At 28.2% G+C, this 72089-nt stretch overlaps 2 protein-coding genes, 2 long non-coding RNA genes and 1 pseudogene across 4 annotated transcripts; 3 read left to right on the plus strand and 2 right to left on the minus strand.

The window, feature by feature from the left end:
- Positions 1–26191: 26191 nt before the first annotated feature.
- Positions 26192–32520, minus strand: LOC132934837 (uncharacterized). Its single transcript, XM_061001221.1, has 9 exons — positions 32349–32520; positions 32074–32128; positions 31825–32017; positions 31424–31759; positions 31257–31354; positions 31087–31169; positions 30704–30782; positions 26597–26777; positions 26192–26468 (listed from the first exon to the last, which is right to left on the minus strand). Exons 1-3 carry the CDS (start codon positions 32518–32520, stop codon positions 31831–31833), a joined length of 414 nt encoding a protein of 137 aa, XP_060857204.1. The 3' UTR covers positions 26192–26468; positions 26597–26777; positions 30704–30782; positions 31087–31169; positions 31257–31354; positions 31424–31759; positions 31825–31830.
- Positions 32521–32847: 327 nt separating this feature from the next.
- On the plus strand, positions 32848–36361 carry LOC132936723 (uncharacterized). Its single transcript, XR_009663527.1, has 4 exons — positions 32848–33140; positions 33931–34103; positions 34171–34309; positions 35502–36361. It is a non-coding gene; the product is annotated as an uncharacterized LOC132936723 (long non-coding RNA).
- A 1853-nt stretch (positions 36362–38214) lies between these two features.
- LOC132936361 (uncharacterized) lies at positions 38215–40767 on the plus strand. The gene is made up of 4 exons (XR_009663445.1): positions 38215–38388; positions 39030–39550; positions 39637–39827; positions 39905–40767. It is a non-coding gene; the product is annotated as an uncharacterized LOC132936361 (long non-coding RNA).
- A 245-nt stretch (positions 40768–41012) lies between these two features.
- Positions 41013–44441, minus strand: LOC132933563 (endoplasmic reticulum chaperone BiP-like). Its single transcript, XM_060999832.1, has 5 exons — positions 44373–44441; positions 44096–44248; positions 43039–43270; positions 41575–42975; positions 41013–41512 (listed from the first exon to the last, which is right to left on the minus strand). The coding sequence occupies exons 2-5, from the start codon at positions 44230–44232 to the stop codon at positions 41303–41305; spliced, it is 1980 nt and encodes a 659-aa protein (XP_060855815.1). The 5' UTR covers positions 44233–44248; positions 44373–44441; the 3' UTR covers positions 41013–41302.
- Positions 44442–46678: 2237 nt separating this feature from the next.
- On the plus strand, positions 46679–48703 carry LOC132937517 (dnaJ homolog subfamily C member 17-like; annotated as a pseudogene).
- Positions 48704–72089: the final 23386 nt, after the last annotated feature.

The raw sequence follows: 72089 nt of genomic DNA on the forward strand, positions 1-72089 counted from the left end.
TTTCGTGTACTAAGGAAACCTATAGAGTTGAATCCAGAAAAAAACCACAAAGATTGTGCTTGCCACTTGTTGTTTACACAATTATTTACTATCTCGGAAAGCCTATAGTTACGCACCCCCCGGAACATTTGATAGAGAAGAGCAAAGTGGTTTGATTCCTGGTAGTTGGAGAGAAGAAGGAAAACCACAAAACTCATTACACTCAATGCAAAAAATTAATGTACAAAGAAATGCAAGTTCTACTGCTAAGGAAGTACGTGAAAAGTTCAAAACTTACTTTATGTCCACAGAAGGAGAACTGACATGGCAATATCAATATATTTAAGTAGTATTTAAATAATTTTTTAATAAAAAGTTTTCAATTTTTTAAAGTTTAGATTTTTAAGTCTTTTTTTTGAAATAGTTCTAAGTTTAATATTTGATTAACATGAATCTGGCAGTGAAGAACAGAACTTATTGTATAATATAGACAATGAGGTATTCAAAAAATTGAATAGTACCTATTTATTATTTTAATTTTAAGTATTATAAAATGCTAAATAAAAATACTAAATTGTATATATGTAACATCGTATATTGTAATTGTATATATACAATCTATTAAAAGTGTTGACTTCAACAAGTTATCATTTATGTACTTATATATAAATTTAAACATAAATATTGATATCGCGGCCAATTACCGGCCGATAATATTATAATAATATTATATACAAATCTTTTATTAGTTTTTCCATTATTTGTTTTTAATTTTAAAATAATTATGATAGCGATTCAGTACATTACTAAGTTATAAACCTATTTTAATAATAAAATAAGTAACTTACCAATGCATTTGGTACTGTGCCGACAGTCTTCACACATTCAGAAATGCCAGTCATGAATTTCAGTGAATCGAAAAACTCCCAAGAACTTTTCACGGTCTCATCTGCACCTGCTCCACTCTTCTTATTTATTATCTTTCGTAGTTCACCATTCATTTGGCACCGAAGATTATGTAATCTTCTACCAACTTCCACAGAACTCATTTCCAATTTTTGAGCAATTGTTTCCATGCATTTTGCCTTTAGCTGCCTGTCTCTGTATTCCTTCACTGTACAATTCCACAGTTCAGGAGACGATTCAAGAAGCTCAATTAGCTTATAGGTTTTTTGCTTGTTCCACACAACATCGGCCATTGTACAAATAAATTCAAAAGAAAATGTATAAAAATGTATAATTATCGAAAAAACTGTTCAAATATTTCCACGTGCTCTATTTAATCTATTCAACTGAACAAATAGACCTAGACTGATCTAGCTATAGTGTCTATCTCCGTGTACATTGTAGATTTTCGTCTACTCTAGTTAGTCTACCTAGATCCTAGAGAGGCAACCGCTAGAGCGCTCTATATAATGTGTACACTTCTAGATTAAATCTAGAGAGCTCTAGCTAGAGTAACTCTACGAGAAAAAATCTACAGTGTACAGGTTCCTTACGAATAACGCTCGAAATACTATCTGTGTGAGCAGCGCGCTCACATGTGTACCAACGACGGGTTAAATATATTAGCATGAATGTTTTGTAATTTGGATTCAAGTTTAGATATTTATAATTATTTTGTTGTTGCAGCATACTATATACTATGTTTTGTTTCCAACCTTCTAAATGAATGCATTTACTACTGATATTATACTTCGACAGTGCCCCTAATTATTTAACCCATCATTATACAATTATACATTCAAATAAATGTAAACGAATAACCGTGTGATTAATATCAATAAAAATAAAATAAATTATAATAAATAATAACGATAATGCCTTAAAATATTTTGCGGCATAGTGCACAATAAAATTCAATATATTACTTAACATACGAAACACTATATAATAAACAGTTAACATAGGTATCGATTAGATTATTTAGGGGGCAGTTCACGGTCATTATTTTAAAGTGACTTGTTAAAAAGTATGAATTTTCCGTGGAGCTGTCGCTGTGCTTTCATGAGCTGTACGGGTCCGCTCACCTTAATATTAAATAAATAAAACATGTTGTGTTATAGATGTATTAACTTTTGAAAGTTTATAGTCTATACCAGCGGTCACAAACACGCGGCCCGCGGGCCACAGGCGGCCGCGAACCTTTTCGATGTGGCGCACAATAGTTCAACAAATTTGTAATAATATATCTTATTATTTACCAGTACAAATTTTAGTTCTTATTTATACATCAATAATGATTAATATTATATTATTTGACATTCTTTATGTTTTATTTGTTGTAGCTAACCTAACCGTAACCAGCTCGTTAGCAACAGTATCACGTTTAGTACCTCTTAGTGGTCTTTTACTAAAATGTATAGATTCCATTCCCATTGTGTCATTGGTACATATTTTTAACTCCAGCGGTTGTCCTCTAGTAGGTTTTTCATTACTCCATCCCTTTAAACTATTATTGCAATTTTTACACGCAGCTACAAAATATAAAAAATATTGACTATTTGACATATGACTTCTGACTTTACATCGCTTGTACAAATAGTTACATGGTAGTTTAAGTTCTTGGATAATACAATGATTTATTATGTCTGACCATGTATTGGGCTTAAGAATTTCATACGTTCTAACACTCGTGCCATCTTTATACAAAACTATTTCTGGTTCCATTTCCACATATTTTAAATAAGGAATATTTAATTCAAATGTTTTTTCATTCTTTTCGCGGATTTCTTCATCATCATTTGAAGAAGTTTCAGAGCTAACGCTTTTAGTATAAGCACGATCTTTGTCTATATAACCCAAATTTTGTCTAAGTTTGGATTGGTATTGATGTCGATTTTGCAATACCCAATATAACGTTTTTTTGGATATTTTATAATCTAGTTCCAAGTATAAAGTGTCCCATACTCCATGAGAAAGTCCTGGAAGTAACCCATCATCAAACATTTGTTGTTAAAACTTTTCAAGGACATTGTATACATAATCTGGTTCAACTAAAGCTTTTCGACCTCTCGTTGCCTATAGTGATAACAAAGTAAATAACGTAATAGTTATTAACAATTTATCATAAAAAAAAACAGATTGATTTCTTCTAAATTTGTTATTACGTTTTTTCTGTTATTAACGTTCATCATTAATTTACACAGTTTAAATTTGTTTTCGGTTTTTCCATTTTTTGGTTGCTATGGTTGTTAACATATTTTATTTACGTAATTACGGTTATCAAATTATTTTTACGTTTTTCTGAGCTCATTTATTTTTACATTTATGATTCTTTATGTTTTTCAGCAGTGTTATAGATGTATGTAAAGTTGGGCTCCCGACTAAGTTAGATATATTCGAAAAATATGTCAATATGTTGCTTATTAATTTCAAATAATTGCAAATTGATATTCAGAATTTGCAAATAAGTGATTAAATTATTATAAACTAAAAACCATTACAGATGATAGTGAAATTAGCCCCATCAACTAGTCCAATCGACTACAAGAAAGTCAAATTAAATTTTTATGAGCGTTTGAAATTCACATTTTTACATGGATATTCACTCGATTTCCCATGTAACGATTTTCTTATTTTGTTGTTATTACAAAATGTATGATTGTAGATACTTGAAAATTTCACTGAATGTTTATATTAGCATTTTCTATACACGATAAAATTTTGAAAATAATTTGACTCTTTTTGAGCTGTTTACGGACATTGTCAGTTTTAAATTTTTTTAGTTTTTTTTCTATGATATGAATAAGAAAAATTATATTATCAGTTCCGGTTGGATGGGCTGTGCAACTCGCGGGGACGTGGGTAGTCCGTGTCGTGCGGGTCGTTAAAAACTGGCTTGTTCGAGCCGGTTCGCCGCACGGCCGGCCGACGGTTCCAGGCGCGGGTGTCGCGCGCCGGCGTCGTCCGTCGTTAGTTGGCGGTTTGTTTGAGAAGCCATAGGGCGGCTTCCGCGTAAAGGCTGTATGAATCCAAACTGCTATTACGCGGGACCACGTCAACTTTACGTTTAAGCTTGAATTCAGCGGACGTGTGGTGTCTAGTCCTGTTGGGGCGACGTGGGGGGACTGAAGTAGGCGAGACTAACCTCCTTGTCCCCGTCGTCAGCCCTGTCTGCGTCCGTATTCCTTAACAGGTTAGGTCAGTTTTAAATTTTTTTATTTTTTTTTTCTATGAATATTAATAAAATTTTATTTGTTGGGTAGAAAAGCGTGAAAATTTAATGCAAGGCTCCTGATATATCGTTCTAATAGCAGTTGAAAAATATTAAAAATACATATGCATAATTTTTTTTTTTAAGCATTTAAATTTCAAATTTTGATAACATTTATAAAAGGTTCAACTTTTATAGCTAAGGATTGAAAATTTAAAACAAGGCTCCACGTAAATAGGTTATATATAAATTGCTTTATTCACAATAATATCATCAAATATACTAGGTAATATCATAGGCTGACTGACCGTTTAAGCTCAGAATCGTTTTTCTTATACAATGATATACATAATGTTAAAATGTTATGTATCTACGGTCAAACTGTGTAGCTACCCAATGCACCAACAATATTCACTTTCCCATCGAACAAGATACTGAAGTTGAAAATCGAAGAATTATTTGCACTACTTATCGTGTACACAGATTCAAAAATTAAAAAATTAAAAAAAAACACACATTTTTGTAAAATCAATACATTCATCGTTCCACCCAGATTCTAAAAAAATGTAAATTTTGGGTGGCTGAGGAAAAATACCTGTTTTTTAGTGTCTAACGTTTATAAACAATAATTACGATATTTTAAGATTTTCTATTTTAATTTTTTCGTTATTTTGAGTTTAAAAATATTTAAAAACGATTTTTCAAATTGTATTTTACAATTTTAAACATTTTTTTTTACGTTAATTACTGTTATTGTGTATTTTAAGCTTTTCTGAATTTTTTGGTTTTTACTTTTCAAATTATGTTGTTCATTCAGTTGATTCAATATTATTTTACGTTAATTGACGATTTATGATTTCATATATTTTACGGTGTTACTTATTTACATTTCACTATTTTTACGTTAATTTCTACGGTGGTTAGGTTAATGTTTTCGAAGTGATTTAAAGTTTTTTTTATAGTTTTTGTCTAATGTGAAATAAATAAATAGGGAGGCTTCAAAAAATGTCAACATATTTCTTACATGGATAACAAGGCTATTTATAAAACCATATGAAACTGTAAAAAATGTAAAATTCTTAAGAAACTGTTGAAAAAATATAAACAATTTTAAACACAATTAAAACGTATGAAGACCATTCAATATACTAATGAATATCATGTTGGTAGTATGTAATGGTGAAATATATCTTTCCTTTTATATTCGATAAAATAGTGTGGCACAGTTATAAAATTTTAAAATATACAGCTCTAAACGACAAATTATTTAAATGACATACATAAAAAGTAGTATTGAAATAAAAACAAATTCAAAAATAACCAACATGTAGCCAACCGGATAGTTGGCCTTATGTTTTATTTCACCGTGAATTTGGCCCCTAATTTTGGTTTTCTTATTTCTACGTTTTCTGCTGATTTACAAATTGTTAAGCTACATCAATAATAACTTAAATAAATAATCATAAAAGTAGTGAAAAACCGATCATTGTATTTGTTAATCTTAAAGAAACAGTATTTCATATTGTCTGGATTTACAAATTCGGGGATTGTATTTACAATTTAATATTTATTACGCTCTGTTGTAAAGCGAAACAAGAACATAAAGACCAACTATTAGGAATCACTGTAAAATGTCCGGTTTTATCATTAGTAGAACTAAAACATTCTCAGTTTTAAATACATTCTATTGGAATTGATCCAATACTTGTTCACTACTGGAGTAATCATCAAACTACTATATTTAAAGATATGTTAAAAAAATACTTTAGAGTTTCTATCAATGCAACAAGTGGTCTTGTCAAAAAAACAAAACGAACATCGTTCGATTTATTGCTCATATTTTTCTGTATGAAAAAAGTCATAAATGCTTCATATAGCCAAATACCTGTATGTCAAATGATCTCCGAGAAACAAGATACTCTAACAATTTGTAACTGGCTTACGCGGTGGTTGAATTCAGGGGATGGCGTACCACATGAAGTAGTTTGTGATTACTCAGCTGCCTTACTGGGTGCCATAACCTGGGCTTTTTGTAATTTAAGTTTGCAGTGCTACGTAGAAAAATGTTTCACTTCATTAATTGAGCCTGAAAAAGAACAAAGTTTACCGAAGTGTTATGTACGTATTGACGTGACCCATATGATCAAAATATTTCGAAGTCAAATTTTGAATCGGTCAAACTTGAACACCTTGCTTATCAATGGAAATATTGCAACAACATTGCACGTAGCCAAACAAAGATATATTGTTATGAACACGTGCCTGTTTGATGTATTAGCAGTAATAATAACTATGGCATATACAGACTTTAAGACCTATACGGTTTTGTAGACTCTAGTGAAAACAACATGTTGAGGTTTTATAAAAGTGCATTATATGCATTATATGGACCAACAAAAAAAACATACACAGATCGACTTGAATTATTAAAGCCAATTTTTAAGAGCTCTGATGATATTTCTCGTATCAGAGTGATTGGTGCTCGGTGTAATGTATCGTTCGTTGCAACGAAATTATTTGTAAACGCTCCATCCGCGATCGAAAAAATACGGTGCACAACAGATGGTTGTAATAATAATAACAAAGATATTGAAAGCGCAATGTTAATTTTAAGATTTAAAGACTTTCAGAATCTTCAGAAATCATTGGATGATTACACAAAATAACAGGTTTATGAATGCTGTTATTGTTATAAGTCATTATCTTCAAGAAGAACTGTAAAGAACCACCTTTTGATTGAGACGGATACTTTGCCTGAAAATCAAAATATTCCACTTTTGATGTTTCCAACTCAATTATAAGCCAATAATGTCAAGTAAGTATACAATTTTAATTTTATTTATACATGATAATATCTTGATATTTATTATTATTCTTATTAATGATCACAATAATATTATATTCGTTCTTCTCAATAATTATACAATTTACTAATGATCTCTATTTGCTTCAAATTTATATTTAAAAATATATAATATACCAATATTAACGGTTGAAAATTAAAATCAAATAAATATGAAATTTTTGTCATATTTTTAAATATTATAAAATAATTCAAAAACTATTAATTTTTTAAACTTAAATACGTAATATATAACGACTTTAATGTATCATTATAGTATAGGAACAAATTAAATTTTTCAGATATGCATTGTAAGGTGTGATTGAGTATCATTCGGAACACTACATATCACATATACGGAGATCAGGTGACCACTGGGAAACGCATAATGATCTGCAAAAGAAAATTAAAATATCTACATCAGAATTCTTAAACGCAATTCCACATTTGGCCGTGTACATACAAATTTAATTTAATGAGCATTTTTATTTGAATATAAATCTAAGGTTTGATTTTTTTCACTATGCATTAAATTTAATTAAATATTTTAAATTTGTATTATGCAATAATTTATTTTAGTTTTACAAAATTATTTAAATAAACTACTATCAGTCAAAAAGTACAAAATTACAAAATTGTTGACCAGTTTTTTTTTATATAACCTTGTATAATTAAAAACATTTAATTATTAATCAAATATCTAAATATGAAGTTTTGCAATAAAATGTTTGATTTTTGTTTCTAAAGATATAATTTCACATTTACAATCTGTAGATAGATACATAGTCAAATGTCTACTAACTATAATAAGAAAATTCTCTGAAAATTTGCAGAGTGATACATCACTCATTTATTCAAATTCTTGTTTTTGAATTTTTTAGTATGCTTAAAACTTTATTATTATAAGCTACTTATATTTTTATTTCATTTAAAAAGTGTTCTGTGTTTAAATCTTTTTTTTCAAATGAAAACCCCCCTGTATTCGATAAATTCTTTAATGGTCAAATTTGTTAAAATATTTGGACATATAAACATAAATACTATCAATTTGTTTCTAAGATATTAAACGGTATACAGTATCATGTATAATAAAATTGTTAATAATGGTTCGGCATCAAATACAGATACACCAATCATATAATATTGAGTCTAATACTCATTACACTAAGACGACTTGTATTATAATTATGAAAAATTACTTCCTACCTACTTAATATAGTAGTTTTATCAGGGCTTGAAACCGGAAAAAAATGTTTTCCTATTTCGGTTTTGACTATTGGTATTGATTTTTTTCAATTTTGTTTTCAGTTTCGGTACCGATTTCGGTTTTTAACGGTTTTAACCGGTATTTAAAATTGATATCCAATACCAACATACTATGTTACACTTATTAATATGCCGCGTGATCGTGTAATGCGGAACACGTTGCCTACACTCAAAACTGACAATAACCCTTTATATATTAAAAACATTTTTAATGGTATATAGTTAATATTTATTCTATCTTTCCAACTCAGTTGAGTTAAAAATCTTATGAAAACTTAAAATTAACTTTTAATCATTAAATAGGTTATTATTATTATTATTATTTTGTATAGTACCTAGGAATATGGTCAAGAACAAAAAAATATATATTTTCTGCAATATGCACCATCAATAATATTAATTGTATTATAACATTTATTATAAATTCATTTTTAAATTAATTTAACTTGGGTTTGATTAAAAGTTACATGTCCATTTTATATCCATACAATCAGTTAAGTTGATAATTAACTACAAGAAAATTAAACCTGAATCCAAATAACAAAACATAAACTTGATAGGTAATTCATACGAATATATTTCCAAAGTGGTAGGTTATATGCAGAGGGACGACACCCAAAATTTTTTCCAGATAAAGTTGGTAAAAAAAGAGGTTGCACATTTTTTCAAGTAGATTGCTAAAAGTTGCTAAAAGGTTGCTTAATATTGGCATAAGTCCGAAGTCAATAGGACAATGTAGGGGGTCTGCCCCCCCGAACTTTTTTCCTGATAAAGTAAATAAAAAAAGAGGTTGCAAATTTTTTCAAGTTGGTTGCTTAAAGTTGCTAAAAGGTTGCTAAATATTGGCACAAATCCGAAGTCGGTAGGACAAAGTCGGGGGGCTGCGTGAAGTTGGCCCTCCAGTTTGACTATGCTAATTTTGCTCACGAAGTAATAGGTTGCAAATATTTTAACGTTGGTTGCTAAAAGTTGCTAAAAGGTTGCTAAATATTGGCACTAGTTTGGAGTCTCTATGTGAAAGTCAGGGGGCTAACTTCACGGACGTAATGTACACTGTTAAAATGGCAACTCAAAAGTGCTGACTTAAGGTTTATGTAAATACTAAAATGAGGCAAATGCCTCAGTTGCCCCCCCCCCCCCTTAATGATGCCACTCGGATATTATTTGTAAAACAATTATCTAGCTGAGAAAAATTAATAACACTACAAATACTGATCGTTAGTGTGTGCGAGTATGTGTAAATAAAAAAGCAGAATTGTTCTGCACGCGTAAGTACAAATGACCATTTCGGTATTGTTCACGTGAATGATAAACAATTTAAGTTTATTTGTATGTACATATTGTCAATCCTACCAATGAACCTGATAACGCAATAAGAGATCTGTAAACAAATTTGAAATTATTTGTATTATATAAATCATAATTCAATGCAGTGCCAGTTCCAGTCAAAATAATACTCCTATTAGTCCCATTGAAACTGAACTAGAAGGTATACATTATTTTTACTTTTTTAAATTGTAATATGTTTTAAAAAATGACTCTTATAGTCGTATTACAAAGCTCGTCATTAACGAGTTAAAAATTAAAATTATGTTAAAACGTTAAGTTAAGTAACTCGCTGATTTCTTCATATTCTAGTATTTATTGTTAGAAATTTAGGTAGTGGCTACCTAATGAGCGAGACGACCGATTATTATAGTCAATAATTATTGTAAAGAAGTTAACACCTGGCACTTTTTCGAAATTCCATGATCTAATAGTATGGAGGCAGGGAACGACAGAAGTGCTCATATTATTAAGTGTCCATATTATCAATTGTTAATATTAATAAACAATAAAAAGTTTGATTTGTATAGCCATATAAGCAGGGGCGGATCTTGGTTATTTTGATAGGGGGCACATATAAATTGTATAATGAATCTTCAACCATAATTAATAATACATACCCTTATTTTTAAACAAAATTGGTAATATATTTAATATAGGTAATTTTGATTACATAATATCACACACCAAAATGTTTTCTTATTGTAGTTAACACATTTTTAACATTGTTGATCATTTCTATGGATTGTGTATATTAATACTCTGTAACTGAATTGAAAGTGGAAGTGTTATGGCTAAAAATTTCGTAATATTTTTAAGGAAATAAAAAATTCAAATTTACAAATAGTTGCAGATAGATATTGTGCATTGCTTCCTGTATGGTTGCTAAGGCTTGATTCGTCTAATGTAACTATTATAGCTGGTAATATTTCCAAAAAATGTAAAATTCCATCATGTATTTCGACCCAACGAGTTTCACACAGCGTTTTAGCTTTTACTGCTTTTTAGAGTGAAAAAAGTTCTGTAATTTGTTCACTCAAAAGTTGAGTTCTTAAAGTAGATTCCCTTAAGAAGTTATAAATATTTGTTATTATTCCGACGGTTTTGCGAATTGAAGGTACCGCGTGCTTGCTTTACTGAGCACTAAATTTAATCTGTGGTTGGCACAGTGAGTATAAAATGCAAGATGCTGTCAACTTTCAATTCGAGATTGTATTCCTTTATCGCATCACTCGTATTCACGGCACCTCGAAGCAGAGCAAGATCTAAATTTTTTTCTTTTAATATTTGTATAATGGTGTCAGCTAAATATTCACCAGTTACATGTTCAACCTTTGTGAATCCAAGAAGATGATTCTGTACTGAGCATGAGTTCGAATCAAAATACCGAACACAAAATTAAAATTGTTCAGAAATACTTATGTCAGTCGTCTCATTAGCTAAAATACTATAAAACTTTTAAATATGAACTTTTTTGAATTATTTTATCACTTATAACATTTCCACAGCAATTTATTAAATCATGTTGTGTCGTCTTACTAATATAGGTAGTATTTTTTGGTGCAGATTTGAAATGCTCTTTTAGAATTTGATCTCCAGCGTTAATACAAAATTCTAATATAAAGCCTTGAAATTGCCTTTTTGATTTTTAATATCGTCATCAACAGAATATATAGAACAATCATCTCTATGCTCACGTAAGGATATATTTTGTAGGCCACAAAATAGTATGGTTTCAATAATAGGGATTAATTCTATTTTGTTCAACTTTACGTGTCATAGCAGTGTCTAATGTTGTTTCTATATTTTGTATTTTTCCATTCATAACACTTATAAAATTATCAGATTAAAAAAAAACAAATCTTATGGTAGTCAATGTTTAGATGGCATTAAAATTTTCTTTTGCTTTTTTGTAGATAACCAGGGATACTCATTTATCCAGTGAAGTTTAAAGGAACGATATTTATCTCCTTGAGATATTAGAGGAAAAATACAATTTTAAAGTAAAACCCACGGATCACGTAGAATATCATAGTAACATACTCGTAGTAACATATAAAACATGTTTAATAAAAATTTTACAGGGGGGGCCGTGCCCCTGTTCCCCTCCCCTGAATCCACCACTGCATATAAGTATTATTGCCCGATTTTATATGACATTGAATTAAATGAACTGAAATTTAAAAATGTACAAATTTAAATATATTAAATAGAAATTCATGCATAGATAATAAATAATAATATTTTTATTAATATTATATTTTAGGTTATAAATTCAACTGTAAGTACACCTACAATTTCACGGGAAAATCATCGTCAATACACATCGAGTTCAGTACAGTCTAAGTAGGTAGATATTTAAGATGGTGACTCTACATAACAATTAAATATAAATTAATATACTTAAATACAACATTATATTAGTATATGGACATACAGTTCAATGTACAAGACTTGTATAGCGCCATAACATATTATTCTTATCTAATACCGTGTGCTGGTGTTACGGCGGCTTATCACCACTTTGCTCGCGGCAACACGAAATATATTTAAGAGTTTTGTGAGTTTTGTATTGGTAGTTACTGTGTAACGACTTCTGTGACAATTAAATTATATCTCGGATCCCCTCTCATGACGCCTAAGCCTTATGACTCGTACCGCGACGGGAAAGATGCCTCCGACCATCGTTATTCGCATGATAAAGTAGCAACTGATTTTGGTCTAGTTTAGACCTTCTGACGCAAGATCTCAAACGAATGTATATTCGTGTGGATGTTGACATTCGCCTCGCTCGCTGGAGTCCCTGCACGTTGCACGTCAACACCTATGACTCGTATATTCACTTATGAATTTTCAATGTGTAATATTTAATAATAATACAATTTTCTTTATCGTTGATAGGTACTTCACTTCACTGGAATCAAATAGGTACATTACTGCGAACTGGAGTACTGGAATCTGGAACCATAGTCCGTTCCATGTGTCTGCAACTACAACTGAAATACCATTAAGACACTCTGTGTGGATTTCTTTGAGTCATAACGCTATCTGTGGATCATCATCACCCCGTTTTTGTCGTATGCTGAGTAACAAAAGGTATGTAAATACTAGATAACAGGGCTAAATACACTGGTATAATCTCAACTTGCAAATAATATTGTACAGTCGGTGCAGGCATGATTTTATTATTAGTTATTAGTTATTATCATGTTTATGTCTAATTAAGACGGAAGCCTGTCTGTGTTTTGTGGGGGACAATGGCAATAGGGCAGACGCCAGACAGTGTGAGATAGCACAAGTTTGTGAACATAGGTACCAGTGTGTCTAGCAGTGACAGAGAATCTTATAACAAATAGGCTCTCTAGTGTGTAGCGTGTGGGGTTGTACTTTCTATTATTGTGTTTTTCCTTGGATAGAGAAAACTATTACCATAACTCTAAATATATTTATTAAATATATCTTATTTATATATTTATATATTTCATTTAAACATATTTTAACAAGCATAAACATCTCTAAGCTACTATCATAAGTTGTATTATTTTATTTAATTCCTGTTTAGAAACGAACAACCAAACTTTAGCCAATGATGTTCTCATTGCACTATTCACTGTTTGATATACTAGTGTTCAACACCATAATATTATTTTTTGTTTCTTTTTTATACACTCCCCCCAGGACCAAAAACTGAAATATTAAAAACACAATAATATAATGCACAAATTCACTATTCAACCAGGTATGTAAATATATTTTTATTTTATTTAAGTTAACGTAGTACCCCACATGTGTTGTTTCTGTCTTACACACATACGACATACCTACCACATTTCTGTTTGCCAAATAGTGTGTTGTCAGTTTTGATATTAGAGTGAATTGACCTATTATCAATCTTTTAAGTAAAAACATTATCCATGTTCTCTCTTTGGTTTTTCACGGTATTTTAATATTTTAAAATGCTCATAATTCACTTAAAAGTTAAAATATCGTAAAAAACCCGATGAGAGTACATGGATAATGTTCATACCTAGAAGTTTTATAATAGCTCAATTCACTCTAATATCAAAACTGACAGCAAACTATTATTGAAACTGGAAAATGAAAATTTGGTATGTTAATTTGTAAGATGGAGACAACACATGCGGGTACCACATCCTCCAAATGTTATGTACTTATTAAAATATATATTTTGTTTTTGCAGTTGATTGTCAACAGTCTGGACGTAAGTGTATGTGGATCATTATATGTTGTCTTTATTCATAGTTTAAAATATTATTCACTTGTTATTTTTCAATTAAAAACATGACAGTGTATATTATTTTAAATTAATATAAATTCATTACATTCATATGTTCAGACAGTGAAGCACCAATATCAGTTATTACAGAGTTCTTACAGGAAAATTACCATTTAAAGTTAACAATTTACAGTTATTAATATTATTGTGGTGTATAAGGATCTAGGTTTCTTTTTTAAAATCTAAATATCTCTATAAATGAAAAGTTTAATGCATAAATCTTATTTATTTAAGTTGTGTACGAAATATAAATATTCTTGATGTATGTTTATTTGATGTGGGTCAACTATTAAAGATACTATAAAATTTAACTGCTTACCGCATTTTGGTTTTTGAACAATGTAAAGTAAAGATTCAAGATGTATTATATTAGTTTAATTATGATGTTTAAATGTTTAAATTTTATATTACTCAGTGGCCAGTAGAAACGAGGTTATAACCTCTACATAGTCGTTTTTTTATCAGTCGTATTTATTATTAGATCTGTTATAAGTTTAAAATTTATAAATTTTACCTTATACTTGCCTGATATGTTCTATGCTATATACTATATACATTATTTTTTTAAAATACATTGAGTATTAATTATACAGAAAATAAACATGTTTTTCAATAATATAAAATGTTGCTTCATAGTAACTACTTGTTGTAGTTGGTATATTAAGTTATTTTATCTCTTCTATATTTTGCACATTTAACCCTTTTTCATGTTGGTGCATATTCTATCACATATGCATTGAACTGGTAAAAAAAAAAATTATAATTTATAATTTGATTTTTATACCTAGATATATTAATATTTTTCTCATTATCAAGTATTTATAATTATGATTTGTAATAAGTACATGTTTCTGTTGATTAATTCAAATTTTTTGAAGCATATTAAGTTATAATGCAAGTTAGAATTCTTAACACATGAAGATTTTAGCATACGTAATTTAGTTATAATCTACTTCAAACAGTGTAACAAAATTTAACTCCTAAAGCTCTACTACCTGTCTCTGTGATTTGATTCCCTTCAATTCCCTTGTTTGTGTACACTACATTCTTCTTCGCTCGCAGAAACTACTCCCGAATCCCTTAGCAAAATGCCTTGCTGTCCGCAAAATAAAACACTTTTCATAGTTGAAAAAAGGCGAGCTTTATTGTCTTCAATTTCTTTTTTTAATGCTTCATTTATTTGTGTACAGACTGAATCTATTTTTTTTATTCTAAACTGCATAAAAGGTAACATATTTTAACTGACTAAGTTTTAAGGTATTTGGGATTTTTTATTTATTTTATAATAATCGTTCAAATAGTGAGTACTGAGTAGTGACTACTTAAGTCACAATAACAAGATAATATTAAACACATTGATCGTTGTAAAGATAATATATGCTCGTCAAAAAAACAAAAAAGGAAAACAATTTTGTCAATTAAGTGTCTACAAAAAATAAAAAATATAAAGATGGTTGTAATAATAATTTGAAAAACCTCGGAAATTAATTTACAAGTATTAGAAGTGACCACTGATAATTAATTAAATTGTCAAAAAAACAAAATTTCTAAAATTTCTATGTATGATTATAATGAAATATGACAATATTTGATTTTTAACGCTTATCAAAAAAAAAATGTACGTGTGGGTATTTGATATTTTAAAATCTAGTTGTAATCGTTTATTACATATTGATGGTTTTATGATAGAGCCAAATATTTTTTATTAATGTTTAAGAAAATCAATTTTAAAAATTTCAAACGCCTGTGAATAACATTGTATTCAAAAAGTTCTTGTAAGATTGATGATTTACTTTTTAAAAACTTATTATGCCAGAAATATTATTTATTAATAAAAACGATAAATATTTTGAAATATCCATGGCCGTATTGCATTAATAATTTAATTATCTACGTAACTATTTATATTAACATACTTTTCTAATAATATATAATTACTTATCACAATAATATTATTAGAATCTCAGCGGAGCGATGAAGACAATGACTGCAATAATTTATGATGATTTTTTTTTATGTGTCTTAATACATGATAAAAAGTTGAAATAATGCTTTGATTTTCAACTTCAGTATCTTTTCTAGTGGGGAATTGAATCTAAATGGTAACATGAAGAGTATCTCAGTAGTTTTTATAAGTGACGAGGAAATAAAAAAAAAATTAAATATAATATTTTGGTGTCAGAGTAATTGAAAATATGAATTGTAAAATGAATCAACAATAGTAAATATTACAATTGTAAAGTTAATTTAAAGCAAAAAAATTATTATGCAATTAGGAATATTATTTCATTGTACTATTATTGTAAAAATATTAGACTTTTTACTCCTATTACAAGTATATTATAATAATTTTTTGTATGTTGGTTATATGTTTTGATGTTAAGTACTTAAATTATAAATAAAAATATTACTAAGTAACAGGAAACTTACTTTCCACACAAATATCTTTGAATTTCATCTACCAAAACTAATATTATTATCATTAAAGTGTAGATAGGTAGCCATAAAGTGTTAATATATGGTTTGCTAATTTATACTTACGACTACTGTAAATTTTTCTCTAGTAAATTTTCGATTTATATTAGTTTTGCTCTATAAATGTTGTCAATAAAATGTTTGGTGAGTCAAAAAGATTGAAAATCTAAGATATGGTTTCTAAATTTTCAGTCATGCGTTATTCCTACGGTGGAATCCAAGAAAACTGTGGTGGTTGTCCTCCAACAATTTTTGCTGTCAGTTAGGTATACCTAATGTTTTGACAAAATTAAAGGCTGTTTACTGTGATTAATTTGAATTCTAGAGAAAAATGTCTACAAATCGTATGGAACACTTTGAATACATATTTTATCTAATTTAATTTTAAACTGTAATAATTGAAAACTTGAAAATGTGGTTTCTATCAAATCATAATCGTAATTAAAACAAAAAATTCAAAATATTAAGTATTTCGTACAATTAATAGTTTTCTTACTGCTAATTTTAAATCTTTTTTTAAAAAATAAAATCAGAAATAACAATAATTTTGTCAAAACAATAAGAGAGTTCCCGTAAAATTCGTGTGTTGAATTTTATAAGGTTATCGCATTATTGACGTGAGTACGAGAGTGCCATTCTCACATTAAAAATTATAAAAATAGTATAATACGGATTATGTAATAATTATTTACAACTTAAAACTAACATAGATTCCAGGCGGCGATGACGAGATTAGAAATTGTCTAATTGTGGTCCCTTAAATAAAAGCCACAGCGAGGCCGTTTTAATTAAAATTGCCACTACCACAACTATGTACATTTAAAAATTTAATTTAAAAATAATATATTTAGCCATAGGTAAGTCCCTCATATTTTTTTATATTATATTATTATTTATAAACTGGTAACAATTTAAATGCTACAGATTTGTCGTTTTAGTGCACTCAAAACGTGTTATTTTTATTATTCATATATTTGATCAATCGTTTTCTTAAAAATTATTTTTTCACATAGTTTACGTTTATTCTTTATTTGACTATTTACTATCAAGCTCATCAGACATTGTTACAATATCAATTTAAAAATATTAAAAATAAATATACGTAAGATTTTATTTTATAAGCATATAAAGTTCAAATTTATCATATTGAAAATATACAAATTATTTTTCAATTCAAAATTTATAAAATGTACAATTTTTGTAGTTAAGGATAAGAAAAATTATTTATAGTTATTTGATTTCAAGTTTAGACGAAATTAGATATTTAAACGAAGTAGATTTTAATTTTGTAATATAAATTAAAAATATCAGTCGTGGGTGCTTGAAACATATAAAATAATATTGATTCAAAATGCCGACTACCGTATTAATGATAATAAATTATCAGCAGCTCGTTTTTGTTAGGTTTTTTTTTGACAAATTAATTAGACTGCATTTTATAGACAAAGATTTGTTTGTTTGTAACGAATAAACTAAAAAACTATTTCAAAAACCGATTTCAAAAATTATTTTACCAATATGTCGTTCCAATACTTCTCCGCATGCACGAGAACAAAATAATCAGGTTATGTTCATATAGTACAATAATTTATCGTATCGTAATATAGTATGTATCATAGACATTAATATGCTATGTATTATATTTCTAGTTGTCTACCTAACTTTTTTAACAATTTAACTGTGTTCATATTTTGATAACTTGTGAAATATTACTGCATTATACCTATAGTATAACTGATAGAGTTGCATAATATTATATGGTGAGTGTTAAAAACATATGTTTTTGTCACAAGGAATGGCATCACTGCTGGAACGTCACCAACGTTTACGATCGTCGAGCAACAACTGGAATCTTCTTTCATTCGATTTGTGTATTTTCAAGTGCATTTTGGTATTACTTTGTGTAACCTACAACTCCTACTACACCCACAGACAACTGCAAATCAGGTAAGGCATTTAATATAACATTTTATATTGATCGCGGATATTAAATCATATGTGCATTTTGCATACAATTATACTGTACGGTGTGTTTGATCAAATTCTCGAATATACGATCTCGAGAACCCTCCGAACACCTGCACCCAATAGCGTAATTTTATTATTTTAACATCTGATTTTAATATAACTACAAATATAACGACAGGAGTCATTTTTGTATTTTTCGTATTTTTCGTATCTTTTTACGTCATTACAGTATCCTTTTCGTTTCACGTCTTTGTTATGTGGGACATACTATATAGAATGGCGAACAAACTGTTGAAGCCGTTAATAAAACGATGCAAGATTTTGGAGCCAATCGAAGGATATTTCTTTATAGCCGGTTATATTCTTTAGATTGGATGTAATTTCATAACAGTTTCTTCATTTTTCTAATTTTCATTACAGACTCGATTTATATGAGGTTTTTCGTAAATTGTAGACAATTTTCAAATTAGAACACGGGTTACATAGTTACATACAACTTACTCTTCTGTCGATCCCAGAAAACTTGACTGTAAAAAAGAAATGCCACTGAATTCTATACATGGAAGGATTGTATATAATTCATGACGTGTTGAAAAGTGTCCCTTTATCGAGGGCAGCCATTTTTATTCCGTGAGCGTCCTAATCGATGATTTGTCATGGAAAGAATTATTTTATTAGCTCATCTTCTACCGAATATCAGTGATATACCGGTGGTATCCACGGTTAAAATCTTTTAACCGAGGGTGGTATCTTTACTTTTTATTTATTATCCCAGATAATTTTATTTTTTATTCCACGAGATGAATCAATATGGCAGTCTGATTTTCCCAATGCACGTTCCATAGTATACAGTTCAGTGAGAATTACACCCGTTGGCCGTGGCGCCGTCCGTTGAACTTTATCGAAGTAATAAAACTTTTCTTTTTTAGGAAGTAATACAATTTATCTTTTCTATGGAACTCACGATGATTTCTGAGGATAAGAAATCAGTTGATTTTTAGTAACGACTATCATCAATAAATATGTTGAAAAAATCAATCATAGAACGGCGAGAAAGAAAGAAAGAAAAAAATATGGTTCTTCCATTTCAATCATTCTTGGATCAGAAAAGGGTAACTATAATTTACAACAAAACAATCATCGAATAACGTTCCGGCGATATTAGCCGTCGTTATTGTTATTATTACTTTTGATCAGTGGCGGTTATAAGGGGGGGGGGGGCACGAAAGGTGGACTGCCCCCCTTGGGATTTGGTTTTATTTATATATAAAATATATATAAATTGCTATGGGTTGAGGGAGGGTAATTTTTATTTTCGCCCCCCACTTGAACAGCATGCATAACCACCACTGCTTTTGATTCTAACCTAACCATATGTAAGTTGTCAACACTTGTCTTTTTTTGTTGCTAGTGTACACTGGTCTTATGTAATATGTGTCCAGTACTCCTTGATTGCCAGATGATAATCAAACATTTACAAGTTCAATTCTACAACATCCAACTAAATGTAATATTTAACTCTCAATTGCTATTAAAAATAAAACTGTTTGTAATAACTAATAAGTAATGTTTTGTTTTCCTCAATAGGTAAACTAAAGAAGTTAAGTTTTATCATCACCAATATGTAAAGTAAAGTGCATCAACTGCAGTGAAACCTATCGACTAAGAAAACAAAACTTCGAGTTCTCTTATGACCTAACCTCATTGGTCATTCTATAAAAAATGTAGTTATGAAAATGTTTAGTATATACAAGGTGCTTCTAATATCATTGAACACTCATTTTTTCAAAAATAATAAATGTTTAAAAAAAAAATTGAATAATAAATTGCAAATGTTATTGTAAAACTTTCTATTGGATAACAATTATTTTTTTTGTATTTAATTGCTTACTGATTCTACATACTTTTAAAATTATTAAAAAAATACATTATCAAAAAAAAAATGTACGTTTGGGTATTTGATATTTTAAAATCTTATTTTGATCGTTTATTACATATTGATGGTTTTATGATAGAGCCAAATATTTTTTATAAATAATTAAGAAAATCAATTTTTAAAATTTCAAATGCCTATAAATAACATTGTATTCAAAAAGTTCTTGTAAGATTGATGATGTACTTTTTAAAAACTTATTATTCCAGAAATATTATTTATTAATAAAAACGATAAATATTTTGAGATATCCATGGCCTTATTGCATTAATAATTTAATTATCTACGTAACTATTTATATTAACATTTTTTTCCAATAATATATAATTACTGATCACAATAATATTATTAGATTCTAAGCTGAGCGATGAAGACAATGACTTTGCAATAATTTATGATGATTTTTTTCTATGTGTATTAATACATGATAAAAAGTTGAAATAATGCTTTGATCTTTTCTAGTGGGGAATTAAATGTAAATGGTAATATAAAGAGTATCTCAGTAGTTTTTAAAAGCGATGAGAAAATAAAAAAAAATTATTATAATATTTATTTCTTCTAAAATTAAAAAAATTAAATATTCTTTGTTATACCTAGTATTATATACAGTTAGAGTCAGATAATATTATTATGATATAACTGTATATAATACTAGGTATTACAAATCACATATATATTTTTATTTAAAAAAAAAAAATTTTATTTTTGAAGAAATGAATGTTTATTGTGTTCCATATTTTTGAGACCACTGACCTAGGTAATGTTTGGCCATGCAGGATATAATATATTCTATCTCAAGATAGAATACTCCAAACAGCAACGTGTTCCCATCCGGCAGTGTAACATCTTCCTCATAATTGCATAATAAATGTGACCTGTGGAATTTGAAAAAAATTACAGAACCCATAGTAATTTACTAAAATGAACAAATATTTTTTCACCTAAAATTCTTTATTTTTTTTGTACTTTACCTAATCTTAAAGATATTATAAACATGAGACAACTAATAATAGGCGGTAGGCAGTGAAATAGTTTGACAGGTAGAATAATAAGTGTTTTTTTTTGATCAAATTTCATATTATTCCTCGACATTTAAGTTCTATATTCTTACCATCACACATTAATATATTATGGGTGACAATTGACCTTGATTTCTTACTAAAACTCATAATTTATTTCCTTGATATATTTTCATTTATATGGTGGTTTTAATGACTTATTTTGTAGCATATATGACCTATGCATACTTTATGTTTGATACTGGTTTCTCAGTATATAGTAGTCATTGAATATTGATTTATTGTCCACTCAATGATTAATCAGTATGTTTATGTAGTAGATACCGATTTACCTTCCGTAGGAAAACAGTGAAAAATGTTATTGTATAAATGTGGATACTGGCTAGACAAACTGTAGAATAATTGTATGACATTTTAATTTAGTTTAATCAATATTTTTTTATTTTATTAATTCAAATAATATTTGCAGTCTGTTAGTAGTTAAATCTTAAATGAAGAAACAATAATAAGAAAAATTGTTATAATTACAGTAAAAGTGATGTAAACAGCATGTCAATAGATGGCCCACTCATTAACGGTAGATACCTCAAAAAGTTTTTGTTATGTATAAGAACGGTTTAGGGTTGAGTTTAGAGAAACTTTGCTTTGGCTCCAAAATGTTGTACTCAACTGTATGTTATACGTGTAGAAATAAATGGAAGTTTTACAATAGCAGTATATATTCTCTTACAGAATCTATTTTATCATCGTAGCTGTTCCACTTAAGGAAGTATACTACCGTATTATTTTGTATACGTTTATCTAAAACTATTTCCACAGAATCTCTTCTTGATCCTCTTCTGCAGCAGTACCACTAGGTTCTATGTTTGCAACGCCTTTTCTCTTTCTGGAACAAAAATACATTAATATGTTAATAATAATATATCAAAATAGACATATCATTTATTTTAAATGGCTTGGCTGCAGATGACACCAAAAAATAGGTGCATTTCCTTGGCACCCCCACCTCGGAATTTTGGAATAAAACCAAGACCTTCTTGGCTTCTTTGTGCTACGTTTGTGATGGGTACATGAAAATTCTCAAGTATATTCTTATTCCAACAAAAACACCGTCGTAAACAAATCGCTAAGTATAAAAAAACAGCACTCTTAAAGTTGTGATTTAGTTTTATAGGTATGTCTTTAAACTATAGATATAATGTATATAAAAATAGTCTGCTAAATAATTTAACTTAGCTTTGCGACTTTCAAACACTTGATTAGTAATACACTTGTACACTATATATTTCAATAATAGTAGACTACCTATATTATTATGTTCTCATTGTACTATAGTATTTTTAAATGTTTAACTTAATCTGCCAAGCTATGTTCAATTATTTAGCAGACTAGTTCAATATATAAATGATATCTATAGAGTATAGTTAAAGCAAAGTTTCTTAGCTACAAAATTATATCACAATTTTTAGAATCATTTTTTTTTATACTTGGCCTTTTTTTTACACATAGTGTTTTTGTTAGAATTAAAAGAATTCCTGGGAATTAGATAAGACACCTGCTAAATGATCGAGCCGTCTATGCCAAAGGAGCCGACATCGTATATATGAGATTCAGGAACACGGCATATTATTCAAATGTTTAATTTAATAATTGTTTTGTAGTTAAACATTTATAAAATGTTCAACTTTTATAGCTAAGGATTGAAAATTGAAAACAAGGCTCCAGGTAAATAGGTTATTTATAAATTACTTTATTCAAAATAATATCATCAAATATACTTGGTAATATCATAGGCTGACTGACCGTTTTCGCTCAGAATAGTTTTTCTTATACAATGATATTATATCATTGAATTCAAATTTAACACTATCAATTACAGTGACCCACTTGTAACCTACTGTAGGTACAGCAAAGCGACATCCACTTACCCACCTTTTTTAAAGTTAAAAGACATCTTTGACATTTGGTAAATCTGGTTGATTTTCAAGCAATGTATCCAACTAAGCAAGACAAAACTAAACTTGATGTATCAGGCAAACTATAATCATGAACATGAATATATGAATTTCTTAATACCAGTATTGCTAAGTTGAAACCGAAATCGTAAAAATTCAAAACCGGTATACAAAATTGAAACCAAAACCGAAATTTCCTAATACCGGTATTGAAAAATTGAAACCGAAACCGAAATTATTTCAATTGGTTACAAGCCCTGATATACTCTTTGGGCTTGTTCATTAGTGTTGATTATGTCTTTAATATTCAAAAGTGTATCTACCATATCTCCACCGTAAACATTGGAACCCTTGGGAGGTTTTACAAGTGAATATGTGCTTAGTAACCTAAACATTTGAATAAAAAGAATAGCATCCGTATGATCATTAGAACCACAAACATTGAATGCATTGTGAATGCATCATTTCAGAAAATCTCTAAAAATAATGTGACCAATTGTGACATAGATTTAGTATATTTGATTAAAAATAAAATATTATATTTATTTTCATATATAGACTGATTAAAATTAAATTTTACCAACTAATATGAATCATTAAAATCAAATATATAATTATTTAATTATATAGTAATGCACTTAATGTTGTATGGTGAAAGTAATTTTGATAATAACCGAAGAGTTCACAATTACAAATACTGTACATCACATTATGTGTATAGTGTATTAGTAATTTATTCATTGTGGAAACATAAATATAGGTATGAAACGTTATTTAATAACTCAACTAATACCTATTACTATTTATTTTTATATAAAATATATTATATTAGATAAATTATAAAAATGATAATTACATATCACACTTTTTACCTGGTAATGTTATTTGCTGATGTCATAATCCCTTTGCATGCTATTAAATAATGTATATATTTCAATTACTCATTTGTATCATTTTATACTCAATAAAATTTTATTAATAATGTTGCACTCAAATAAAATTTCAATATCATTCAAAAAAATTTGGTTTAAATCTCTTTTTATCAATATTTATAAACCTTTCAAGAGGAGGTTTTATCTTAATTGTATGCTCTGTTAAATAAAATGGAAACTTTGGATACATAGACAGACCTGCCCCTGCTTTTGATATGGGTCTAATTCTTTTAATTGTATTAACTGTTCCAACATTTAAGATAATCTCGCCTAAAGGTAGAATATCATTCTCTCCGCAATGCAATTCACACACAACCCCTTTCTGTGAGCATTTTATCTTTAGGTATAGCTCTATGCTATCTTGCTAAAAGCTCTGAATTCTAAATAACATATGTAACAAATAATTAAATAGAAAAATGATTATTCATAAATAAGGTTAGGATATTTTGTTTTTTACTTTGTGTGCTTTAAATAAACTTTTATTTTTTAATCCAATTATTTTTTGATGTTTGACATCTAGAGCATTAACAGTATTACACCTTGGTACAAAACAACACTTAACCATTTTTAAGTGTAGGTGCAAAAATACAAAATACAAATTACTGTCAATATGTTTCATAGCTAATTATCATAATATATATTTTGTTTTTATTATTGAAACCAATTTTAACTGAGATCCCCCTACTCCTGTACATATTTTTTGGATCTGATCCATATCATAAAGTTGTTTTGAGGAATAATAAATCAAGTTTAATTCGAAAAACGTAGACCCTATTATACATATTATAACAACATGGTATAATCGTAACTTTTTGACGGTCAGATACCAAGGACTTTATAAATACTTTCGGTAAGCACATGACGTCATAAATCCGTGAAATTTAAATTTGTTCTAAGCAATAAAGACAGAAAGGGATTCCTTTACTATATACTTTTACTTTGTATTTCATATTGATATTATACTCAATGTGGGTTACCCTAAAGGCAGTGGAAACATGAGTGATGGTAGATTAAGGAAAAGCCGTATTGTATTCAATTTAAAATAATAAAGATTAAAGAATAATTGAATTAACTATATATTTCTGTTAGTAGGTATTTACTTTTTTTTTAAATAAATGTTTTGAAAATTAAATGGCTGCAAATTGCTTGATTTCACTGATTAATGATAATACATTTATACTAGTATTTATTCTGTGATATGACTCAATGTCATAGTTCATACTCCATAGTCCATAGACCCGTTGTGGCATCGGTGAATTGCTTTGTCTTATGCCTCGTTTCATAATAATATGATCAACACAAAAATTTGATGAATGGAAATAAATAATTTTTGACAAATGACGGAAAATTAGTGAAGTCAATAACTCAATTTTGATAATGATGATGAAACTTAGGTAAAATATACAACTTTAATTCATATCACAATTAATAATATTATAATAAATAACAACAAATCTTATTATATATATTTACATGTGGATATACCTAATTAAATTTTATTATTTATTTTTTAAATTTATTAAGTTTACTTTTTTTTTTATCTTTTATTGATTATTTTTCTTGAATCATTTTGTTTTAATGATTCAATCGAATAAATATCCTTATGCGTACAGTGTACTACAGTACTACAGTACTACAATGTACAGTGTACTTGTCATTTGGAATATTATAGCGATTTTTTAATAATGCTATAACTTATTCTGTCACTTTATCCATTATACCAGGTCCTTTGTGAATAGATCTATGGTATTCTCTAAATACCATTTCAATAAACATGGCACATTGAATCATGTCCATCGATGCCTCAAGTAAATTCCCTTCTGAGACATATTCAGTCCAATTACAGATTAATCCATCTTTGGAAGTTTTTGATATTTTTGCCAATTCCACATATTTTCTAATACATTATCTGGCAACATCACCTGCAAATACTGTAGACAGTCTACCTCAATCATATTTAGATTTAAGGCATCCAAATTAGTCTAAAGTAAAAAATATTCATGGAAAATGTAAATAATGCGATATATGTGAGTATAAATGTATAATTAATGGAATACATTATTATATTAATTGAAATATTACAATTGTATTAATATGCAGGTATAAATATACAAAATGTTCAAACAGTTCAATACAATCAGATGGAATTTTTAAATCTTCAAAACCATCGCCTTCCTGAAACACTTCAATATTTAAATCCGCTTCTTTAAATATCTCATTTGTTAAACAGTCTACTAAACATTCTTCGGATGAGTCTTGTGTATTTCAATTCTCAGTGAATACAACATTGGTATTTTTTCCAAGCAAATACCAACAGAGGCTGAAACAATGTTAATGTAAATATAAAAATAATTATTAATTACTATTACAATTTTAAAACGTACAAATTTAACAATTATAAATATATAGGTACACAAACAGAAATATCAGCTAAAAGTTCCAACATACTTATATTTGAATTCAAGAAGAGTTAAATGATAATTTCCTCTTGGCATTCCTTTCACAAAACTGAAAAAGTTTTCCAGAACATCTTGATTGAGTCTACGAGTTATAATGTACTGTATGTCCTTATAATTTGATTTTAAATCATTCAAAAGATTTTTGAGGGATTGATTTGTACGGAGTATACCTGCAATACAATTTAATAAGTAGGTATTTCATAAGTATTTGTATAATTTTCATTTATAATATAAAATATATTATATTTAAAGAGGTAAAAGAAAAAATATATTTTTTTTGTCAACCTTTTTGGAATGGTAATAATGTTCTATGTTTATGAACACGCATTTTTGAAATGAATTCATCCATATTATCTATTATTTTATTTTGAACATCAAGGTGTTTGCTATAGCCTTTCGCGTGTTTGTCTACTGGGACTTGTTTGTTTAAAAGATCAAACCAGGTGTTTATAAGTTTAAAACATGTACTTGTCTATTAAAATTAAAATTATTTTTTATTTTATATTAATTTAATGAAATATTCAACACACTCAACATACCATATCCCAATGGCTTTTTTGCAATACATTTTTTTCTACAGTAAGAAATAGCATTAGCAATAAAACTGTTATTCAAAAAAAAACTGAGGTGCTAATTTTGTTGCATTGGACCAGAGACATTTATGTGTTTTTCGGATACCTTAAATGTATATTGGAAATCTGATTTTGATTGTAATTTAATTAATTCTTCAACAATGTATCTTCCAATATAGATACCACTGGAAAGAACAAATCTCCGATCAAAATAGTGATTTCTTGGCAGTTTCAATAAATGGGGTGGGTCAATAAATACATGTATGGACGATTTTTGTTATCGGGTGTTCAAAACTAGTGATATCTGAAGTAATGCCTAGGCTAGACCACAGCCCTTCATTGCATGTAGCCATATCACTCACTATAGCTTTTACTTCAAATCTAGCATCATGTAATGAAGTTATGATTTCAATTAACAATGTTTTTGTCATCCTTTAATCGAAATCATAATATATTGGCTGTTTCCAATTAGAAATTAGACCTAAACGATACAAATTGTAATTCCCAACTTAACAAAGTAATATATATAAAAACGTATATTTAAAATTACGTTCATTAATAATCTAAAATATTAAACCTCGAGCCATTACGGTTTGAGCGCATTTGTGAGGTACTAAGACTTGTTGGTTACTTATATGATAACACAACTTAAAGGTTACATAAGTTTCGTCAAACTAAATTATGGCTAATTTTTCATTTTGATTTAAGGCACTTGCTTCATTAAAGAGACAAAATTATTAATTTATTAGTTCATTTGAATAAAAATAATAATAAAAGTGTAAACATAAAGTTTCAATGTTCCCTTTGACCATAATAAATTCATAACATCAACTAAAATTCCCTTTTCTACACTAAACATACTAGCCCAATGTCTCAAAGTAGAAAGTCCTTTAATAGGTATAGGAAAAATGAATGTTTATTTTTTAATTAATTAGTTAATATTTTAATTATGTTTTAAGTATTTTTTTTTGTTCTAAATCCTGGTAATGGGAATTCTTTTTTATCTCTCAAATAAATATATGCCTTTTTTGAAAGACTTCACAATGTTATAGGTTTTTGTTTTTTATGTAACAATAATTGAATTTGAGTTGGGATAGATAAACCATTTTAAATGTTATTGAATTTTTGATTAAATTGCAATTCATTAGTTGTTTTCATTAATTCAATGCACTGCTTTTGTTTTATAATTACATTTCTCAACTTTAACTGCACACCCAAAAGTGTTGAATACTTTTGATACATATCAGACAGACTTACAACAATTAGGTAATGACCTAATTGTTTAAGTCTGTTAAAAATCAAAATACAAAATGACAATTGTTAGTCTGAAATCCAAATAAATTTTTTGGTAAAATGATCTTAATAAACGATGCTGGGCATAAATGAGTTAAAAAGTTTATTTTATTTTAACTTTTTAACTTAACTAGTTACTTTTGGATTTTCATTAACTTAACTATTAACTTATTAAATTTCTTTTTCAATTAACGTTAACTTAACTAAATAATTTATCATTTTAAGAAGTAAGTTAAGTTAATTTATTTGGTTTTTAATTTTATTACATTTCACTATTTCAGTCTATTTTGTTTCATATCAAAAAATATCTACCTTGTACAATTGTTTAAAGTTAACAATCTTATATTTTTCCTATCTAACTTATATGGAAAGTCTAAAATCTGTTTTAAATTCTAAGTTTGGTTCCTTTAAAACAAAAACTATATTGTACAAAGTAATGATACGCCCAATTGTCCTATACACGAGTGAAACATAAAAGTGGACCACTATAAAAACCGATAAGCAAAAAGTAGCTATTTTTGAGAAAAAGGTGCTAAGAAAAATATTTGTCCAAAAAAAAAAAAAAGATCGCTCAAACGGCCTGCGGGAACGACGGACCAAGCTTAGGGAATTGCTCAGAGGCAGACATAGTAGCAACGCTGAAAAGCAAGCGTATTAGCTAGGCAGGACACATATGGAGAGCACAAGACCAGTTAACTCGAAAGGTAACAAAATGGATCCCCAATGAAAAGAGGCCATTAGGAAGGCCAAAACGTAGATGGATAGACAGAGTTAAAAGTAACCTACAAATTCTAAGAGTAATAAACGGCGAAGAGCTAGCTAATGATAGAGAAGCATGGAGAGATGTGGTGGTTGCGGCGAAGGGCCTAAATGGCCTAAACTAAGACAAAAAAAAAAAACTTATATGGAAATACTGTATAAAGTATAAACATTAGTCTATAATTTAGTTTTGGATTGGAAAAAATTAAGTACGCTAGCATTGTATAAAAAAATTACCTTTTTTTAATTTAATAAAAAATTATCAAAAAGTGTGTATTAACTTATAACTTTTTGTTATTGGTGCATATTAACTTAACCTAACTGAGTTAAAGAAAAATAATTTTTTGCCCAGCTTTACTAATAAATCTGAAGTCAGAACATTAAGAAATATTATTTATATATTTTGTGACAAGTATTTCAAATACTACTTAATTAATTTAAGTTTTGTGAATATTATTATACCTATTTATTATGTATTAATTATATGCTAGAAATAAAAATTATATTCAGGATTTAATTTAGATATTTTGTAATAAATAACAAAGCATTGACATTAAATTGTTTTTTTCATATATTTATGAAATATAATATCTATGATAAGTGTTTGTAATAACAAATAGATACAAGTATAAAACTGTATAGTCTCTTGAACAATTTTATTTAATACTCTAATGCTGGGTAGCATTAAAAATGTATTAATTTAGTCATTTGGTCAATAATGGACAACTAAATGTTTAAGGGACCATTAGCTCACTATTGATTTGTTAAATGTTTAGTGATTGTTTATGCAACCCAGCATAAAAGTATTTAAAATTAAATTGGTACAGATAAGTATAATTAATTTAAATGATAATACTTAGTTAGGACTAGAGCTCTCAAATTTGTTCGTGAATTATTCACGTTATCACTTGCCTTTGGTTCAAGGTTATTTAATTTTAGAAATCCAAGGATTTAATTTGCGTAATTAATTAGTAAAACACAGATATTTATTTCATGTGTATTTAAAACACAATATTTACTACACATATTAAATTCAAATAAAATATTAAAGAAAGATTAAAATTTTTTAATAATTTCCGTAAAATACTAAAAACTAAAAATATCTGTATGTTTTTAATTTTATGCTAATACAACATTTTTGAAGCAAAATGTATGAAATTGAGTTAAATTGCACGTGTATCCATGAATTTACCTACACGTGAAATAGAGACCTCTAGTTAGGACCAGTGCTCCACTTGGAAAAATTAAATTAGAGGGACTCTGTAAAATATAAAAAGAGTCCCCATCACTTTTTAAATGTTATTGAACACACATCCCCAAATACCTCTCATTAAATCATATAAAAAATATTTATAAATAATCAATTTCAAAAGTTAAAAAATACAAGTTAATATATTACACAAGTATTATAATTTACCTATTTAATTCTAAGTTAACCAGTAGCTATAGATTATTATAATTAAAAATCATACCTAGGATTTCAAATACTCAATATTGATTGATAGAGCTATCCGGTAGTCACATATCAATCCTCGATTTTGGCTGTTTAACCTGAAACAAAAAAATCTTTGTCAAAGTATCCAATCCACAAATAAAGTTGTTAGTAAAAAATATTATGTAATAATATTATATAATAGGTATTCATAGCTTAGAATATTTATCTTTGTAAAAAAAAGACATTTTTATGCACATCATACTTCCAGTTATAAACATAAAAATAATATTGACATTTATATAAATTTAAACTATGAATACCATTCATAAGGAAGCAACACTAAAATTTAAAACAAATATTTTAAATGTTAACTCAAAGATGTAAGTGATAAATATGTAATGTACTAATGTATAGTATAACCTGATATTTTCTGTTTAACTCTTTTCCAGGAATTTTTTTACTTCATCTAATTCATTAGTATTTTTTACACAGAGTTGGCTTTTCTATACAGACAAATATAATATTGAAAAATTTAAGAACATTCAAAATATTATATAAGTACAATAAATTATATACATATTATATCTTACTATTTCATCACTGTTATCAACATAAGGCATAGCAATGTCATCTGCAGATGCCGGCAAGAAACTTGACTGTGAGTCATATTCTCTGATTTAAGAAAAGTCTGTAAAAATGTTAGATTAATAACAAAATATTTGAATACAATCTTTATAACTAATAATTTTTAGTTAACCGTAGAATCATTATTAGTTAGCATTATATAATCTGACACAGTAAATTTTGGTGATCTTTGCCTCAAAGAATGGTCAGATCTTTTACTAAATACTGAAGTCAAGGAACCAGAACTGAGACATGTACCACTTTTCTCAGCTGAACTAATACACTGTAATAAAAAATAATAAATATTAATGCCAATTTTAATATTAATAAATTATAAGTGTAATTTAATAATTATATAAAAAACCGAATAGTCTTGAGATTTGGATTCTTCACGCTCTATGACAGTAAATATACTATTTCTAGGACTTCTAGTTCTGGACACCCAGCTTTTTGCCATAACTTGATTAGACTTAAAACAAAAATATAAATTAATAGATAATACAAATTTAATTCCAATTAAATATGTGTATTTACTGGAATTTATTCACCGGGCAAGTTTAATGTAGGAATAGCATCAGCTTTTAACTTTCTACAATTTTGTGGGGAATAGTTCAGCATCTTCTGAATCAGCGGTTGAAAATAATCCTCATAGGAAAAATGTAATGAACATACGTAAAAAAAATTTATAAAAATATAACATATTATGTAAAAAAAACAGTAGTAGTATCTTTTGTCACAAAATTTTTTTTATTATTTTTATAAATTAAATATGTTTTTACGAACGTTTTAATGTAAGTATGTAATTTAATCACAAAAAAATTGAGATAAGAGATATTGCCTTAAGGGTAGCACAGATTTCTATATAATACTCTATAGAAGTCTGTGGAGGGTAGCGACATGTATATTATACAAATTTTTATATAATTTATTAATTATCTATGTTTCTTATCTGTAAAGGCTGAATAGGTATATACTATTATTTAACTATCGTATTATAATATATTATATTATGTTGAATAAAATCATAAATAATCTTTAATTAATAATCTAGTTCTTACCATATGAAATATTTATTGGTCTATTTTTTCTACAAGCCGATACCCACAACTTCTGGATGATAGGATCCTTCGGAAACCTATGAATCCTGGGTATTTCTTTCTCACTGCTAATTAATTTATTTCTAGATTTACTCCCTGTAGTGCATCCAGAAACAGAACATACAGAAGCCATTCAGGTAAATTAAACTGTTTCAAGTGAAAGTGTGCAAGAACAAAATACAAATTCGCATAATTCGATGAACTAATAATATTGCTATAAATTGATTAAATGAAAACCAAATTGATAACAAGTCAAATAATGTTACTGATAATCACGGATAATATGGGTAAGCAAGTGACGTATTGTGCAGACCAGAACCAAAAATGTTTTTTTGCGATCATACCGTGTTGTTATATCATGGTCGTCACTACTAATAATTATTATTGTCCACATCAGCAGTGTACAACAATATCACAGAATATAACAATATTATGTTGTCTGTGGCTTATCTGTGGTCGTCACCAACTCGGTTCTATCCGCAACGACCGTGTCGTCGCCTAGCGTATCAATGATACGGTATCATTGTGTATTTGTGTGAGTGTTTGTCGAATGTCGATCCTTTTGCGTTACCGTACCCGACTGCGAGTGTTAGTGTGCGCGCGCCCTATATCTTTACAACGCACCGTCTGCCCTGTTACGCTTCTGTTGCTATAGACGCCGGTTACTTATTACTCATTACGTCCGCAAGCGAGGTTATGACGCTGCCGGTCCAATACGCCAGTCGCCGAGTTCCGATACCACTCACGTACATGGTAATAGTTTTACCGAGTAGATTAATTACATTCACATCCGCATATTAGCATTCTGGGGTCTGTCTCTATTATTTCCGCGCTCTGATCGGCCACTTTACATCGCTGACCTAACTTTACATGTTTTTTAATGCCAAGACAGACCCTAGAATCATAGGCGTAAATAGTGTTTGAAATTTGGGGGAGTGGGCTGTAACTCAGGTCTATACTCGATACTCTTATCATGCATTTAAATTATAGTAACGAAATGATTAGTTTTTGTGGGAGGCTAAGACCCTCTGCATTGCGCCTATTTATGCCTAGAATACTAATATGGTCGAAAAATTAAAAACCAATATTGAGTTATACTTAAGAGTTCTCATTAATTTATGGTAAACGTCAATGTGTAAAAAGGAACAAAATGTGATATCAAATTTTTTATTTATCAATTCGTGTCTAAAGATCGAATCGTTGTATACGACCTACCTACCTAATGTATTTGGTTAGGATACCTAGTCGATATTATACAATATGTATACCAATAATCGCTCATTATAGAGATATTTGTTTTTAATTTTTTAGCACATAAAAGTTTAACACTGTTTAAGTCATTAGAAATTAGACAATACCTATGATACATTATGTTGCACAAATGAAAAATTAAAACAATTTTAACATCAAACTGATTTACTATTTTGCATTTTAACGAACATTTTCACATTTCAATATTTGAATACTTCAATTATTATTATAGGTTTATTATTTATGAAGGATTAGTGTTCGGGTTTTAATTTATGATAACTTTTTTCAACAGGTTCTCATAAGTTGCTAGAAATACTATTGCGGTCACCAAAATATGCTGGATATGTGGGTGGACCCACATGCAGTGTAATAGCAATGCAATGTCCGCACATAAAAGTCATGGTTGTAGACATATGTGCTCATTGTATTTTACAGTGGAACTCTGAAAAATTGCCCATCTACAAAGTGATTTAAAATATTAAATTGTATGTTAAATTTTTCATATTTATACTCAACATAATTTAATTTTTAGCCCAGACTCGATGACATTGTAAAAAAACGGAGAAATTTAAATTTGTTTTTTTCTACAAACGTTAAAGAAGCTATCCAAGAAGCAGATTTAATTTTAATTTCTGTTAATACCCCTACAAAAGACATTTAGAGTAAGCAAAGTAAGTATAATGTACATTTACTGATTAAAAAAAATACAATTAGATGTTTACTTTGCTGTATATTGTATATTAATTATACCAGTATGTGCCTAGTCATTGAGTAGGTCACTGCAATGGGTGTGTATAAATTTAAGTTCAATGATTTGTAAACGATTCTTCACAGGGACGATATGTAAAGATTTAAGGATATTTTATAGTCTATATTAATATTACTATTAGTAATTGATTTTGTTTTAGTGATTAGAGTACAGTGTATGTTGAATTAATAATTACATTACATTGTATATTAATAGGTATATAAGTCAGTTCCTCGACCTTAGAATGCTATGAAAAACTTTGTAAAAATATAGCTGGAAATTAATAAAAACATTTTTAAAATGTAATTGTAAACAGAAAATAATAATGTACGTAATTATAATTCGAGCGAATTATGTCATTGTAATTATATATTATCGTCTTTATGAAAACAAAAAAAAGCAAGAACATTTGTACCTAGATAACTGTTAAGGATGCACAACAAGCATTCAATGAACCTTTCTTCGTTGGATCGTTTTTCAATAAAATATAATGGTATTAATGGTAGGTATTAAATCTATTCATAAAATTTAAATTCACATATTAGGTAGGAATATTAAATTTACAACAGGCAGTTTTTTGCCAATAGAATAAAGAATTATAAACTTTGATGGTATATTCATTAAAATTGAGACTTTAATAGGTACCTATGTTATGTGTACTTTATACTTTATATAGTAAAAAAAAAATGATAAATAATCCCAACTTAAGTTTGACTTGAATCTCGAGTGTGCTAATAGTATTGATTATAATAATTTAAATATGTAATAAGACTAAATAGGTTATAAGTACCGATTGTATTAAATATGAATATTCTGTTTTAAATTTAAAATGTAGTTTAAACACTTTAAACATATCTCATGCTTTTTTACATACAATAAAGTAAATGAGTGACACACAGTAGATGACGCAGCCATTGTAAATTCTTTTCAAAATATAATTTGTTGTGCTTATAAAATTACTTAGATTGTACCTATGTTACTATGTGCATTATTTAAATATATTAAGTCAAAGTATTCATTTTGTCTTAGTCATAAAAGCGAACATAGGTACTATTATATTTACAAAACACCGAACATAATTTGATATTAATTTGTTTTGTCATATTTTATTATAGGGACATGCCGCCGACCTAACATACGTTGAAAACTGCGCTAAGATTATTGACCAAGTTTCAATAAGTGATGAAATTGTAGTGGAAAAGAGTACAGTACCAGTACGTGCAGCAGAGAGCATATATTATACATTTTTAATTGTTCATATACCTGGATGATTCAAAAGGCATATTGTATCATACATTCATAATTTATACCATTTTACTAGCTGTTATATTGACCTTTATGCTTACAAGGCTGAAATTTGAATATAACACCAAGTTGTAATCGTGATAAACCCTGTGCCTTTTTTGAAGGCAAATTCAAAAAGAAAAATAACAATGATTTGCATTCAAAAAAGGCAAAGGTGATACTCGTGAATCACCTGTAATACACGTTGCTAAGACATTACTTGATGAAGAAACAAAACTTATTATTTATGACCCTAAGGTGTGTCGAAGGAACAATAGTAGGATAGTGGAAGAGGTATCAAATGTGAAATTATATAAAAGGAAAAAACAACATTTCAACGAGGATGCTGTTTTTTTCCTAATGATCAATGTAAAATACAGATATCTTATTCTTATTCATAACTAAAATAGATCTTATTCCTAAAAACCCAAAATTCACAAATACTTTGATGTAATTAAATTATTTATATAAATTATGAGTTATATCTCATTTATTTCAATTTATGTTTAATACTTATATTATTATACATTCGTTTGTGTAATTGTATCTTCTATTTCTATACACAAATTACATCTATGGTGTAATTGAAGTTGTTTTATAATGTAAGTTTATTTTTAAATGATTGACAATTTAAATTACCTATTACATGAATTAAATGGTATAAATCATGTTCAAACTGTAAACATTTATAGTTTAGAAAATACGTATTTCCATGTAAATAGTCTTTCCATTTTTTGTATGAATATTTATGCTGTGATATCCAAGAATAAAAATATCGAAAAAATATGATATTTTTGTATATATTTTATTTATTATGACACTAACAATAATTGGAATATTCAAAATCGCCTCGATCATTCCCTAGTAAACTTATTGATCAATCATAATTCGTTTTCAAAATTAAAATCTGTCAAACCAAATTCTTCCAGTTTTGTCTAGCTTATTGGTCTAAAAGATAACAAACAAAATTAATGTTTAGATTGGTCAAATCTATATTAGTTTTGACTTTTGACAAAACCGGCTGCAGCCCCCTTAACGGTTATGAAGCTATACATTCTCTCTGCAAGTTAAATAAATCGGATGGTTTTTCAATATTTGTAAATAGCATATTATGTATAATTAAGACCTTCTGAAAACAAATTATATCTAATTGTAATTCTATTAAAATAGCTATTGATAAAGGTAATTCACTATTTTATCTGACTGGTTTATATAGATCACCTATAGTTATATTTTGGAAGATTTCTTGTTTCTATGAATGATTATTTATCACAATATAAGCATAATTATAATCAAATCTTGTGTGGTGATATTAATATTGATATTTTATCAAATAATCTTGAAACAGTTGAATATTTGAATATCTTATACAGCAATAACTTTTACACTGCTTATAATAATCCACCAGAATTAGTAGTCATTCTAATACATGTATTGATTACTTATTTGTAAAAAAAGTTAACATTAATGTACTATCATTATATTATGTGTTACGTAGTAGCATTACTGATCATTTTAGTTTAATCATAAATATTAATATTGATGATTTAAATATTGAATTTAAAACAATTGATTTTGAACATCTAATTATCTTAATTAGAATTGAAGATTGGAATACCCTACCAGATAATAAAAATGTTGATAGCTCAACAGTTAGGTTAGGTTAGCTAACGGTCTATTATTGTTCGTTCCCAGCTCCAACATCGGATATTCTCCCGGTTTCTCATATAGCAACTTTCTTATTTTGATGTAATTGAAAACTAATAACTGTAAATACTAATAAGTTTACACCATATATTTATTTTTTTAATTCCCATACTCGATAAAATTTTAAAAATATTGACTCGTTTTGCACTATTTACGGACATTTTAAATTTTCTTTAGTTTTTTTCTGTAATTGTTAATCAAATTTTATTTGATGGGTCAAAAATTGTGAAAATGTAATACAAGGCTCCTAATTCATGATTACTACCTATAGCAATTGAAAAATATTAAAAATACATAGACACAATTTTTAAGCATTTCTTAAGCATTTAAATATCGAATTTTGACAAAATTAAAAAATTATTTTGTAGTTAAAAACTTATAAAATGTTCAATTTTTAAAGTTAAGAATTTAAAATTTAAAACAAGGTTCTAATCAATGACATGTATGGTTTTTATTCGTTATAGTTGTCATAGGCGGAACTAGATCTTTTTATTAGATTGGGCTTTTAAACTAATAAACTGTTTTATCATGTATGTCTATCATATTTTATTATTATCTTGCCTACATTAAATGCGTCCATCAATTTTCTCCTAGCATTCATCATTTGATGACGCTTCATTTAATGAATAATATATTCAGTGGCCTTCCAATAGTGTGGCGGTGCTGTCAGCTGGAGGTAGGTAGGTATATATGTTTACTAAATTGTACCACTTTTTTCACGAACTGTTATCACTTATCACCTAACACCTTATCATCTCTACGTCCGACGTCGTGTAGTGTAGATTTGTAGATGCATAACAGACAATAGTACAGTACTTTTAAACTGTTTAATCTGTCTATTATTTATTATTGTCTTGCCTACGTTAAATTCGTCCGTTGGTTTTCTCCGTAGCCTTCATCATGTGACGACTCTGAAATATATCAATACGAATAAATAATAAAAACAACAACAACAGCTATAATAGTTATGCTATAACAACACCGTCGTACAGACTCGCCATGACGGTATAAGTAAGTACAAACGGTAGTATTACTCACTAGGTACCTTTTAAAATATATTATATTGTGATTACTATTTACTAATCACTGATTAGTGGTAAATAGTTAACAAGGAAATAATATTACTTCGTTTTTCACTGATAATGGTAAATAGTTAACAAGGAAATAATATTACTTCGTTTTGTCCCGGAATTTATTTTTATGTTTTTGTGTTGTTGCGTAATTTTTATGATTTCGTTTACGCGTCTTGTGTGATTTCAAGACTTCGCCGATTATTGGAACACGAGCGATAGAGGACGTACCTACTTAGGGTATTGTAAAAATATGTAGGTTGGTATCAAATCTTTATTTAAAATGGTCTACCTATGCGGAGGTCTGATCCAGTGTTCGGAACGTTCACTAAAAAATTGAATTCGTTCACGTTCGCGTTCATATTTTTTTCTAATGAACACGCTTACGTTTTTAGAAAATTTGAATGCGTTCATTTAATTTTTTAACTTAATTTATACCTATGTATTGTTTAAATACTTACCTACTAATACAAAGTCATGGAAATCATAATGACTATTACTGTTGTTTTATGTCCAGCCGTGCCCACTGGAATTTCATATATTATATTTTTATAACTCGTATTTTATTTTATGTTATAATAGTAATCTGATGTACTATCAACCAATTCTTCAAGGTGTAATACAACGTCATAACACGGCTCCTAAAGCAGCATCTCCACAAAATTATCCTCCAGGACATGAAGTACTAGGATCTTTGGTTTATGTTGCAATAAGACAGCCCAACTTACCTGTGCCTTTAAATCATTCTGAAGATAGACACAGAGAACAACATCGTTATGTAAGAGGTTCTCCAGTACCAAATCACATATGTACAGAGAACAACAAAGACACGAGCATAGGCAAAGGGAACGTGAAATAGCTGTGCAAAGAGCACAAAGCAGTTGCACAAATTAGAGAACAGCAGCAAAGAGATCAGTATATTAGAGATAAGCAAATCATTGGCTTACTCCTGAACAACATTCAAGAATGGTCACTGCTTTGTTTCAGCACTAGCAAGAACAACCAAGAGTAATGCAAATACCTTCTACTGTCTCTTCATTTCAACAATCAAGATCAAATACTCCAGAATCTAGGCATCAAGAATCATCATCCAATATACAAAAGTATAACTAATTTCTGGTTGTATGGGAACTGATTTGATGCAATGGTATATATTATTTGAATGTCTAACAATTACATATTTTTTTAGTATAGATAATACTGGTAGTGGTAGAGTTTCAAGACAAGGAATATAACCTAACTGCAGCTAATTTAACTGATGCCATTATCACACATAAAATAAATAAGAGTAATTATGGAACTGGACATCCTCCTAATGCTGTTCCAGTCACCAATCAGGCACATGTTCAACAGCAACGAGCTGGTGATAAGTTATTTCAAGTAAGTTTTAAAATAAATGTATTTACTATTTTAATATCTTAAACTTAAATAATTTATTAACATTTTATATTCTATAGGCATTCCCAGAAGCAAATGAAAAACAAAATTTTAAACCACGAGCCACTCCTGAAATGAGTTGTCCAGGAGAACCATATTCAACAGAACATCCTTTTAAATAATATCCCTTCAATAATATGTTAGCTGCAGGTTTTAAGCCTCATTCTTGAAGCTTCGCCGTGCTTTACAACAGAAAGAATTTGAACAACAAATAAAAGATGACAACAGTTGAGTTCGCTTTTATCCAACTTCAGACGATGACAACAAAAATGAACAGTTTACACTCATCCATTTTCAGCTGCAATCAATAAGTCCACATCGGCTCAGAGCCGGCGCTAGGGGAGGACAAATGGGACATATGTCCAGGGCCCCGCAATTTTTAATTATCATCTTAATACCGTGAAACACATTGACAAATTATAAATCTATAAATTTATTATTATATTCTACACATGTATAATATTCATATTATTCCTATCATCAGTTGTTTGGAAAACGATAGCTAAATTTAGCCATAGTACAAAGTAAATCGTTATCGATACGACGAAGGAATAATATTTGAACGATACTCGCCGAGTAGGATTGTAGGTATAGGTAATACTATAATTAATAATATAAATATTTATTATCTCTATAGTTATTGTTTTCTCTGTTCTTTATTTGGAAAGGCTTAACGCGCATTGCCGTATGCCCGTATTATAGAAGGGGCAAGAGCTATATTCTTAAAATATTTATTTGATTATCTAGTATTATATTTTTGACATTTGAGTATTTGACTGCAATCTGCTTTGCACCTTGCAGTATTTTTTCAACAATTTCTGCGTAGTATCATTAAAGTAAGTTTTCATTTTATGAAATTATTATTACAATTTAGTTTATAGTATAGCCGTATTAAATAATATGTAGGTACCTACTGCGTGCATATCTAGTGTATCAGGTTTTAATGTATTTTATCGTCTACCGCCGCCGCGTATTTAGATATTAAACAATTTATTATTTCATTCACACATTTTGATGAATTTATTTATTTTTATTGACGGTGTTGTAGGTTGTAATTATTAAAATAAATATAAATTAATAAAATAATAATACCCCATGAATTTATTAACTTATAATTTTCAACACATACGTATTATTTTATTATTTGTAAATAATGTTGTTATAACATTATAACATTAAAATAAAAAAAAAGAGTAAGAATAACCTAATATTATTATTTTCAATGTTTAAAGTTCAAATAAAAACATCATTTTTAAAAAAAAAATCATAATTTAAATGAAAAGCTAGAATTTTGCTCTCCTCTGGGTATCTAATACCTATGTCCAGAGCCCTGCAATACCTAGCGCCGGCACTGATCGGCTACACAAAAAAATGATGAGTCTTATATACAATAAAAAAATTTATAAATTATTCTATTTTTAAAGTTCATCCTTTTCAGCATCTCCAGCAGGTGCAGGAGGAACACCACCAGTACTAGCATATAATTTTGATATGATTGGGTTAACAACACTCTCCAATTCGCTTTTTTGTGTTTTGTATTGTTCAGGGTCAGCATCTTGATTTTCATCCAACCATTTCATCTTAGCATCAATAATTTCTTCCATTTTCGTTTTTTCAGAATCTGACAACTAAACACAGAACAAATTATACATGAGAAAAATTTAAAAAATGAAAAAAAAATGATGCTTACCTTGCCACCCAATTTTTTTTTATCACTAATTTGATACTTTAACGAGTATGCATAAGATTCTAAATCATTTCTAGATTCTACACGTTCTTTCAATTTCTTGTCATCATCAGCAAACTTCTCAGCTTCCTTGATCATACGTTCTATGTCATCTGGAGTTAACCTGTTTTGTCCATTGGTAATGACAATCTTTTCTCGGTTACCAGTTCCTTTGTCTTCCGCACTAACTTTCAGAATACCATTAGCATCGATTTCAAATGTAACTTCAATTTGTGGAACTCCTCTGGGTGCTGGTGGTATTCCAGTAAGATCAAATTTTCCAAGAAGATGATTATCCTTGGTCATTGGTCGTTCACCTTCAAATACTTGAATAGTTACAGTGTTTTGATTGTCAGCAGCAGTAGAGAAAATTTGACTTTTCTTCGTCGGTATAACTGTGTTACGTGAAATCAATTTAGTCATAACTCCGCCAACTGTTTCAATACCCATAGTTAAAGGATTTACATCCAAAAGAATGATTGCATCTGTATCTTGTTCACCCGACAAAACACCAGCTTGAACAGCAGCACCGTAAGCTACAGCTTCATCTGGATTAATACCACGTGATGGTTCCTTTCCATTGAAATATTCTTTAACCAGCTGTTGTACTTTAGGGATTCTAGTACTACCACCCACCAACACAATCTCATCAATATCTTTTTTATTCATGTCAGCATCCTCCATGACTTTTTGAACAGGTTTAATGGTAGATCTAAACAAATCAATGTTAAGTTCTTCAAATTTGGCACGAGTAAGAGTCTCAGAGAAATCATCTCCTTCAAAGAAACTTTCAATTTCAATGCGCACTTGATGACTGGCAGAAAGACCACGCTTGGCCTTTTCGACTTCACGTCTCAACTTTTGAACAGCTCGGTTATCTTTTATAATATCCTTACCCTTCTTCTTCTTATACAACTTAATGAAATGATCCATTACTCTTTGATCAAAATCTTCTCCACCCAAATGAGTATCTCCATTTGTAGACACTACTTCAAAGACACCATTATCAATTGTCAACAATGATACATCAAAGGTACCACCGCCCAAATCGAATACAAGAACATTTTTTTCTCCTTCCCTTTTATCTAAACCGTATGCTATAGCTGCCGCTGTTGGCTCATTTATAATTCTCATGACTGTAAGACCAGCAATAGCTCCTGCATCTTTTGTAGCTTGACGTTGACCATCATTGAAATAAGCAGGTACAGTGACGACTGCATGTGTTACCGTTTTTCCCAAGTAGGCTTCGGCAGTTTCTTTCATCTTTGATAATACCATAGCAGAAATTTCTTCAGGTGCAAACACTTTAGATGTACCTTCAATAGTTTCAACTTCAATGTTAGGCTTAGTATTTCTTTCAACCACCTAAAAAACAACACAAAATATGAATACAAGTTATAGTGAATGAATAAAAATGTAAACAATTACCTTGAATGGAAAGAATTTAACGTCATGTTGGACATTGACGTCAGACCAATCACGACCAATTAATCGCTTAGCATCAAATACTGTATTTTCAGGATTTGTAGTAAGCTGATTTTTAGCTGCGTCACCAATAAGACGTTCTCCTTCTTTGGTGAATGCAACATATGATGGAGTAATTCTGTTACCTTGGTCATTAGCTATGATTTCTACTCGCCCATTTTTATACACTCCAACACTAAAAATTAATTAATTAACACATTAGCACTAGGTATTCAAATTGTGAAAAATGATTTAATTATTTATTTAAAGAATATCAGTATTATAAATAAAAATGAATGCCAGAGTTTAAAGAGAGTTCAATATTCCAAATTTTAAGGACAAAAATATAGTTATAAATAAATATATAACAATATATAAGTACTAACAAGAAGTACCTACCTACATTTAAGAATTCAACAATACTTGTACTATTTAAATAACACAAAGAATAAATAAAATATTTACTAGAAAGGCACAACATATTAATATTCAATTGTAAAAAATACCTTACTATAAGTAATTATTAGGTTAATTGAGAAAAATATTTTATTCTAAATGTAAATCATTACTATATACCTAGCCAATATATATTAAATGAAAATTTAAAATTGAGAACATAAAAATCTTGAAAAGGCAAAATAGTCCAATTCAATGTTTTCCTAATGCCCTAACGCTATCTGTACAATATTTTGGATGTCACATATTTATTTCAGGTAAGTGTTCAAAATGAAGTTTAAATAAAAGTTAGACACACACTCAAAAATAGAATTAATTTATTATAGATGGCATAAAACGAATAATTACTAGTAATAACTAAATAATAATCCCTATTAATTAAATATTTATTTATTTATTAATCTAGCATATGGTTTGATAGCAAAGTTATAGAAATGTTTATTTCAAGTAATAGCAAACAATAAAATGTGAACAGTAATAGGATTGCAGATAAATCAAAACGGTATTAAAATAAATAGATTAATTTTATTTAACATAAGTAAACAAATTAATGAGGTATAATTACCATGAATACGTTGTACCTAAATCAATTCCAATAACAGTACCGAGTTCATCTTTGGATTTTGATCCTTCCTTAGACGCAATAGGGCTGACTAAGAAAAACAGTGCCCAAAAAGCACAAATGGTCTTTCGGTGGTCCATGTCCAGGTTTGGATGTCTGTAAAAAAAAACAGTCAGGTATTGTTTCTATCCGCTATTCACAATAATATAATATTATCAAAGTTAATTTCATTATTCGAAGAATACCAAGAGATATTTAACAGCAAACAAAATATATTTACCAAAACAATGACAGCAAAACAAATTGAATTATGACGGGGGGTTTAATAAAATAAAAGTTAAACTGTAACCAGAATCGCGTCGTTGATGACGATGGCGAAGTGAAAGTAGTCTGACCGAAGTAGTAATAAGAAATAGGAATAACCGAACACTAATGCAATACAAACAAGAAAGAGAAACGAAACACCGGAAGACTGACGAATTGGTGCCTTCGTCTCATACCTATAAACAGTTATACAGGCGTGTGGGCTGTTGTTATTGTTCGGCCACCAATCACTTGTCTCCTTTTCATTGGTCCACGTCTGATGACCGAGAGGCGTAAAAAAATTCGAAAATCTGACATAACCTCAACGACTTGTATACCGTGAGTATCGGCCCGTTACGTGGTATACGGTAACCACTTATCAAATTATTACTATTATTATTATTATTATTATTATAGTTATGGCGTTATGCTTAATAATATGATATTAGCGTGTGATTAATGTTTTTGTTATCCGTATAAGTGGAATAAAAATTTAACTCTTACCCTTCACGAATCCGTTCGAGTTTCCCGCCAAGGTGAGAAGTGTCGGCCTGGCCATGGCCGCTGGGCCGCGAATATGGCCAGGGTCCCTCTGTTATTTTGTAGTGTCTTGAACATTTGTTTATTTGCTTGGCGTGTGCCTGGTCTATATAGGGAGTAAGGACCACCTAAAGTATTTAATTATATATTTAACCGTACGCAATATTTCTTTACAGGGTCCAGATACTTGCCTATTATAGTGTGAGCAGGTCACTATAATAATAGTACAAATGTCAAGTAATAAGTAGGAGGAGGTGTTTTTAGATTAATTGAGGTACTGCAAGTTATGTTAGGTGTTATATCTCTTCTTAAAAACAATGCGCTCAGACGAAGGCATGAGGGCCCCGCTCACCAAACCCTGCATTTCTAATTTTTTTAAATGATCACAGTCCGGATCCGGTACATTATTTCCTATATTCCCGTTAACTAAGACAAATCGTTACTCGGTCTCGGATGAGTACTTCTGCGCGAGAGAGAAATCGTTTTCACTTATCATTCATATTATTATCCATCTAAGCTTCTGGGTCAATGGCCCATATGACGTTTAATACCTATTGTCTATGGAACTCCGCACGACGCGACTGTGGCGTCGTGTACGTCGCGGCCCGCCGGACGAGCCAATGGTGGAATGGCTCTCGGCAGTCGGCGTCGCGAGGAGACTTTAATAAGATCGTTCGTGTATCATCAGTGTTTGGAAAGAAGGTTCATATATAGTGAACGATACATGAACGTCACTAGTTTTTTGCAATTAGAACATGAACGTGAACAACGCTTATATTTTTAATGAATTTGATCGATTTTTAAGACGTTCAATTTGTTTACCATTTAATAAATATTATATGTATAAAATATATTAATTAATTATATTATAATAACAATATTTTCATTTTTCCCATTATAATTCCTATAATATTTGTTCGATTGCAAAATATATAAATTAAATACGTGAAATTCCAGTGTCCCCGGCTAGACATACAACAACAATAATATTATGATTTCCATGAATTTGTAATAAACCTAATTGGTTTATCATAATAAGTACCCTAGTATACGCTTAATTTTATCACTGGGAAATCCTATCAAAATGTAACTCAAATAACGGGTCAGATATTAAAAATTAATTCAGATACTTTATAAGTTGTTGTTTATGCTCTAAAGTCTAAATTGTAGTTTTATTTTTTGATTGAGTCGTATATAGGTATTTGTTTTTAATTTTTATATTGACTGCAGGCTAACGATTCATAAAAAAAAAATTAAATGAACGACCCAATAAACACGTTCGTTTTTTTAAAAGAACGTGCGCGTTTGTTTGAAAAAAACACGAACGTGAACGTGAACGAGTTAATTTTTTAAGGCATGAACGTGAACGAGAACGAGTTAATTTTTTTAGTGAACGTTCCGAACACGTCTATCATGTCAAGGAACATGTAAATAAAAAACGTGAATCGCAAACGTTTCATCCCCGTTAGTTATTAAATAGGATAAATCGCGTTGTAAAACTGGTTACTCTGGTAACACACATTCTCAAAAACACGCATAATGCATCAAATGATAACAACATCGAAAAATACATTTTGTATTTGCCTTTTGAGTTTTGATACTTTTTCATAATTATCAATTATTAATTAGTAATATTACCCACTTATCATAATATTATATTGTAAGTACCAAGTTGTACGTTTGTAAAACGGATCATAACATAAAATATATCCCTAATCCCTATAGTATCTTCTTGTTGTTTCTATAACATTTCGTATTATAAAGCATTTTTTAAAGATGGATTCAGATTTGAAAGATTTAGATCGTCATGAAATAATTGGGATCCAACAGTCGGCTACTGAGAAGGAGGTAATTCAATTTCTAATTCTAATTTATTGTAGAACTATAAATATTATTTACCATTTAATCAGATCAAAATAGCATATCGGAAGAAAGCTCTACAAGGTCATCCAGATGAAAATCCCGATAATTCCAAAGCAGCTCAATCGTTCTCAACGTTATATAAACTATTAACTATTCTTGAAGACTTAGGAGCTCGAGTAAGATTTGTTGCTTTTGTATTGTAAATATATTTTTAATTTTATATGTTTTTAATTGTTTTTAGTTAGATAATCTCAATATATTAAATGCTAAGACTGGTGAAAAAATGCGAGAAAAAGAATGTGATTTGAAAAGAAAGAAACAAGATAAAGTGGAACGCCAATCCAAGGTACCTAATTCTTTATTTAGTTAAATTTTTGTTTTTATGATGATTTTTTTTTTGTATAGAAAGAACTGAAGCATTTAAGAAAAGAATATAAATCCCTACTTGCAACTGTAATAGCCCGAATGAACAAGCTGCTTAGGCAGCAAGGAACTCATAAAAAAAAGATTGGATCATTCATATTAAAAGTAAAGTGGATGGAAAATGGAGTGTATAATAAAGATAATTTAACATCACTGTTTTCTAAGGTAATTTATCAAAATTTAATTTTAAATATTTGTCTAATACTCACACTATACAACATTATAGTATGGACAAGTAATAAATGTTTTGGTTCTGGAAGACAAAAGTGTTGCTCTAGTTGGGTACAAATTTAAGACTTCTGCTGTAAGTGATTTCAAATTAAATTAAGAGGAAGCTTCACAGATATTCATTGTCTCTGTCTTACAAGTGTGTAACATAGCAAATTTACACTCAGCAGATCACGTTTAACACATTGACGGACAATCATAAAAAGTACTGATGTAGCAGTATGTTTGTTTGAGGATGTCAGGGGACACTTTTGAATTCATATATAATAGTACTGCTATAGCTGTTCTCGAAAACCGACCAAGAATTAACACTACTGCCACAGCAGTGGTTTTTTTCTATGGTATCATATGAGAGACCAAGTCTACTGTCCATATACATCATAAAGTGACATTGGTTACTTTTGGTATTCATTAGTACTTTTTATAAATCGATTAATAAAATTGATTAATTTAGGCATGTTTTTTATAATTACTTATAATCCATACTGTCCGTCGATATGTTAATCCGTTAGTTTAAAAATTAGAGTGAATCGAACTATTATGAAAAGAATGTTACCTATGTGGGTTATTTACAATTATTTAGTTTTTAAGTTAGTTATGAGCAGTTTTAGTTTACGCTATATTATGTAAACATAACTCGCTAAAAAATTGAACCATCGTAAAAACCCACATACAAACACTGATTATGTTCTTACCAACAAGTTTCATAGGTAATAGGTTGATTCACTCCAATTTTTAAACTAACGTAGCTTAATGTGATCTGCTGAGAATACATTGTCTATGTTACTCACTTGTAAGGCGGAAAAAAGAAATGGCTGCGTAGCATCCTCTTAAGGTAAACATTGTACTAATAATTTTCTGTGTTCATACAAATACTCTATTTTGTTAGATAAATGCTAAAATATTGGAAGTTGGTTATCCAAATTGTCCTCTAACTGTGAGTTTTTTCGGAGATTACGGACAAGACATTAAAAACAATTCAAATCATACTTCTGCTCCAAATCCTAGTACTAGCTTTTCAGCTTATCAAAATCCAAATGACAAACCATAACAAAAATACTTCAAAAACATCATCATCTGCACAAGTTAATTTTTAAACCATGTTAACAAATGTACTATTTATAAAAAAAATACAATTTTCCTTAGACATTTTTGGATTATTTGGTACTTAAGAGATTTTTACAAGCTAGTAGACCTCAACAAGAAATTTGTAATTCAAACAATATAAATACAGAAGACCCTAGGGTAGTATGAAAAATATAACAGATTTGATTTACATAATTATTATTAATACTTGTTGTTATTATTTTCATATTATCTCAACATGTATAAATATTTTTTTATTCTACGTTCATTTACATTACAAAGTAAAGGATGTCTACCTAAAATATAGAAAAAAATATATTTAATAATATGAATTTTATTAGTTATTATTAGTTTTTAGTTTTTAACATTCCTAACAAACAAATGTATTTCTACAAATTATTTTACTATGAGCTTATATACCTTCATCAGTTGTCTAAACAATATAATATGTGTTCTTTTGAAAAGTTGAATCTGTCTTCACTTTCAAAATATTCAATAATGGTACCTATACACACACATTTTTTACATCTAGTTTTTACATCTAGTAATGCACATCAAAAAACAATAATGTAAACAAATAAAGGTTGTAGACATAGAGATTTATCGTTCTCTTGAACATCTCGAAACACTCACTTAGAGGTTGATAAGCAATTATTGAGATTTTTTATATAATTTATTTAATCAACAAATACACATGTTTAACTTTACATTTGTAGTTTATATTTTAGAATAGTTTGTATGTAAAATATTTGAAGAATAAAAATGTCTACTTTAGATGCAGCTTTCCAAAGCCACTTTATTTTAAAATCATTGATAAAATTACCTTTAACTTCTTTATTTCAGTTTTAGAATAATAGATAACACTAATATGTAATTATCCTAAAGAAGATTATTTTGTATAATACTATCATTATATTACATGCATACAAAAATAATACATACAAATATTAAACATTTACTTTTATTTTACAATAATTAATTTACATTTACAGTATATACATAATGTGTAATAATATTATAATATAGTAATAATATCATTATAGGAATCACAAAACAAAAAAAATTATATACGATAATAGGTTTTACTTTTATAAATATTGGTACCTATAGGAGTGTAATAGGTACCATGAATTCATGAAAGACTAATACTATATTTGAGCAATAGACATTCATCAAGCTAGCTATAATGCAATGTGCGGACCAGGTGACGTGTAAAACCATTAAAGATTTCCCCTCTTAATTTTTTTAATTTTATCAACCATTACATATAATAATAGGTTATAACTTAATAAGTCATAATTAATATTTGATATCATGTTATGCATATTACGATGAAATGTAAGTGTATGTTAATAAAAAAAATTTTTTTTGTACTAACTTATTGACTTTTTTAAAACGTGTGCATTTTGTTCTATCAAACGCTGTGCACGGAAAATTTCACAGAACACGAAAAGTTGTGCTAGTATTTATCAAGTTAGCTAATATATTTAAAACTTGATTATTTATAATTAGTATAATTAATCATAACTTTTTTCTTTAGATTTTATAGTACAATAAATTAGTCCCAACAATTAGGAGATACTTATAACTTAATAACTTAATAGTCCACCATATTGTAAATAATAACAGTGATAAAATAACTCACATTAACAGTGTTTATATTATTTGAATTGCTTAAAATGAAGCCATTACAGAAGGTACTACATATTTGAATTAATTAAATAAAAAAACAAAATTAATTTTGTTGATAAATCTGGCTTTTCTAATAAATTTCCGTTTTCCTTATATTTTCCTATTATTTTTAAAAATACTGCGAATTTTCGATTTTAGCCTGCAGAAGTACTAACTAAATACAATTTGATACCAGAAACCACCCTCAAAATAGAATAAGAAAGCAATTTATAAAATAAAACCAGTAAGTACACAATACACATGCACAAATAAAACATATAAATTCAATAAATTTATCACTCAGCTCAGAACCTAAAAGCACTCCACATCATCATTGTATAAATTAATTAATTCCATGAGCTTTGCACTGAATCTAATAACAACTAGTAATAAGTTATGTTTTCAAACAAATAAAGAATAAAATATATAGGTAACTCTACAAAAAATCTGGTAATTCGCTCTGTTTATTGTAGGTACACAGAGATGGGAAACAAACAAACTTATGTTAAAAATGTCTGCAATAAAACTGTTTTAAAGTAATTTAATAACATTTTATTGTAAGTACCTAATTTGTACGTACCTAGTTTAAGTTACTTTTTTGTATTACTAAATTACTAATAAATTTATTTTTTTATGTATATTTTAGAACAACATAATATTTATATATATTATATTATCTAAGTTTAAGTATGATTTTATAACAATAACATTTTTGTATTAGGTATTTGCCAAATGACTTTACTTTTTAAAAAGTTGTAATTTTAAATTATTAGTAATTTGGAAAATTCATTGTTATTTAAAATAAATTTAATAAATAAAGAATAAAATATGTTATGTACTTACACATTTATGAATTACCTAGGTATACCTAGGTCTACTTTGATTCTTACATAAAAATTTTATATAATTTCATATTTTTGATTGCCAATAGATACTTAGAAAACTAATGTAATTATTGACTATAGTTAGCTCCAGTGATATTTTTGAGTTATATATAGAGATATGTAGTTAAAAATTATAAACTATTTAATTTTTATAACTAAGGATTTAAGATTGAATACAAGGTTCCTCACGAGAAGTTCAAAAATAATAAAAATATTATATTTACTCAATTATGTTTTATTGACATTTTAATTAAAAATTTGGACGAAAATAGATATTTAAAAAAAGGATAACGATAATCCTTACTTATTATTATTCTATATTGTTCGAGATGATTTGAAACATTTAATAGGATGTCTACCCGCATGTGTGGTCTCCGTCTTATCAACTCATAATATATCAGAATTTACGTCCAGTAATTCTAACTTTGTGTTGTAAATTTAAATTTAGGGTGAATTGACCTATTGTCAAACTTAAATATGAGAATAATATCTGTGTTCTCTCGTTTGATTCTTACGATATTTTAAATTTTAAGACTTAGTGAGTTATTAGTGTAAAATATTGACATTAGAATATGCTCACAGTTCACTTAAGGGGATCTCAGCACACGTAGGTATTTTTCATACGTTTTTAACAAGTAAGAGATGGTAAATTACAGACAATTCAGAATGTCCGATTTTAATTGCTTATACCTACATATGTATGAACTCTTTTTTACAAAATATCTTAGCTTTTTAATCAATTTTATAAGACCAAAACTAAGATTAGGTACATATGTAATTTTTTTGGGCACAACTGATTTTAAATCAAAAAAGTGTTTCATAAAGAGCATAGTCTAGATTCTAGAAGTTTAGAAGCGTAGAAATTACAATCGAACTTCAGGAAGTATGTTTAATTTACTACCACTTTTAGAAGTATATTTTATAGTTTTGCAAACAAGAAAATCTACCTACTTAATTACTCGCGAATAATTGACATGTGAGTGTGCGTGCGAGAATTGCACGAGTAAACTTGGTAACTTTAATTTTGTTAAAACCTATGTAAAGGTCTTTTCAGCTAAAATTGACAGCAGTAGCGAGGCCCCTTAATCTAACGTTATGTAGGTACAAATGGACAATAATAATAATTATATATTATAAATTATAATACATAAATATAACATTATTGTACCTATCTACACATTTTGCAATAATAAGTTGAACAACAGCACGTACAAATGGTTAACCATCATTATTACCCATATAGGATTATTAGCTGAATATCCCGGCTTCACCCGTGTGCAGTTTTTTTTGTGGCAAATCCTATATGGGAATATATAGGTATACTACATAGGTAGGTGTATCTCGGTTTGAGTGTATCTCGTGATTTTAGTGTATCTACCCACTTACTGTTGACTGTGATCGACTGTGTAGTCTCTGTTACTAATTATATAGTTAATACAGAAATACAAAAATAATAATTAATATGCATGGCCGTGAAGTTAGCCCTCCACTATCATAAAAATGTTCCAAGCTATACTCTATTCCCCGTAAGTTTACACACTTTTTTTTTGCGCACGCAGAGTATAGTTAAAGCGCCATGACTAGGGCTGGGATTTTAATGTCCTTAAAAATCGCGAAAAATACCTTAAAAAAATGCAAAAATGACTTAAAAAACTCAAAAAAGTCTTTAAAATTTATTTAAAATAGCTTAAAATTTAAAAAAAGTAACATTACATGTACAAAAATGTTTTATTTTACTTCATGTCTTCATATATTAATAAATTAAAATTTATTCTTTATTGTTACACTGAATCACGAGAGCGTGCTTCAGATTTTCAAATAGAAAATAAATGTCCGCCAATAAGTTTTTGTAAATAGAAAAGCTCCTTTCTACATCTACTGAAGCTAGTAGACCGCTATGTTGGTTAAGAATATATATATTTTATATAATATAAATGTAATATATAAGAACTGTAGAAATGTGAATATAAACAGCCAGTGAAAATTTCAAGTATATACTGTCATATTTTGTTTTAGAATCTTTTACTTGGGTAACGAAATTATATAATTATACCTTTCTGGAGTCAAACTCTTACAAAGGTTCCACGAGTAAAAGAAGTTGGGAAACGCTGCTCTAGACTATATTATAATATGGGCCTATAGATGCTATGTCCACCCAATTGTGTAATGGGACTAAACCCTAGAAAGAAAACCTATACTAATATTGCTAATCACTGCATAGTTTTATGCAAATTATTACTTATTAATTACTAAAACTATGTTAAAATTATTGATAGCCGTGTTTCGAGTACCAGTAGTTAAAATTAGATACTTAAAACCACTAAAAACTAGGCATCTATAAGAGCTTTAAATATAGGTATTATCAGGCACCTATATAGTATATATACAATATTGCTTGAAGAAAATCAGGAATAAAATTATTTTTAGTTTTGAGAATCATTTAACAATTAACTTTATCCAGAGACATCTATTATTATGGTGTAAAGATTCCTAAAAAATGTTTTTATAATTTAATTAAATAATTTGTTTAAATTTGAAGTAAAGCAGATATAACATAATATTAACTATTGTGTCTGTTTATTTATCAATAATAGTTAAGTTACTATAAAATTGTGTATATCCTACAATATATAGGTAGTTACTATTTATTTTTTAATATATATCTGAGTTATACCTATGTGGCTAATGGCTATGTTTATTTTACGTTAATTTGTTTTATTTAAATTATTATTTTCAAGCGTTTTCTACTGCAACTTACGCATATAGATTAAATCTGGTCATTTTTACTTGGGTAACGAAATTATATAATTATACCTTTCTGGAGTCAGTTACCTATGTAGAACGTTGATAATATTTTTTTTAAGTTTTTATTGAAGGAAAGCTTAAGGGGAATCTTTTATTAAATTTTCAAAGTTTAGATATAAATAGAAATTTTTTATGAATTTCTAACTAGAAAAAATTTACCAATTTTTATGATTTTGATGAAATTTGTCAACATTTTAAGTTCAGACGCTCATAAAAATGATTGTGGATTTACGCTCACATTTTTTTTAATTTCCATCAATAACAACTTATGATGAACATTATATTATATTATATTCTATTCTATTATATCATACCATTATATTAGTAAATTTTTTTCTCAGGTATACCTAATTAATATTATTAAACAAGATGACGCGATTCAGTTTTGTTTATGAGTTTAGTTAGTTTTTTGGACGTCTTGGAAGTGGCTGAAAATATAATATTATGTACTTTATGTTAACTCATTACTCAAATAAAATTTTAATGAAATTACTTTACTTTTCAAATATAACGTAATATTCACCTTACTTTTTCGTTTGTTACAAAAGAAAATTTTAATTTTTTACATTTCTAATCTATAATTTTCAATTGTCGTTCTATAAGTAACGTAGATAGAAATACACTATACTAAAAAGGTATAATTCAAAAATGATGAACCTACAATAAATATGTACAATTAATTTAATACCTAGGTAAGTACCTAACTACATAACAATATTTCCTACTGTTGTAAGTTATAATTATTAAAAAAAGTATTGCCAAATGGCTATAATAGTTTATAACCCTCCAATGTAAATATTACGATTTATCATCCTAAGTACTAAGTAGAATCATGGAAGAATTAAATTTACTAAATAAATAGTTATATTATTTTAATACATAGCAGTACGTGGAAAACTAAAAATTAATATTTTTACTAATGTTTTTAACGAATCTAATATTATTTATTGTTTTGTGTAGATAGGTAGGTTACCTACTAAAAAGTATACCTACTATAAAATGTACCTAAATTATTATTGTTAAGGGGCTCCAGCGTATCATGTTTTAAGGAGTAATATATAGGCAATTCAAGTTACATCTTTATTTGGATTAAGGATTATGTGTGAGTAGTATACAATATACCTACATTAATTAAACATTAGTGTAATAATTTCCGTAAATCACTTCAGTAAATCGCGAAAAGTGAAGTAAATTCTTGTTTGCATAACTATGAAAACAACTTAAAAACGGTAGTAAATTACACATAATACTTCCTGCATTTCGATTGTTATTTTGGAAAAATGGTTGAATTTATAAGCTTCTAGACTCTCTTTAGGAATCACTTTTTTGATTTAAAATCATATGTGCCCAAAATAAATACAAATGTAATGCAATTATTTCACGGGATTTTAATAAAAATAATCTTAATTTTAAGGTCTTTTAAAATTGAAAATTGAAAACCAGCTTTCTAAAAAGCCTTGATATTTTGTCAAAGAATTATGAATCAAAGAGAAAATGAAAAAAGGACAATCCGAAGTACATATGTGTAAATTACCACCGCTTTATGGTCTAAGACGTATAAAAGTACGTGTGCTGCGAACCCTGTAAAAATGTATTTATTATACAATTTTAAATACTTTTATTTTTTTCATTACACACAAGAGATGCGAGTGGTATATAGAAAAAAATTTTTGAGAAATTCTGGAATACAGCGTGTAACTGGGAGACCGTACAAATAGAATAACTTATTTTAATCAATATTATTTTTTTAATACTGAAAATAAAAGATTTCAAATCTGAATAAAATTTTTTTGAAAAAGTACATCTCATTTGTAAATCTGGTTTTTAGAAAACTTTAGATAGAAAAAAATTTATCCAAGTCTAGTGGTTATTAAAATTGTCGATTTTTTTTTAAGCAAGACTAATTAGTTTTAAAAGTTAAATTTAAAAAAAATATTTAGATTTTAATAAGTTTTTATAAAAATTCTCATAAATTATTTAAAAAAAGACTGCACTTTTAGAATTTAAGAAAAATTATAGAATTTCTAAAAATTGGAAAAAAAAAACTACTTACATGACTTAACTAAATATTTATAAAATTAAAATTGTTCTAAAAAACAGATTTACAAATTCGCTATTTTAAATTTTTAAAAATAAATAAATACTTATATCAGATTTAAAATATTTTTTTTTCAGTATTATAAAATAGTTACTTCCTATTATACGGGTGTATAGCGCAAGCGTCTGTAAATTATATACAAAAAAATAATTTAAAAATAGGTGTTTATTTGAACAAAAGTTATTTTATTTGTCAGGACTTTCTGTTACACAATTATTGCTCCCTGCATGTATACCATGGTCGACTACAAACTAGATTTTAGAAAATACATTAAAATTATAGATTTCTCAAAAATATGTGTATGTTTTTATACAAATAATTCTTCTTATAACCAGGTCCGTCATGAATTTTGATCCTGCTGACACGCCTCTGGAAAAATATAAAACATCATAAAACGTAATAGTATTTGTATACTAGTTAAACATCGTAATACTATAATAATAAATAATATATATACTATAACCGTTATAGTGCTGATGCTGTTACCTACTAATTTAATTAAATCAATAAACCAATTCTTCTGAAGGGATTCATCCTCTGTTTCATCATTGGATGATTTTCTTCGTTGTGTTATCAACTGTAAATGTATTCGTATGTATTTTTAATATATATGCGCACAAGGACATGATACCATGCGACTTGCCACAAGTATATGCCGAGGCCGATGTATTGCTCCTAGGAATGTGGCAAGTCATTGAGAGAGCCAATGTGGTACCAGGTGTTTAATGAAGTATTAGATAAAGGACAATGTTTAAGAGAATTTAGTATGGCATTTTCGATAAAAATTAGCCCAGGAAGTGCATTTTTCTCAAAAATATATCAAAGTAAGAACTTTTAAGTTTCTAGTGATCCCCTATAATAATTTTAACCTAACCTAACCCAACCTAAGTGATTCCTAATCGATTCAACCATACAATAAGTAGGTATTATTGATTTGTATTAATAATTTTAATTAATTTTTTACACCTTAATCTTATCATTATATAAAATAATTGTATTCATATTAGTAGCCAAAATAAGCAGACTTGGTACTTGTTGGTTAAAAAAAATTCGGGAAAATCTTTTTTTTCAAGGATGGGGGGGGGGCTGGTGAAACGTTTCAACAGCCCCCCCCCCCCCCACCCAAAGCTTATTGATTATTTCTCATTCAATAGTGTCATGCAAATTATGATAATAGTCTTGCCAATTCATGCTAATTGCATGCTAATTTTTAGAGAAAAAAAAAATCCGAGATTTCTATATTGGGGGGGCTGGTGAAACGAATATATAACTCAATTCACAAAATATCATCAAATTAATATACTTAGTAATATTATCCTGACCGTCTTTGCTCACAATCGATTTCCTTATACAAATTATATTATATCATTGAATTCAAATTTAACACTATCCATTACAGTGACCCACTTGTAACCTACTGTACATCAGAGCAACATACACTTACTTACCTTCTTTTTTATTTGTTGATAAAGGTAGATAACCTTATAAGGACTCTTGTATTACATTTTTAGGAATTTCTAACTCAAAATAATTAGCACATTTTCGTGATTTTTGTCAAACTTTGAACTTTGAATGCTTATAAAAAAAAAATTGTGACAATGAATTTTGAATATTTTTCAAATGTCATTGTTACAATATATTAAGAGCCTTGTATTAAATTTTCAAGCTCTTTTGCCCAACAGATAAAATTTTATTGACATTCATAGAAAAAAAAAACTAAAACAATTGAAAATTGATAACATCTGTAAACAGCTCAAACAAGAAAAAATATTTTCAATGTATTATGGTGCATTCAAAATGCTAATATAAATTGTTGATATAAATTCGATAATTGATCAATTTACTCTAAATTCTAATTATTTGTTTTAAATTTTCAACCCTTAGCTAAAAAAAATTGAACATTTTTTAATTACAATAATTTATAATTTTCAAGATTTTGAAAAATTAAGTTAAACTTTGAACTTTGAATGCTAATAAAAAAATGCGTGCCTATGGATCTTTAATGTTTATCAATTACTATTATAACAACTTATAAGTAATCTTGTATAAGGTTTTCAAGCTGTTTAACCTAACGTATAACATTGTATTGAAACGCATAGAATAAAAAACTAACAAATAGAAAATTGCAAATGTCTATAAATATCGAAAAACGAGTCAAAATATTTAAAAAATTTAATCATATATCATATAGAAAATTATAAAATAAACATTTGATGGAATTTCAAGTACTGACCTACGGTCAATAGTTTTTAAATAACGACAAAACAATAAAAACGTTGAATAAGAAAATGTTAATTTACGAGGAATACCCAATGTTTAATTTCAAACGCACGAAAAAAATTAATTTGACTTTCAGGTAAACTTTTTTGATTTGTTAAATGTAGGAAAACTTAGAAGTAATCTTGTATGGAAATTTTAAATATTAAATATACCTACATACATTTTTTTATGAATTTCGAACTCAAAATAATTTGTTATTATTCGTGACTCTGATGAATTTTGTTAACATTTCAACTTCAAAGCTCAAAGTAACCGTTTCCGAATCGTAGGAATGTACCTACTGTAAAATAAAAACCATTTACACATCAACTCGTTATATATAAAAATACGGGGAACGATCTCTCAATAACTATATTTGAACTACCCCTACTTACCAAACTGGTCTTATTACCAAAATTGAGATGATACAGAACGCTTTCTCCATATTATTATGATGCACTACAAACTTGGAAAAATTAACACCCTATAAATTGAATTAGCCAAAGAACTTAATCTTCAACCCCTGGCGGATAGGACGTGTAATAAATGATATTAATTTTCCTTTATAAATTTTTAAATAACCTAATTGATTGCCCGAGCTCTTAGAAAAAAATCCCCAAATTGTACCACACTACACTTTCCGCTCTACAAATACCTTTTATGTACAACTCAAAAAACAAAAACTATAGTCATTATGTTCACATGAATAAAATTTTATTAAATGGTATTTTCATTAAAAACTTTGACTTTTTTTTTTTTGATCCACCAAGCAAGAAAAAAAATGTTCTAAGTAATCACTTATAAGTTATAATCTTTTACTTATTGTATTATATGATTAACGCTTATGTTCGAATGTATAATATGTATTTAATTGAGATTATTGTATCTACATTTCTTACTTTATGTTATCCGTATTTACTCTATATTATATTATCTAAAAGGCGCTGTTATTTATTGTACATATTCCTCTTTACAAAAAATTATTATTATTATTATTATTACTCTTACTCTATGGCGTGTAGGTATATCGCTGCGCGTAATGTCATCCATGTAGTTTTCAATGACATAATTTTTTTTTACCATTCGACGAATGCGCTTTATATTACATATCTTCATTTCGTGATCGTCGTTGATGGCATAAATAAAATTTCGTAATGTAATAAACTAATAACTATTAGGCTTGCCCACTCAATAATATCGTTTAATCGATCATCTCAGACCATATAGTCGTAGTCGTCGTAAACATGATAGAGTTAATGATGGTTTCTTATTTGTGCGCCGCGAAGAGTTTCGTCTACAAACACCGTTGGCTTTTAACGTTTGTCGTCGCGGCGTCCGCCCTGGGTTACCTGGCGGGCATGCATTATTGCGGCTTGATCGTGCCGTATTCTGGCACCAGTCCGTCTACGTCCGCCGCCTCACCGCCGTCAACCGTCCAATATTGGGCTGAGGTCCAAAAGAAAATCGATGAGATGGCCGACGACGTCCGATAGCTGCAGTTGTACGTCAACACGGGCTGACGGATTTTTCGCGTGACCAAAGCCTAAGCGTAAAGTTCGGCGGCAGATATGTTTTTTCGTGTTTTTTTTATCGTCTTAATATAATACGTTATAGTATATATATTATTTATTATTATAGTATTACGATGTTTAACTAGTATACAAATACTATTACGTTTTATGATGTTTTATATTTTTCCAGAGGCGTGTCAGCAGGATCAAAATTCATGACGGACCTGGTTATAAGAATAATTATTTGTATAAAAACATACACATATTTTTGAGAAATCTATAATTTTAATGTATTTTCTAAAATCTAGTTTGTAGTCGACCATGGTATACATGCAGGGCGCAATAATTGTGTAACAGAAAGTCCTGACAAATAAAATAACTTTTGTTCAAATAAACACCTATTTTTAAATTATTTTTTTGTATATAATTTACAGACGCTTGCGCTATACACCCGTATAATAGGAAGTAACTATTTTATAATACTGAAAAAAAAATATTTTAAATCTGATATAAGTATTTATTTATTTTTAAAAATTTAAAATAGCGAATTTGTAAATCTGTTTTTTAGAACAATTTTAATTTTATAAATATTTAGTTAAGTCATGTAAGTAGTTTTTTTTCCAATTTTTAGAAATTCTATAATTTTTCTTAAATTCTAAAAGTGCAGTCTTTTTTTAAATAATTTATGAGAATTTTTATAAAAACTTATTAAAATCTAAATATTTTTTTTAAATGTAACTTTTAAAACTAATTAGTCTTGCTTAAAAAAAAATCGACAATTTTAAAAACCACTAGACTTGGATAAATTTTTTTCTATCTAAAGTTTTCTAAAAACCAGATTTACAAATGAGATGTACTTTTTCAAAAAAATTTTATTCAGATTTGAAATCTTTTATTTTCAGTATTAAAAAAATAATATTGATTAAAATAAGTTATTCTATTTGTAAGGTCTCCCAGTTACACGCTGTATTCCAGAATTTCTCAAAAATGTTTTTCTATATACCACTCGCATCTCTTGTGTGTAATGAAAAAAATAAAAGTATTTAAAATTGTATAATAAATACATTTTTACGGGGTTCGCAGCACACGTACTTTTATACGTCTTAGACCATAAAGCGGTGGTAATTTACACATATGTACTTCGGATTGTCCTTTTTTCATTTTCTCTTTGATTCATAATTCTTTGACAAAATATCAATTGCTCAAAATTAAACGAACGCGAACGAATGCGACAGAACAGTCGGGTATTTTGTTAATATGAATACATCCCGGCAATATTATTTTGATCGATTAATCGCAAAGTTTAAAAAAACGTCGACACGTGCGTTCGAATCGCCTAGTGTGTAAAGCGCTCTAAGAACGACCTCTAAAATAATTTTAAATATACTTACGTCTTAATATGCTTACAGGCAGTGAATCGTATTTCGTATGCAGTTGTTGATGGTTCACAAAAAATTGAGACGATATTATTTTCCATTATGATAAAATGGTATTATAAAAATTAAAATGTCCATACCTATTAGGGTATTGTAGACTATAGTCTATAGTGTCTTGTATGTATGATCTGTATTCATATACACTCGTCTATGACGTACTTCATAGTTGTTGTTTTTATATTATAATTATATACCTACCTTATTAGACGCACGTCCCGTAGAAAAACCAAAATAATGTGATGATTTAAAAATAAGCATGTACATTGCTATTGATAAAACATTACCTTGTAATAATATATTAACTAAGTTGGTATAGTTAGCTATTTTAAATGGATAATAATTAAAGGGATTTGGAATAGCGACTTCTTTTATCCTATCTTTTACTATCAGTTAAAGCATATAATTATTACGATTGATTGGAATCGTGAGTGTAGAGATTTATAAACGAAGGGTATAATGATTTGTGATGCACCTGAGTCTGCGTGTCTTAATTAACTTTATCGTTGATGATGATTTTACCATAGAAATTATGTAACTATTTTTTTAGTATGACTTATTACCTGGTTGATATTTCTTGACCTGAACAATGATGGAATTTGAAATGAGTGTTGATGATATTGGTATTGTTGAAATATTGTAAGTACGTTTTGTAGTTGAATATATAAGTTATTTTAATAGTTCACAACAAGATTTTATAAGATCTGAAATAAGTGCCTTTTTATGTTAATAAGCGCTTTACGAGTAGGTATAGCGAACTAAGACGGTGCGTATGAAAGACTGTGTGTCAGTATTGAATAATATGAACAGACTGATCTGAGTATCAAAATGGGGGTTCTACTTATATTATTGATCTTTGTACCTTGTTGTTCCATATTAAATTGTTGTTGTTTATTTTTGCATACATACATGGGTATAATCAAAATATGTTATTGTAAGATTAGTGACATTTGTACAAAATATCAAGGCTTTTTAGAAAGCTGGTTTTCAATTTTCAATTTTAAAAGACCTTAAAATTAAGATTATTTTTATTAAAATCCCGTGAAATAATTGCATTACATTTGTATTTATTTTGGGCACATATGATTTTAAATCAAAAAAGTGATTCCTAAAGAGAGTCTAGAAGCTTATAAATTCAACCATTTTTCCAAAATAACAATCGAAATGCAGGAAGTATTATGTGTAATTTACTACCGTTTTTAAGTTGTTTTCATAGTTATGCAAACAAGAATTTACTTCACTTTTCGCGATTTACTGAAGTGATTTACGGAAATTATTACACTAATGTTTAATTAATGTAGGTATATTGTATACTACTCACACATAATCCTTAATCCAAATAAAGATGTAACTTGAATTGCCTATATATTACTCCTTAAAACATGATACGCTGGAGCCCCTTAACAATAATAATTTAGGTACATTTTATAGTAGGTATACTTTTTAGTAGGTAACCTACCTATCTACACAAAACAATAAATAATATTAGATTCGTTAAAAACATTAGTAAAAATATTAATTTTTAGTTTTCCACGTACTGCTATGTATTAAAATAATATAACTATTTATTTAGTAAATTTAATTCTTCCATGATTCTACTTAGTACTTAGGATGATAAATCGTAATATTTACATTGGAGGGTTATAAACTATTATAGCCATTTGGCAATACTTTTTTTAATAATTATAACTTACAACAGTAGGAAATATTGTTATGTAGTTAGGTACTTACCTAGGTATTAAATTAATTGTACATATTTATTGTAGGTTCATCATTTTTGAATTATACCTTTTTAGTATAGTGTATTTCTATCTACGTTACTTATAGAACGACAATTGAAAATTATAGATTAGAAATGTAAAAAAATTAAAATTTTCTTTTGTAACAAACGAAAAAGTAAGGTGAATATTACGTTATATTTGAAAAGTAAAGTAATTTCATTAAAATTTTATTTGAGTAATGAGTTAACATAAAGTACATAATATTATATTTTCAGCCACTTCCAAGACGTCCAAAAAACTAACTAAACTCATAAACAAAACTGAATCGCGTCATCTTGTTTAATAATATTAATTAGGTATACCTGAGAAAAAAAATTTACTAATATAATGGTCATGATATAATAGAATAGAATATAATATAAATATAATGTTCATCATAAGTTGTTATTGATGGAAATTAAAAAAAAATGTGAGCGTAAATCCACAATCATTTTTATGAGCGTCTGAACTTAAAATGTTGACAAATTTCATCAAAAATCATAAAAATTGGTAAATTTTTTCTAGTTAGAAATTCATAAAAAATTTCTATTTATATCTAAACTTTGAAAATTTAATAAAAGATTCCCCTTAAGCTTTCCTTCAATAAAAACTTAAAAAAAATATTATCAACGTTCTACATAGGTAACTGACTCCAGAAAGGTATAATTATATAATTTCGTTACCCAAGTAAAAATGACCAGATTTAATCTATATGCGTAAGTTGCAGTAGAAAACGCTTGAAAATAATAATTTAAATAAAACAAATTAACGTAAAATAAACATAGCCATTAGCCACATAGGTATAACTCAGATATATATTAAAAAATAAATAGTAACTACCTATATATTGTAGGATATACACAATTTTATAGTAACTTAACTATTATTGATAAATAAACAGACACAATAGTTAATATTATGTTATATCTGCTTTACTTCAAATTTAAACAAATTATTTAATTAAATTATAAAAACATTTTTTAGGAATCTTTACACCATAATAATAGATGTACTGGATAAAGGTTAATTGTTAAATGATTCTCAAAACTAAAAATAATTTTACTCCTGATTTTCTTCAAGCAATATATGTATATATACTATATAGGTGCCTGATAATACCTATATTTAAAGCTCTTATAGATGCCTAGTTTTTAGTGGTTTTAGAGTATCTAATTTTAACTACTGGTACTCGAAACACGGCTATCAATAATTTTAACATAGTTTTTAGTAATTAATAAGTAATAATTTGCATAAAACTATGCAGTGATTAGCAATATTAGTATAGGTTTTCTTTTCTAGGGTTTAGTCCCATTACACAATTGGGTGGACATAGCATCTATAGGCCCATATTATAATATTGTCTAGAGCAGCGTTTCCCAACTTCTTTTACTCGTGGAACCTTTGTAAGAGTTTGAACGTTTTGTGGAACAACCATATTTGTTCTATAATAGTAATGCATACATATGGTTTTGTACACTTAAATGAGTGGGTTGTCTAAACTAAGTAAAAAATGATTTTAACATTTTATTTTGTTTATAACTATTACAATATTTTAAATGTATATACGAAAGCTTAAAATGTATTGTTTGTCTGTCATTACCTCTAAGATAGATTCAATGAGAAGATTGGAATCTTTGCATTGTGTTTCTTCATAACTTTTTTTAAATCTGTAGTTATTCCTGAAAGTTGTATTAGTAAGTCCGGAGCCGCGTAATAGTTGATTTAAAAACTTATTCTTGGTCATTGTATACGCTGAAAGGCAGTTTTCACAGGAGAAGTTGCAATGGCAATACAATGGTTGACAGCCTTTATGGACAATTGTTCGTAATCACTTTTCATGGAAATCTGGAACTCCTCAATTTTAAGTGACTCGAACTTAATTTTCAATTAAGAAGAAAAATGTAATTTCAAGCAAACTTTCGTATTCATTTGATGAAAGTACTTTTGGCTTTTTCTGAATTGAAAAAATAAAAAAATTCAATATTTGATAAAAATCTATATTTGTTGAAAAATCTATTTTTGATTAAAAAGCAAAATTTGATAAAAAATCTATATTTAATAAAGAAATCTCTAATTTTAATAAAAAAAAAAAAAATAATTTAAAATAACAAATCTAAATGAAAATAAAATATTTTTATTAAATACAGATTTTTTTTATTCAAATATTGTTGAAGGTTTAGAGTTGATCGGACAATATAGGCGAGGTAGGCTTCATGAATTTTCCCCCTCCCATACTCCAAAAAGCTTGCCGTGAAAATAATATTTTTCAAATTCTGAAAACTAGTTTTGAAATGTTTCCAAATTATTTTCAAAATATGGCTAAAGGTTGGTCGCTCAACAGGAGGGGGGGGGGGGGGGCTGCGTGAATTTGGCCCTGCTCACTCAAATCAACGAGTTAAAAAGTTAAAGTTAAGTTAAAAAGGAAAACATTCAGTGAAAATATAATATATCTACGGCCAGTTGTTTCCAAGTTACACCAATTCACCACTAGATTCATCTTCTCAGTTGAACAAGACACTGAAGTATAAATTAGTAGGTACACAACCAAAATATTTTTTATTAGAGTGCATACACACTACTCAAGTGGTGATTCGAACGCACGAGTCGACGTTTTTAAAGACGTCATGATCTTAAAACTATTATAAAATAAATGTGACGTTTAAACGCCAAGTGTTGAATAATATAAAATAATATTGGAAATACACAGGTTTAATTTTAGAGCGTTCGCACGATCAATTGCTCAAAATTAAACGACGACGCGAACGAATGCGACAGAACAGTCGGGTATTTTGTTAATATGAATACATCCCGGCAATATTATTTTTGATCGATTAATCGCAAAGTTTAAAAAACGTCGACACGTGCGTTCGAATCGCCTAGTGTGTAAAGCGCTCTAAGAACGACCTCTAAAATAATTTTAAATATACTTACGTCTTAATATGCTTACAGGCAGTGAATCGTATTTCGTATGCAGTTGTTGATGGGTTCACAAAAAATTGAGACGATATTATTTTCCATTATGATAAAATGGTATTATAAAAATTAAATGTCCATACCTATTAGGGTATTGTAGACTATAGTCTATAGTGTCTTGTATGTATGATCTGTATTCATATACACTCGTCTATGACGTACTTCATAGTTGTTGTTTTTATATTATAATTATATACCTACCTTATTAGACGCACGTCCCGTAGAAAAACCAAAATAATGTGATGATTTTAAAAATAAGCATGTACATTGCCTATTGATAAAACATTACCTTGTAATAATATATTAACTAAGTTGGTATAGTTAGCTAATTTTAAATGGATAATAATTAAAGGGATTTGGAATAGCGACTTCTTTTATCCTATCTTTTACTATCAGTTAAAGCATATAATTATTACGATTGATTGGAATCGTGAGTGTAGAGATTTATAAACGAAGGGTATAATGATTTGTGATGCACCTGAGTCCTGCGTGTCTTAATTAACTTTATCGTTGATGATGATTTTACCATAGAAATTATGTAACTATTTTTTTAGTATGACTTATTACCTGGTTGATATTTCTTGACCTGAACAATGATGGAATTTGAAATGAGTGTTGATGATATTGGTATTGTTGAAATATTGTAAGTACGTTTTGTAGTTGAATATATAAGTTATTTTAATAGTTCACAACAAGATTTTATAAGATCTGAAATAAGTGCCTTTTTATGTTAATAAGCGCTTTACGAGTAGGTATAGCGAACTAAGACGGTGCGTATGAAAGGACTGTGTGTCAGTATTGAATAATATGAACAGACTGATCTGAGTATCAAAATGGGGGTTCTACTTATATTATTGATCTTTGTACCTTGTTGTTCCATATTAAATGTGTGTTGTTTATTTTTGCATACATACATGGGTATAATCAAAAATATGTTATTGTAAGATTAGTGACATTTTGTACAAAATATCAAGGCTTTTTAGAAAGCTGGTTTTCAATTTTCAATTTTAAAAGACCTTAAAATTAAGATTATTTTTAATAAAATCCCGTGAAATAATTGCATTACATTTGTATTTATTTTGGGCACATATGATTTTAAATCAAAAAAGTGATTCCTAAAGAGAGTCTAGAAGCTTATAAATTCAACCATTTTTCCAAAATAACAATCGAAATGCAGGAAGTATTATGTGTAATTTACTACCGTTTTTAAGTTGTTTTCATAGTTATGCAAACAAGAATTTACTTCACTTTTCGCGATTTACTGAAGTGATTTACGGAAATTATTACACTAATGTTTAATTAATGTAGGTATATTGTATACTACTCACACATAATCCTTAATCCAAATAAAGATGTAACTTGAATTGCCTATATATTACTCCTTAAAACATGATACGCTGGAGCCCCTTAACAATAATAATTTAGGTACATTTTATAGTAGGGTATACTTTTTAGTAGGTAACCTACCTATCTACACAAAACAATAAATAATATTAGATTCGTTAAAAACATTAGTAAAAATATTAATTTTTAGTTTTCCACGTACTGCTATGTATTAAAATAATATAACTATTTATTTAGTAAATTTAATTCTTCCATGATTCTACTTAGTACTTAGGATGATAAATCGTAATATTTACATTGGAGGGTTATAAACTATTATAGCCATTTGGCAATACTTTTGTTTAATAATTATAACTTACAACAGTAGGAAATATTGTTATGTAGTTAGGTACTTACCTAGGTATTAAATTAATTGTACATATTTATTGTAGGTTCATCATTTTTGAATTATACCTTTTTAGTATAGTGTATTTCTATCTACGTTACTTATAGAACGACAATTGAAAATATAGATTAGAAATGTTAAAAAATTAAAAATTTTCTTTTGTAACAAACGAAAAAGTAAGGTGAATATTACGTTATATTTGAAAAGTAAAGTAATTTCATTAAAATTTTATTTGAGTAATGAGTTAACATAAAAGTACATAATATTATATTTTCTAGCCACTTCCAAGACGTCCAAAAAACTAACTAAACTCATAAACAAAACTGAATCGCGTCATCTTGTTTAATAATATTAATTAGGTATACCTGAGAAAAAAAATTTACTAATATAATGGTATGATATAATAGAATAGAATATAATATAATATAATGTTTCATCATAAGTTGTTATTGATGGAAATTAAAAAAAATGTGAGCGTAAATCCACAATCATTTTTATGAGCGTCTGAACTTAAAATGTTGACAAATTTCATCAAAATCATAAAAATTGGTTAAAAATTTATATCTAAACTTTGAAAATTTAATAAAAGATTCCCCTTAAGCTTTCCTTCAATAAAAACTTAAAAAAAATATTATCAACGTTCTACATAGGTAACTGACTCCAGAAAGGTATAATTATATAATTTCGTTACCCAAGTAAAAATGACCAGATTTAATCTATATGCGTAAGTTGCAGTAGAAAACGCTTGAAAATAATAATTTAAATAAAACAAATTAACGTAAAATAAACATAGCCATTAGCCACATAGGTATAACTCAGATATATATTAAAAAATAAATAGTAACTACCTATATATTGTAGGATATACACAATTTTATAGTAACTTAACTATTATTGATAAATAAACAGACACAATAGTTAATATTATGTTATATCTGCTTTACTTCAAATTTAAACAAATATTTAATTAAATTATAAAAACATTTTTTAGGAATCTTTACACCATAATAATAGATGTCTCTGGATAAAGTTAATTGTTAAATGATTCTCAAAACTAAAAATAATTTTACTCCTGATTTTCTTCAAGCAATATTGTATATATACTATATAGGTGCCTGATAATACCTATATTTAAAGCTCTTATAGATGCCTAGTTTTTAGTGGTTTTAAGTATCTAATTTTAACTACTGGTACTCGAAACACGGCTATCAATAATTTTAACATAGTTTTAGTAATTAATAAGTAATAATTTGCATAAAACTATGCAGTGATTAGCAATATTAGTATAGGTTTTCTTTCTAGGGTTTAGTCCCATTACACAATTGGGTGGACATAGCATCTATAGGCCCATATTATAATATTGTCTAGAGCAGCGTTTCCCAACTTCTTTTACTCGTGGAACCTTTGTAAGAGTTTGAACGTTTTGTGGAACAACCATATTTGTTCTATAATAGTAATGCATACATATGTTTTGTACACTTAAATGAGTGGGTTGTCTAAACTAAGTAAAAATGATTTTAACATTTTATTTTGTTTATAACTATTACAATATTTTAAATGTATATACGAAAGCTTAAAATGTATTGTTTGTCTGTCATTACCTCTAAGATAGATTCAATGAGAAGATTGGAATCTTTGCATTGTTTTCTTCATAACTTTTTTTAAATCTGTAGTTATTCCTGAAAGTTGTATTAGTAAGTCCGGAGCCGCGTATAGTTGATTTAAAAACTTATTCTTGGTCATTGTATACGCTGAAAGGCAGTTTTCACAAGGAAGTTGCAAATGGCAATACAATGGTGACAGCCTTTATGGACAATTGTTCGTAATCACTTTTCATGGAAATCTGGAACTCCTCAATTTTAAGTGACTCGAACTTAATTTTCAATTAAGAAGAAAATGTAATTTCAAGCAAACTTTCGTATTCATTTGATGAAAGTACTTTTGGCTTTTTCTGAATTGAAAAATAAAAAAATCAATATTTGATAAAAATCTATATTTGTTGAAAAATCTATTTTTGATTAAAAAGCAAAATTTGATAAAAAATCTATATTTAATAAAGAAATCTCTAATTTTAATAAAAAAAAAAAAAATAATTTAAAATAACAAATCTAAATGAAAATAAATATTTTTATTAAATACAGATTTTTTTATTCAAATATTGTTGAAGGTTTAGAGTTGATCGGACAATATAGGCGAGGTAGGCTTCATGAATTTTCCCCCTCCCATACTCCAAAAAGCTTGCCGTGAAAATAATATTTTTCAAATTCTGAAAACTAGTTTTGAAATGTTTCCAAATTATTTTCAAAATATGGCTAAAGGTTGGTCGCTCAACAGGGGGGGGGGGGGCTGCGTGAATTTGGCCCTGCTCACTCAAATCAACGAGTTAAAAAGTTAAAGTTAAGTTAAAAAGGAAACATTCAGTGAAAATATAATATATCTACGGCCAGTTGTTTCCGAGTTACACCAATTCACCAACTAGATTCACTTTCTCATTGAACAAGACACTGAAGTATAAATTAGTAGGTACACAGCCAAAATATTTTTTATTAGAGTGCATACACACTACTCAATAGGTGATTCGAACGCACGAGTCGACGTTTTTAAAGACGTCATGATCTTAAAACTATTATAAAATAAATGTGACGTTTAAACGCCAAGTGTTGAATAATATAAAATAATATTGGAAATACATGGTTTAATTTTAGAGCGTTCGCACGATCAATTGCTCAAAATTAAACGAACGCGAACGAATGCGACAGAACAGTCGGGTATTTTGTTAATATGAATACATCCCGGCAATATTATTTTGATCGATTAATCGCAAAGTTTAAAAAACGTCGACACGTGCGTTCGAATCGCCTAGTGTGTAAAGCGCTCTAAGAACGACCTCTAAAATAATTTTAAATATACTTACGTCTTAATATGCTTACAGGCAGTGAATCGTATTTCGTATGCAGTTGTTGATGGTTCACAAAAAATTGAGACGATATTATTTTCCATTATGATAAAATGGTATTATAAAAATTAAAATGTCCATACCTATTAGGGTATTGTAGACTATAGTCTATAGTGTCTTGTATGTATGATCTGTATTCATATACACTCGTCTATGACGTACTTCATAGTTGTTTGTTTTTATATTATAATTATATACCTACCTTATTAGACGCACGTCCCGTAGAAAAACCAAAATAATGTGATGATTTAAAAATAAGCATGTACATTGCTATTGATAAAACATTACCTTGTAATAATATATTAACTAAGTTGGTATAGTTAGCTATTTTAAATGGATAATAATTAAAGGGATTTGGAATAGCGACTTCTTTTATCCTATCTTTTACTATCAGTTAAAGCATATAATTATTACGATTGATTGGAATCGTGAGTGTAGAGATTTATAAACGAAGGGTATAATGATTTGTGATGCACCTGAGTCTGCGTGTCTTAATTAACTTTATCGTTGATGATGATTTTACCATAGAAATTATGTAACTATTTTTTTAGTATGACTTATTACCTGGTTGATATTTCTTGACCTGAACAATGATGGAATTTGAAATGAGTGTTGATGATATTGGTATTGTTGAAATATTGTAAGTACGTTTTGTAGTTTGAATATATAAGTTATTTTAATAGTTCACAACAAGATTTTATAAGATCTGAAATAAGTGCCTTTTTATGTTAATAAGCGCTTTACGAGTAGGTATAGCGAACTAAGACGGTGCGTATGAAAGACTGTGTGTCAGTATTGAATAATATGAACAGACTGATCTGAGTATCAAAATGGGGGTTCTACTTATATTATTGATCTTTGTACCTTGTTGTTCCATATTAAATTGTTGTTGTTTATTTTTGCATACATACATGGGTATAATCAAAATATGTTATTGTAAGATTAGTGACATTTGTACAAAATATCAAGGCTTTTTAGAAAGCTGGTTTTCAATTTTCAATTTTAAAAGACCTTAAAATTAAGATTATTTTTATTAAAATCCCGTGAAATAATTGCATTACATTTGTATTTATTTTGGGCACATATGATTTTAAATCAAAAAAGTGATTCCTAAAGAGAGTCTAGAAGCTTATAAATTCAACCATTTTTCCAAAATAACAATCGAAATGCAGGAAGTATTATGTGTAATTTACTACCGTTTTTAAGTTGTTTTCATAGTTATGCAAACAAGAATTTACTTCACTTTTCGCGATTTACTGAAGTGATTTACGGAAATTATTACACTAATGTTTAATTAATGTAGGTATATTGTATACTACTCACACATAATCCTTAATCCAAATAAAGATGTAACTTGAATTGCCTATATATTACTCCTTAAAACATGATACGCTGGAGCCCCTTAACAATAATAATTTAGGTACATTTTATAGTAGGTATACTTTTTAGTAGGTAACCTACCTATCTACACAAAA

The sequence above is a fragment of the Metopolophium dirhodum genome, chromosome 1 (genome assembly GCF_019925205.1).
Source record: "Metopolophium dirhodum isolate CAU chromosome 1, ASM1992520v1, whole genome shotgun sequence".
NCBI classification, from domain to species: Eukaryota; Metazoa; Arthropoda; class Insecta; order Hemiptera; family Aphididae; genus Metopolophium; species Metopolophium dirhodum.

Bases quoted from the DNA above. Each gene is read 5' to 3' on its own strand.
- LOC132934837 (XM_061001221.1), bottom strand. From the start codon at position 32,520: ATGGCTTCTGTATGTTCTGTTTCTGGATGCACTACAGGGAGTAAATCT. The intron at 32,129-32,348 runs GTAAGAACTAGA...GCTACCCTTAAG, and splicing joins ACCAATAAATATTTCATATG to GCAATATCTCTTATCTCAAT. The intron at 32,018-32,073 runs GTTCGTAAAAAC...TTGTGACAAAAG, and splicing joins TTACATACTTACATTAAAAC to ATACTACTACTGTTTTTTTT.
- LOC132933563 (XM_060999832.1), bottom strand. From the start codon at position 44,232: ATGGACCACCGAAAGACCATTTGTGCTTTTTGGGCACTGTTTTTCTTA. The intron at 43,271-44,095 runs GTAATTATACCT...ATTAATTTTTAG, and splicing joins TTAGGTACAACGTATTCATG to TGTTGGAGTGTATAAAAATG. The intron at 41,513-41,574 runs GTAAGCATCATT...TTCTGTGTTTAG, and splicing joins AAAAAAAATTGGGTGGCAAG to TTGTCAGATTCTGAAAAAAC.